This window comes from Phascolarctos cinereus, unplaced genomic scaffold, assembly GCF_003287225.1.
Source record: "Phascolarctos cinereus isolate Bilbo 61053 unplaced genomic scaffold, phaCin_HiC Scaffold_5;HRSCAF=322, whole genome shotgun sequence".
Classification (NCBI taxonomy): Eukaryota; Metazoa; Chordata; class Mammalia; order Diprotodontia; family Phascolarctidae; genus Phascolarctos; species Phascolarctos cinereus.
The window spans coordinates 348,215,028-348,285,498 of NW_027555958.1; the positions used below are offsets into that span (position 1 = coordinate 348,215,028).

The 70,471-nt window shown below is 38.6% G+C and overlaps 1 protein-coding gene and 3 pseudogenes across 1 annotated transcript; all 4 read left to right on the forward strand.

The window, feature by feature from the left end:
* The first annotated feature begins 5,317 nt into the window (after positions 1–5,317).
* Positions 5,318–49,088, forward strand: SPMIP3 (sperm microtubule inner protein 3). The gene is made up of 6 exons (XM_020982094.2): positions 5,318–5,446; positions 19,442–19,533; positions 19,623–19,691; positions 29,374–29,469; positions 31,430–31,605; positions 49,018–49,088. The coding sequence occupies exons 3-6, from the start codon at positions 19,636–19,638 to the stop codon at positions 49,086–49,088; spliced, it is 399 nt and encodes a 132-aa protein (XP_020837753.1). The 5' UTR covers positions 5,318–5,446; positions 19,442–19,533; positions 19,623–19,635.
* LOC110205421 (spermidine synthase pseudogene) lies at positions 21,568–22,540 on the forward strand (annotated as a pseudogene).
* On the forward strand, positions 39,104–42,562 carry LOC110205422 (protein PALS1 pseudogene; annotated as a pseudogene).
* Positions 49,089–56,544: 7,456 nt separating the features above from the next.
* On the forward strand, positions 56,545–57,402 carry LOC144457784 (putative monooxygenase p33MONOX pseudogene; annotated as a pseudogene).
* Positions 57,403–70,471: the final 13,069 nt, after the last annotated feature.

Genomic DNA, 70,471 nt, shown 5'->3' on the forward strand with positions numbered 1-70,471 from the left:
ATAGGTTATAGACATGATTAAACTAGAGGCTCACATAAGAAGCACTAACATGCCTTACTACATTTCCATTAAAATCCTGTATTTCAGAAGTTTGTCCCTATGTCTGTGCAAGAATTTTGTTTTAAACCAATTTTTTTAAAACACAACTCGGATGGCAGGTGTGGGGAGCTTAGTTTCACAGATGACATTGACTGAGAAATCAATGAATTGGACAATACAAAGTAAGAGAGAATAATGCCAGTCTAGCATTTTGCAACAATCACACTTTTCTGGAGGTGTCTCACAGTCCACCACAGACAATTTTTCTTAGGCTCTAGCAATGTTTTCTGTTGTTTAAAGACACACATTAAATTAAAGTTTTCCCCCATTTTCTCTGCAAATTACAGCATTCAGATGAAGTGGCAGCTGCTGTAATTAAGACACAGTTAATTGCCTATCCCCTTAATTGCAATGATAGGATTTTGACAGTTTGGTAAATAAGAATTGTTTGGTTTTCTCTGGCAAACTAAGCTTCAGTCTGGTCTTCCCTAGTAAATGCTGAGTAACCAGAATTCTGTGACAAAGGAGTCATCAGATGGAAGAACTCGTGAACAGACACATCTTATGATATTACAGTTGCTTTAAGTGCCTATCACTGCCAGGTATATTGTTGTATTTGTACATATATACCCACCCGTATGGTATATATGTATGCATATGTGTAAGCATGTGTGTATATAAACGTGTGTATATACATATGTGTGAACACACTTACATGTGTACATACACATTTGGCGTATGCATTGTATATAAAAACATGTGTGTCTATATGGGTGGTGTGCATACATACACATATAAACATGCATATATAATGTATGTATACAAACATATTTATGTATATTTTTAGCTCATTAATTCCTGCCTGTTTCCCACTAATGTCTTCATTAAAAATGTCCCTCAATGCATATATAGACATCTGTCTCATAAAAATTGTATGTAGATGGAAAAGGAGGCATATAGGTCTATAGTTATTAATGTTCTTTCTGTAGCCTTACTTTGGCGCTAATAAGGTTAGAGATGTTTTTCCATATCTTTGGTATCTTCTTTTCTTTCAGATAATTTAAGAACTGATCCTTGAATTCCCTCACCATTGAGTCGCCTACAGAACAGAGATTGTCTATGTGTACTTGTAATCTGGCTGCTTTTTTCCATCTATGTTCCCTTTGGTGCTGTTTCAGCCTCCCCTGCAATCACATCTGTTATGTTACAGTCCAAATGAGCTGGTTCTACAGTGCCTGACAGTAATAAAAGTTCATTGTAAAAATCTCTGCAGGTATTTCCCACTTTTCTTCTCATCCTCCTTTTATTATCTTTAATTTGCACAATAGGGTACCTCTTTAACATCACCCTGTTAAAAGAATGATGCAAAGAACACACAGGGATTGTTGTTTATTGATAGTGAAAAAAATTAATTTGATAGTGCAAGCAATGCCTTGAGGGGATCTCTTCCAACCAGGTGCCACTCATCTATATATCAAGATGAATTCAAGAATCCTTGAAATATATAACAGAAATAACCTGATTCAACAGCCCTCTGGATCACAAAACAAGGAGATAGATGCCCATCAAAGGTGTCCACACTGTGATGGAGGAGATCAAGCTCAGAATCCAAGTTGAAGAGAGCTTTCCTATGAAGGGTGAGGTCTTCTAGATTGCTTCCATTTGCAGATGGCATTATTCTGGTTGCATCAAGCCCTGGAACTCTGTGGTCTCCTAGAAGGTATCTATAATCCAATCAAGAGAATTTGGCTTTACCATCCATATGGTAAAAACCAAGTGGATAAAGAATTTCTATTGCTTAGATTATTACATGCAATTGGAAGGACAATCTATAGAGGTTATCCATCACCATGTATAACTGGGATGATACAAATGGACAAGTTGAACCTAGAATTAAGCATGAGGAAGAGTATGGGCTGGATTGCCTTTAGAAAATTGCAAAGGTCCTTTAATAACCTGAAATTTCTCCTGGAAACAAAGGCTCATCTTTTTAAAACATGCATTCTTGGTTGTTAGATGACTGTAAGACATAGTCTTTAAAGAAACCAAAAATTGATATCATAAAGAGGTTAAAAGAGATAGGTGTTGTGATCATGAACCCACCACAATTAATAACAAATGAGGAACTTTGAAGAAAATCAGGAGTAAAGGCCATTATCAGGGAAATACATTATTAAAAGAGAAAATGGCCTGCTCACATGATGAGGGTGATTGATAATGGGGAAGTCCGAGCACTCCACTGGTATCATCACAATGTCCAGAGGAAACAAGGAAGGCTCCCCCTGTGGGGAACTTAACGGATGACTTGGACAAGAGTCATACAGGATGGGCAAGAAGTTTTCATGCTAGGAATTCCTTACCCAGATGGCATCACAGGTCCAGACAATAATAACTGACACTTAAATACTGTTTTTTAAGTCTACGAAGACCTTTATATACATTAGCTCATTTAATCCTCACAACAGCCCTGTGAGGTAGATAATACAAATATGATGATTGTCTCCATTTTACAGATGAGGAAACAGACTAAAAGAGTTTAAGTGACTTGCCTGAAGTCACACAACCACTACGTATGAAGCTCTGTGCTAGGTCAATTGTTGTTTGTCCTTAGAACTCAGAGGACATGACATCTGGGAGGTGATACCATGACTTGCAAAGGAACTAGATTTAAGTGAGGGAAGGCTGTGCAAAATCAACAGCCTCACTTTCTCCTCCAGAGCCATCTGGGTTCAAAGGCCAGATATAGATCAGGGCAACTGGAGATGGCAATAGGTCATGAATGAATTGCCCACAACTTTACATTAAGCTGGTCTCTCTGGGGTACTTTTGGATAATACATCAGAGGACTGAGCAAAGCCATCCTCTCCTGGAACATTGAAGATGGACTAAAGTGATCTAAATATCTGTCTCTTTTTCACAGGTTTTAAGCATCTAAAAGTCATATAGGTTTAAACATGACCTCTTCTCCCTGGGCCTGAATCTCTTTGCTATAATTCCAACTGAAACATTTGTTTAGCTGCTGGTTTTAACACAGTCTAGCGTGGGACTTCCAGAAGCCTGTCTACTTACTGGTTATATATATGTACTGTTTCATTAAAAATATTTAATTAGGAAAAGTAAGATTCAGCAGTGCTGGCAGCTGCCAGCCAGAGTCTGACTTTTAGCAGCCTTGATCCTGACTTTCCACTTTGGTCATCCTGGACCACTTGGGTCATGAAATACTCTTTTATGTGTCTATTTTCTCATACTGCATTAGGGAATAATTACTTTATCATCTCAGCTTTAATTACATTCTTTATTTTAAATCACAGTAGTTCCCTGTGTGGATAATTCTGTTTTGCTCTCCTCTACTTATAAATAGATCTGACTACTTACCAGTGGAGGATATCCAATTTTATAGCTATACTATGATCAGAATGGGAGGCTCAGAGCACAGCAGGGTTCATTGGAGTGTAATCAAGAGAAAACTTCAAAACCAGAAAGACCTGAGTTTCATTCTGCCTCTGACCCATCCTAGGTGGACGACCCTGAGCAAATCTTTTAATCCCACTCTTCCGCTGACCTCCTTCTCTCTCAGTGCTCTTAGAGAGAAGGTATTGACCTGCATTGCTAGAGGAATTTTCCTCACTGTTCTCTATGCCAATGAAATCACAGGCCCAAGCCCTACTTTTATTGTCACAAAGTCATTCTAAGAGGTCAAAAAACTGCCTGTAAAATGATAGAGCTGGAAAGGATTTGGGGGATCATCTGCTCCAATTTTCTTGCTCCCACAAGTGGCCCAGGAACCATCATTTTAACCTATTGAATGTTTTGGGCAATGGTATTAAAAGAATGAGGGAAGATGTATAGGGCCAAATAATGATCCCCATTCCCTTTTTCAAATCCAAATTTCAACAGAAATCCTATCCCCTCCCCACCCCCACTCTCTTCTGTCAAATTTCTGAGAAAATCCACACCAATGTGGGACCTTCATTCCACAAATGGGACAATGCATTATAGTCCCAAGCAGATTTCACAGGTAGGAATAGCAGCTCTGCTTAAATATATATGCATAATATAGCCACATGTTTCCATTTCCCTACAATTCAAAATACTTAATCTAGTGGCATTGCCTAATATTTTCTGATAGAAGTTTTTAAAGTCTGTAAATCAGTGTTTATGTATGTGGGTGGGGTGGAGAATGAAAGGGAATGATTAATGAGTCATTCATTTATTCCAAAGACATTTACAAAGCATCTATTGTGTGCAGAGCACTGAGACCAGGAGAATTAAAACATTGAAATAAGCCACTGTTCCTGTCTTTAAGTCTATAAGACACAAATAGTTGACTGTAATGCACAACATTTTGTAAGTACATTAAAGAGTTGCAAAACAAAGTCCTCTCTGAGCTCTGTGGGAAAACTGACCAGGGGGATCAGGTAAGGCTTCATTGAGGAACTGAGATCAATGTTGCCCTTTAAGGGATGAGTAAGAAAGAACTCAACAGGTAAAGAGGTGGAGGGAGGATAGCTTAAGGAACAATTTGAGAGCAAAGACAAAGATAACTAAAGCCAAGGAGGTCAAGAAGATTGCCCCGGAGAGAGCAGGAGCCTAGAACTTCATCTAGAAAGGCTCTCAGAGGCCACCTCTCCTCATTTAACAGGTGAGGGAACTTAACCTCAGAGGTAAAGGAAAGAAGATGGAATCAGGGGTGGAAGTAGAGGAATCTGTCATCTTCTCATCCTTTATCATTAAAATCCTCCTTTGAAGCCAATTTCCATCACCCAAAATTGGTGCACAAAACATATACATGATTTCATCACTTAGTATTTTCAAGAGGAAAATATCATTAAGCAACCAAATTTTCTCACAGATCTCTTATTCCCACCCCATGAAAGATTCTATAGAAGAAAGTTTAGGAAATGCTGTTCTAGAACACTCTTGGCTATTTAAGTCCCATTTATGTTTCCTCTTTTGCAATAGGATTTTAGTAATGGATAGAAAAGTGATCCTAACTGTTTTTGTTTCATATGAATTTGGATTCTCCAGAGTTACCAGGAAGACACCATGAGCATGCTGTCCCAAAACTTGGCATAGTAGACTAACTTTTCAATCAATCAACAAGCATTTATTAAGTCTCAACTATGTACCAAGTACTGAGCTGTCTATTGGGGGGTATACCTATAAAAGCCCCTGCCCTCAAGGAGCTTACATTCCAAGCCCCACTGTCTATCTGAGGTACTTCATAACACCTCAATTATGATGTAAATGGTTAAGTCTAAGTCACCATAAGGAAAGTTTTCTATTTCATCATCAGATTTCTAAAACAAGGGATCTAAGATACTACTGTTCTCCTGATGCTGCTTTTTTTCCTTTCATCATGTAAGAAGGGCAAATTTTCCTCTCACCTTGATACCAGCCTAAGCAGGTAACTGTAATGGTTATTGACTACAGAAACCTGACCTCCCATAAAAGTAAATATTTCTGAAAACTCACCAAATCTGTACAAATTGAATCCTATTTTAAATGCTGTAAGGGAAGGAGTGTTAGGACTTGGTGGATGAAAGACCTGGGTTCAAATCCAATACATAGTGATTGTGTCCCTAGACGCACTCTACCTCTCAGTGTCCCAGGCAGCTCTTTAAAACTACAAACTGCAGGGCTGTTACTGAGATGCATTGGTGGACAGAGTTTCCTCCTTGGCCTATACATATAAAACCCACAGTGCCATGGGTCTGAACCAAAAACAAAACAAAAAAACCCCAAAAAGCTAGGCATAGAAAGTAGAGGAGACAGGTTGCTTTTTAAAGGAATCCTATAGTAAATAATTTTAGAAGGAAAATAATTATTTTATGAGCTTCACAGGGTGTATTCCATGATCTCTAAGGTCTCTTCTAGGTACGTCTGTGAACCTATGATCTATGAGTGTCTGGGGTTCATGGGTCTGGATCAGTCTGCCATTCTGATTCACAATGCTTCAAAGCCCACATACGACATGCACATAAAAACACCAAAAAACTAGATGATGAAAGGTGTGCTTGGATCCACTCCATTACACTTTATCTGAAGGATACAAGCTGGGCTTGTGCCTGATTTTCTTTCTCTAGAGAAGTACAGAAAATGGTAGACCTGGGAGTCAAATATGGTCAATACACTTCCCACTTAACATACAATATTGTGCCAAATCAGTTACTAGCCAGAGTTGTTTAATCACATTTTGGAAAGAAAACGCTCAAGCCTTATTCTAGTCACCAGGAAGTTAATCTAGCCAGGACTACTCATGATGGTTAGAGGTGGCACAAAAGATATTGGGCCTGGAATTCAAATCCAGCCTCAGACATTTACTATCTGTGTCACCTTAGGCAAGTCACTTAACCTCTCTCTGTCTCAGTTTCACCATAAAAGGGGGATAATACTAGCACCTACTTCCCAGGGTTGTTGTGACAATCAAATGAGGTAATATTTGTAAAGCACCTGGCACATTTTCAGTTATGTCTGACTCTTTGTGACCTCATTTGGGGTTTCCTTGGCAAAGATACTGCAGTGGCCTGCCATTTTCTTCTCCAACCCGTTTTTACAGATGAGGAAACTAAAGCAAGCAAAGTTAAGTGAATTGCCCAGGGTTACACAGCTAGTCAGTGTCTGAAATCAGATTTGAACTCAGAAAGGTGAGTCTTCCTGACCCCACCTCAGCACTCGATCCACTGCTCCACCTCAATGCCCATAACCCTGGCACCAGGTGCTATATAAATGCCAGCTATTATCATTATTAATTAGAATGTATTCCCAGTACTCTTCAAACTCTACCCCTGTGCCTTGGACAAAGAGGTAGCACCCTCAGAGGCAAAACAAGAAAGATAATGCAGAAATTTAGGGCAACTCTGGGAATATCCATTGACAACCAAATTGGACTGACAGAAAAATTGTTTCAGTTGATGACAGAAATTAAATACAGCTCCTTAAAATGGTCCTGAGTTTATCTAAAACAGATTAGATTAGGGCCCTGGGATTATAGTTCTAAGACCTTGTCCTGTCCTTGGATCTAGTAACAATGATCTCCTTGCTTTACCCCCTAGCTTCCCTGGATTCCTTCAAAACTCAGCTCAAATCCCACCTTCTTCAGGAAGTCTTTCCCATCCCTCTCTTGTTAGTGCCTTCTCCTCTGAGATTACCTCTCATTTATAGTTGTATACATTGCATATACATAGCTGTACATGTTACACTTGTACATGTATATGTGTAAACATGTTATACTTATATGTACATACTGGTTTGCTTGTTTCCTCTCCCATTAAAATGTGACCTCCTTGAAGGGAAGTACTGTGAGGTTTTGTTTGGTTTTGGTTTTTTACCTCTCTTTGTATCCCCAAACCTTAGTTACAGTGTCTGATGCATAGTAAGAACTTAATATATGCTTTGCTGTTGACTGGCTGACCACCTACCTCACAGGATTATTGTAAAGTGTCATTTAAAACTCTTCACAGTCTACCTTTCCGGTCTTATCAGAGTGGACATTTCCCCTCTTCATGGACTCTGTGGTCTAGCCAAATTGACCTTCTTGCTGTTTCTCACTCATGACCCTCCACCTCTCATCTCCATGCCTTTCTTATGGCTATCCTCCATGCTTGGAATGTATTTTCTCACCTGCACCTCTTTAGATCCTTTACTTTCCTTCAAAATTCAACTTGTGTCATCTTCCACATGAAGCCTTTCATGATTCCCACAGCTGCTAGTGCCTCCTTGCCCCCCTTTCCCCACCAAAAAAAATTATCTTGTGTTTATTTGGTTAGAAGGAAGGAAGAAAGAAAGGAAGGAAGGGAATGAATAAATAAATAAATAAATAAATGATGGAAATAAAAATAGAAACAAAATACGAAAATAAAACAAACAAATAAATAATCAACATATCAGATTATTAAGTTCTTTTCCTTTAGTTAGATTCCTGGAAAAAGCCATCTTCACCCCTTGCCTTTACTTCCTCTCCTCTCTTTAACTTCTTGGTGCTTTGCAATCTGGCTTCTGACCTCATCACTCAACTGCAACTGTTCTCTTCAATGTTACCAATGATCTCTTGAGTGCCAGAGGAAGTAGGAAGAGAACCCAGCCCTTCTCTGGACCTCCATCTTTCCTGAATTCTCTGCAGCATTTGACACTATTGACTACTCCTTGGATACTCTCTCCTCTCTGGGTTTTTATGACACAGCTTTCTTGATTCTCCTCCACCTGTCTGACCCCTTCTGAGTCTCCTTTGCGGATTCATCTTTTATATCATGCTCCCTAAATTTGCATGTACTCCTAGGTTCTGTCCTGGACCCTCTTCTCTCTCTCTACTCTCTCACTTGGTAGCCTCTATGATTCAATACATCCTATCCATATTCATGTAATATCAGGTAATGTCATATGCCTCTATTGTATTCATAATTAGGATAAACACTGTAGAAAGTGCTAAGAGTTCTAAATACTTGCTCCCAAATCCAACATGTTGAATAGCCATATAAAAGAAACCTGTTGTTCATTCCCAATCCTTAGGCCAAAAGTGTCCAACTTGGGTGAGCAAAACCCTCGAGTGCAGCCTGAACCAGATTAAAACGTAATTGGGAAATGCTTAACAAAGTAAATAAAAGTACAATCCAACATAGTTAATTATTTGTGATTTTCTGAGTTAACATGGGAGGCGGAGCAGAGTTCTATTTGAATTTGACACCACTACTGTAGCTAATTTCATGGCAGTGATTTTTTTTAAGTGGATCCATTAAGAAGTTTTCATTTCAGAGTACAGGGAATGTGACTTCCTAACCAATATAGGAGCCAGATAAAATTCTCAAATGTGGATCAAGCAGAAATTGAATCTTGGGCATCTGTCTCCTCTGAGACAGGAGACTTTGAGTTTGCTTTGGTTCTGGAAGAATTTCTCATATGAAAATCTGAAGGAGAATCTACCACTAAAGTTACAACCAATGAATAATAATCTATATTTTTTTAATGAGATGAAAGATGTTGTTGATGATGGTGAAGAAAACAGTTATGCAGTACTAGCTGACAAGAATATGGAAATGATGGTAAATATAACAGTGAAACCCAACAGCTAGTGTCATGTGTTCATATTTCAGTTGTCACATTTAGATTTGGGATGTGGTTACATTTTGTAAGATTGACTAAAACATTCACAGAAGCCTATAATCATTTCAATTCAACTCAACCACAAATATTTATTAAATACCTACTAGGTATCAGGCGTCATGCTAATGCTAATGCTTTCTCTCCTTTTATACATACTCATTTATATGCTCTTTCCGCCATTAGACTGTGAGATCCATGACAGCGAGGCTGAACTTTTGTCTCGAATCCCCAGTTCTTAGCACAGTACCTGGCACATAGTAGGTACATAATAAGTGCTTATTTGTTTATAAATTAAAATTATTTATAAACTTGTATATTTCATATTATAAATTTGTACATTGTATTTTATTAATTTGTATATTATATATAAATTTATAAATGTAAATTTGGTAAAACAAGAAAAAAAATAGTTCCTTCCCTCAAGGAGCTTACATTTTACTTTTGGGTATGCACCAGGTACAGATAGGTAAATATGAAGTAAATGCAAATTAATATAAAGCAATTTCAAAAGGTAGAGAGCACTGATGTCTATGTGAGTAAGAAGAAGTCACGCAGGACTGACATCTGAGCTGGACTTTAAAGGAAACTAGGGATTTGAAGTAGAGATGAAGAACTAATACATTCCGGAGATGGAGGTCAGCCCAAGCAAAGACACTGGCACAGGCAGATGGAATGTCATGGAGGGGAGGTCTACAACCAGAAGGCCAGTTTGGCCTAAGTAGAGAACTTGAATGGGGAGTAAGATGAAACAAAAGTGGAAACATTTGCAATTTCCTCTTACAGATCACATTTTTGTAGGGGACAGAACAGAGGGAGGGTGGCCTGGAAAGGTGAAAGGAGGCAGGTCTTCAACTTATTAGATCAGCAGTATGACTATTAAAAATTTCATTTAACTTTTCTGAGCTATGGTTTCTCTGTATATTAAATGGGAGATAATAGCACTTCTGGGCTAGGTGGCACAGTAGATAGAGGGCCAGGCCTGGAGTAAAGGAGACTTGAGTTCAAATGTGAGTTCAAATGCACTTACTAGCTATGTGACCCTGGGCAAGTCACTTAACCCTGTTTGCCTCAGTTTCCTCATCTGTAAAAGGAGTTAGAGAAGAAAATGGTAAACCACTCCAATACCTCTGCCAAGAAAACCCCAAATGGGGTCATGAAGAGTAGGCCATGACTGAAACAACTCAACAGCAACAAATAGCACTTCTGCTGACTGTCTCACAAGATTGTTGTGACATCTTTAAGGTAAAGTGCCAAAAGCACTGAATGTGGTATCAGAGGACTTGGGTTCAAATCCTACCCCTATCTATGTGACCTTGGCCACATCATTTAACATCTCTGCATCTTAATTTTCTCCTCTGCAAAATGAGGAGTTTGAACTTTAAAATCTGTGATCAGGGTACTTATTTGACTGTGCTTGTGGGCCCATAAAGAGGCAGTCAGTGGCTCAGTGGATAGAGCGCTGGGCCTGGAGTCAGGATGACCTGAGTTCAAATCCAGCCTCAGACACTTCTTAGCTGTGTGACCCTGGGCAAGTCACTTAACCTCAGATTGCCTGACAAAAGGATCCACTGGAAAAAGGAAATAACAAACCACTCCAGTCTCTTTGCCAAGAAAACCCCATGGACACTACGATCCATGGGGTCACTAATAGTCAAACATGACTCAATAACAATGGGTCCATAAAGTACTATGTAAATGTTACCCATCATTTCTATTGTTATGCGGCATAAGGAAGTTGTAAGGAAACTGTTTTTAAACTTTAAAACACTATAATAATAATAGCTAATATTTCTAGAATGTTTTATGGTATATTAAGTGATATATTGTGTATGTATGTATATATGTGCATATACATGTGTATATGAGTCTGTGTATATATACATATGGCTTCCTTTAAGTCCCAACTAAAATCCCACCTCCTACAGGAAGCTTTCCCATCCCCTCTTAATTCTAGTGCCTTCCCTCTGTTAATTATTTCCTATTTATCCCATACATAGCTTGTTTTGCATATCTTTGCTGTCTGTCTATTAGATTCTAAGTTCCTTAATGATAGAGACTGTCTTGCCTCCATTTTTAGCACAATGCCTGGTACACAGTAGGCACTTAACATATGTTTATTGAATTGAATTGAAAAACGAGAGAGAGAGAGAGAGAGAGAGAGAGAGAGATACATATCTATTTATCTGTATGTATCTCTATCTACTCTTTCAGGATAAAATTATAGATATAGATTTATCCTAAATAACTGTTTGAGATAGGTGCCACAGGTATTAATAGCAATTAGCACAGTTCCTATAACTTGGTAGATGCTTAGTTTATTGAATTGAATTGAAAAAGTATATGTGTGTGTGTGTATATATGTGTGTGTATACTACATAATTATGTGATATGTATATATACATATATAATTATACATAATATAATACATATATAATATACATATATAATTATGTGATATATGTATATACATATAAAAATTTTATCCTAAGTAACTGTTTGAAGGAGGTACTACAAGTATTAACAGCAATTAATTGACACAGTTCCCAAAACATAATAGACACCAAATAAATGTTTATTGACTATTGACTGTGTACCCAATTTTACAAATGAGGGAAGAGAGGCTCAGAAAGATTAAGTGATTTGTTCATTGTCACACAGTAAACACCAAAGGTGAAAAATGAACATAAATTTTCCTGATCCCAAATCCAACACCCTACACCCTGCTGCCTTTTCTTAATGTGAGTTATTGTTTTGACATAGAGGGCTAATGTTCAGAAGAGCTACTGACTAACAATGAACAGAAGAAAGGGGTATGGCAAATAAATAAATAAACAAAAAGCATTACATCTGATTAAAGTTAGAGGACCTGCCTTTAAATCCTGGTCTTGCTACTACCTACCTGTGTGACCTTGGGTAAGTCCCTTCATCCATAAAGTAGGAGGTTGGACTAGAAGACCTTTGAGTCCCCTTTGTTGTTTTTCAGTTGTGTCTGACTCTTCGTAACCCCATGTGGGGTTTTCTTAGAAAAGGCATTGGAGTGGTTTGCCATTTTTTTCTCCAGATCATTTCACAGATGAGCAAACTGAGGCAGAGTTAAGTGACTTGCCCAGGATCATACAGCCAGTAAGTTTCTGAAACTAGATTTGAACTCAGGAAGATGAGTCTTTCCTAACTCCAGGCCTGGCACTTCGTACACTATGGTACCCTACCTGCCCTTGTATCCCCTCCCGGGTCTAAAAGCTATGATGCTAAGTGAGTTAGCTGAGGTGGTTACCAGGCAGCCTCTCTCAGCCCATTTCCCTGAAAAGTAGGCACTGTCAATATCTATTAATTCTTTGAAGGTCAAGTTATCTGCTGTTCCCCAAGGATTCCCCTTTGACTGCAGTGAAAATTTGCCATTGATGTTGCTGCTTGAGTGTAGCAAACCAGGACTGCTTCTGATGACTGACAAAACTTGGTAACCAACAAATGATTTCTTTATTCCAAAGAGTGGTGACTCAGACTTTCTAGACACTGAGAAAATATTCCATTCTCAAAGGCAGAGTCAATTCCAGTTTTATTGGGAAGACATTTTCCAGATCCACTGAGCTTATTTGTCAACGTCCACCACCCCCCATTTCTTCCTTGGAAATGAAAAAGTAAACTTTGATAGGCACGGCAGAGTGGAAAGAACACTGGATCTGAAGTCAAAGGACGAGGGTTGAATACTTGGCACCTCCACTTAATTTCTCTGTGATTCTGGGCAAATGGCTTCTCTTGGGAATTAGGTCATGTAAAATGAGGGAGATTTAGACTAGACCAGGAGTGAGGAACATGTAACCTCAAGGCCACATGTGGCCCTCTAGGTCCTCAAGTGTGGCTCTTTGACTGAATCCAAACTTCACAGAACAAATTGGATTCAGCCAAAGGGCCACACTTGAGGACCTGGAGGGTCACACACGGCCTCAAGACCACAGGTTCCCCACCCCTGGACTAGACAATTCTTGAGGTCCCCTTCTGTCTCTATGATCCTTAACAGCTATGTTGCTTTTCAGGCTTACACTATCAAATTAAGCATGGTAAATTAAGTAGTTAAGCAGTAGCTTAATCCATTTTGTACTGGTTTCTCCCTATTAAGAGACAGATGCTGGAGCAATGGGTCTGAAGTCAGGAAGAAACCTGAGTTCAAATCCAGTTCAGACATTTACTAGCTGTGTGACCCTGGACAAGTCACTTAAGGTCTCTGCCTGTCTCATTTTCCTCAACAGTAAAATGGGGATAATAGTAGTACCTACCTCCCAGAGCGATTTTGAGGATCAAACGAGGTAATAATTGTAAAAAGCTCTTAGCACAGTGCCTAGCACACAGTAGTAGCTACAGAAATGCTTATTCCCTTTTCTCCCTTCCCTGTGTACATCTAACAATAACAATTGACGTTTATATCACTCTAAAGTTTACAAAGCACAAACATGCGTTATCTCATGAGATGTCCTCTCGACAACCTTGTGAAGTAAATACTGAAGATATTTTTATTTCCATTTTTAAGGTTCATAGAGGTTAAGTTACTTGCCCAAGGTCACACGGTTAGTAAACATCAGAGGTAGGCTTTGAATCCAGGCATCTCCTGACTCCAAGTCCAGGACTATTTCTAACACACCAAGTGGCTTCTTATAGCAGTGAGATACATAAAAAAACTCACCGTAATGAACTCCAGTGTGCCATCAAGTTGTTTGGTCATGATGGAGTTATATCAATGTTAACATACTACATGAAAAGATAGTTCATATTTTTTGGGGGGGGGAGGGCTAGGCAATGGGGTTAAGTGATTTGCGCAGGGTCACACAGCTAGTAAGTGTTATGTGTCTGAGGCTGAATTTGAACTCGGGTCTTCCTGAATCCAGGGCCGGTGCTGTATCCTCTGCACCACCTAGCTTCTCCCGATAGTCTGCCTTTTCAAGATATGGTGATAACACAGAACTAACGCCCAGCCTTCCTTATAATGAATTAGTTGGTGGAAAGCAATCTTTTGAATCCAGGAAGGGAAGGAAGAAGTTGTCAAGCAAAGAGAACCATGGATTTATTTGAATTCTGATGCCTAGGACAAACTCAATGGTTGAGTGGGAAAGGTGGGCTAGGAAAGAAGGCAGACCACATGGGGTATTAGTTGACCCCAGTTGAGAGCTCTGCAGTAGTAAGGACAAGCCCTGGAGGACGAGGGGAGAAACAAAGTCAGTGAGAGGCAGTAGAGAGGGTGGATCAAGGCAAGATCACTGAGGCATTTAAAACAGTCAGCCCTGATTAAATGCAGTTGAACTAGGCAATCTTAGAGCAAAGAGCAGGAGGAACTCATTGGGGGCTTTCGTAGTGAAACTAGTATAGTAAAGGAATTCTCACGGTGGAAGATGGAACCTGGGAGAGAGGCAGGAACCTATAGTTTTAGGCTCTAAGAGGAGACAAAGAAGGGAAAGGCAGTAACTTGGTGGGGGAGAAGGGATTGAGGAGGAGGAAGGGCTTAATAGATGAGCAGGATATTACCCAGGTCAGATGTTTTCACCAACTATAGGTGAAATAGCTCTATGAGGCAACTAGCTGGTACAGTGGATAGAAAGCTGGCCTTCAATCAGGAAGACCTGAGTTTGAATCCTGTCTCAGATACTTATCACTGTATGCGACCTTGGAGAAATCCCTCAGTCTCTCTTTTCTCCACTGTAAAATGTGGATTAATAACTATCTCACCTATTTCACAGGGTTATTGAGGGTATCAGACAGCATAATTGTAATGTGCTATGCAAAACTTAAACACCATGTAAACGTTAATGTCAAGAAAGAAGTCTTACCCTGTACCTTCCAGTTCAACTAATACAGTCACACAAAGCCTTGAGTACAATCACAAGGCATCAGATGTAAGGGGTAGTCACAGACAAGCTTTCAGTGTTTTGTTACAAATATTTACCTTGAGCCATGCAATGTGAGATGTCCCATGAAAGATGTTTCTTGTACATTTGTGCACAGGGTAATCAACAAGCATTTATTAAGCACCTACTATATGCCTGGCACTGGGCTAGATGCTGGGGAACAAAAACGAAACAAAGAACTTATACTCCATTGGAGGAAAATATATGTACATATATATGTATATATGTAACACAAACTATACACCCAGTAAACAAAAAAAATTACAGAGAACCAAGGGAAGACTAGCAAGCGGAGAGGTCAGGATAAGGAAAGGCCTCTGCAGGAGGCATGGCTTAACCTGAATGTGAAAGAAGCTAGGGATTTTAGGACAAAGAGTGGAAAAGAGAATGTAATTGAGATGTAAATGTCAGCCTGGCAAAGGCGTAGAGATAACAGGTGGAATATTATGTATGTCCAACAGCAACTGGGCCAGCTTAATCAAACCAACTTCACTAACTTTTTTTTTGTTTTTGGCCTCCCCAAAGAGAAGCCGAGAGGCCCCTTTCCATTACCTAAAACTTCCTTTTGTGTTCTGGCTTTGTTATAGCATGAATGTCAAGGCCAATACCATTCAGCTCCTCCAACAGTATGACCACTTACTGGTCATTGGACAAAGAGCTCACATTTAGAATATCCACAGCCAAGTTCAAGGTTCCCCACCCCTGTTACACACTATCAAAAATGGTGAGATTCTTAGCACCCTTTGCCCTCTTATCTGGCCCTCTGCCCCTTGGCTCCAGAGCTAGAGGGGGCTGAACAGGATGGAGGACCATGCTGTCTTTTTCTTTGTCCTATGGGCTTCCAAAGAACTTATCATCAGCTTACTAATACTGAACCTCTTTCAGTTCCTATGGGGAAAATTAGCTTTTTCTTTTGAATTTAGTACAACTGTGCCTCACTTAACACAACAGATGTGCTACAGAGAAGACGTGTACAGATTACATATTTTTCATAAACTGCGTCACATTGTACAGACAGACCCTTGACTAGCAGAGTTCATTACTTCTATGAAAACATGATTTTAGAGAAGCAATTCTTAATCATTTTGTGCCATGGACCCCTCTAGCAATCTGGTGAAGCCAGTAGACCCATTTTCAGAGTGATGTTTTTAAATATATAAAATAAAATGCATAGGGTTCAAAAGGAAATCAATTCTATTAATATGTCATGTGTGAGTTATATATACATATATCTTATATAACTATTAAAGTAGTTTTATATATCTTTACAGTTTTATGTATAACCTATATAAATGTAATACATACATATACCACATATGGTAAATATGTATATACAAATGAGTTCACAGACCTGAGGGTAAGAACTGTACCTTAAAGAAAAAAAATGTATAAGGGACAGTTTTTCCATAAGAACCCTGCCTAAAGGGTTGGTTTTGGAGTTTGGATTATGTCAGAATTTGGTTATGATATGTTGATAGCACCTAATATACTAGCTTGAACACTTAATGTGTCTGTTGAATCTCATACTGTATATAAAGATAAGGTCAAAAGGATATACATGATTTACACATAAAGGATGATATCATAAGCAAATTAAGAGAGCATGAAATAGCTTATCTGGTTAGATATGTGGATAAGGAAAAAATTTAGGACCAAAGAAAATACAGAGAGCATTACAAAATGTAAAATAGATAATTCTGATTGATTATATAAAATTAAAAAGGTTTTGCAAGAACAAAACCAATGCAACCAAAATTATAAGGAAAGCAGAAAACTGGGGGGAAACTTTTGCCACAAGTATCTCTGATAAAGACCTCATTTCTCAAATAGGTTGAGAACCGAGTCAAATTTATAAAAATACAAGTCATTCCTCAATTGATAAATGGTCAAAGGATATGAATAGGCAGTTTTTAGACAAAGAAATCAAAGCTATCTATAGTTATATGAAAAAAAATGCTCTAAATCACTATTGATCAGAGAAATGCAAATTAAAACAACTGCAAGGTACTACCTCACACCTAGCAGAGTGACCAACATGACAAAAAAGGAAAATGTTAGATGTTGGAGGGGATACAGGAAAACTGGAACACTAATGCACTGTTGGTGGAGCTGTGAACTGATCCAACCATCCTGGAGAGCAATTTGGAACTATGCCCAAAGGGCTATAAAACTGTGCATATTCTTTGATCCAGCAATATCACTGCTAGGTCTATATCCTGAAGACATCCAAAAAAAGGGAAAGGACCAATTTGTACAAAACTATTTATAGCAGCTCTTTCTCTGGTGGCCAAGAAGTGGAAATCAAAGGGATGCCCATCAATTGGGAAATGGCTAAACAAGCTGTGGTATATGACTGTAATGGAATATTATTGCGCTGTAACAAGCAGAATGATTTCAGAAAAATCTGTAAAGACTTACAGGAACTGATGCATAGTGAAGTGAACAGAACCAGGAGAACAGCACACATTAACAGCAATATTGTTGGATGAAGAATTGTGAATGACTTAGCTATTCTCAGCAATACAATGATCCAAGACAATCCCAAAGAATGAAGCAGACTACCCACCCCTAGAAAAAGAACTAACACTGATTGAATACATACTGAAGCATGCTATTTTTCACTCTTTAATTTTTTTTCTTTTATTCAAGTCTTCTTGTACAAAATGACTAATATGGAAATGTTTTACATAATTGCACATATATAACCTATATCTGATTGCTTACCATTTCAGAGAGGGTGGTGGGGAGGGAAGGATAGAATTTGGAGCTCAAAACTTTAAATAAAAATGTTTTTAAAATTTTAGAAAAACATACGTCAGTTGAATCATTGGTCAGGGCATCAGAGTGTATCATCAGAAAGGATGCTGGGCTTGGGGTCAGAAGAGAACTAGCTTCAAATCTAGCCTCCCTAGCTTGACAACCATGAGCAACTCACTTAATGTCTCTGAGCCTCAGTTTCCTCATCCATAAAATGAGAATAGTCCATACTACTCACCTCAAAGAGTTGTGAGGGAATATGGTCATACAAATGTGAATTATAACCATTTATATAACTGCAATGTGGCTTTGTTTTACACAAGTGTCGATCACTTAGCATGGACACCCATAAGGGAAATGCCAGGAACGTACTTCTGGAAGACGACAATCTTGTCCTCCTAGCATGTAGATAAGAAAAGCCTCTTTCCTTGAATTGTAGCTGGAATAGGCTGCATCTTGAAAATTCCCACATCCAGCCTGGGGCAATTTCTCTCTCTTTCGTCTACTTCCAAGAGGAGTGCTTCTTCCACGTGCTTAGTACAGTGTTTGGTATATAGCAGGCATTTAATAAATGTTTATTGACTGCCTGACTAATGCTAAAGATCTCTCACAGCCTATACACCTTGGATTCTCAGAGCTTCCCAGCTGACCTGTCTGCACATACAGCCTGGAATCCTGACTAAGCGGTCCCTAAGCTTAGAGTCTGAGTCCAGGGAGATTCCACGCCTTGTGCCTGGAATTGAATAGGACAAATGGAACAACAAAACCACAAGCCTGTTTGTCAGAGCCACAGGACCCAAAAGGAGGGAAGGAAAGATATTCCTTCCTCTCATCCAGCTCAGTTTGTGGTCCTTATGCTGTGGATGAACAGGACCTTTACCTCCCTTGGACGCACCTAGAAAGAAAGAGTGTCTCAGTCTGGTAGTTTTGAAGACCCAAGACTGTTCCAGCTACATTGTCAGTGGGAAAAGGCTGTTCCAACCTATTTGGTAAGGAAATGCAAAACATTTTCTCCTAAAGCAGGTCCCTTACCCTGGGTATGCCTATAAACAAACCAGAGGACCTAGCTATTTAATTGCAGTTGAATGTAAATTCCTTGAAGGTAGAAACTACAGTTATTCCTTCCATATCATGGAGGTTAAGGGTGCAGTGCACTCCCCATCTGGAAAATCTGCATAAAATGTTTTGGCCCTCCTTTTGTACCAGAGAAGTCTGAATTATTATGTTATCGAAATGTAAAATATGTTGATATTATATAATACGATGCATATATTATGCATTTCTGAGTTTCTAAACTTTTTCTGTATGTCTGCTAGACTTTGCATGTCATCTGTGGTTCCATAAAACCAAAACATTCCCATTAATTTTTTTATGCCAACCTGTGATAGTCAGGATGTGGAAGGGATAACTGTAGTTGGCTTTTGTCTTTGTATTCCCAACATCTAGGATAGTGCACTGTCCATCATAGGTGTTTAATAACTGTTTCTTAAATGAAAGGATGAATGCTTCATCAAGTGAAAAAAATCTCTTCCAATCTGCACAAAAATCTAGACTTTTAAAAATAGAATAAGCCTTCATAAAGCACAATGTATATTTGTTGGCTTAGGATTTGTTTTGCTATTACTTACCCCACTATTTGTGTCCTTCCCTAGGTAGTCTCAAAGAGGAATGTTCTTATGTCCTGGAAGAGGCTAGTCATTCCACGTGTCATTTTTCTTCTGTGAAGTAAACCGGGAGAGTTAAGGTTGTGTCTTAATGTCTTTCAATCAATAATTTAAAAAAAATATTTCAAGCACAAATATTCACCTTTTACATCAAATTTTTCCCACCCAGGCCTCTATCCACTATGTCTTTCATAAGACTACGAGAATTCAAGGATCGCAAGCCTATCCAGCATCCCAGGTAAAGTACTTACTGGTATAGGTGCATCTTCCTAATGCCCTATTTGAAATGAGCAGATGCACACCAGAGGAATCATACAGATGATTCCCAACTGCTTAGTTGGAATTAGTTGTTGCTGGAAATGCCAATAGTGGGGCTTCCTGGATGGCTGGCAGAGTTTCATGGAAGCTCTATGAATGGTCAAGCTATTAGTTCTGCTCATTGAGTTCCCCAAATCCTTCCACTTTGAATGGCTATTGTTCTGGCCTCAGGAGAGCCACAACTGGAAATTTGGAGCTCCCTACCCCCATTACCTCTTGCCATTTGTTAATCACAAAATAAATAGGGGTCTAATTCTTCTACTATTTTTTTTTCTTGAGAAATTTTGAAAGAAAGACTAAAGAAGACTCTTGCATTTTTCCCAGGCAGGCCAGAGTCACAGCATTAATTAACCCTCAATAAATCAAGTACGTTCATTAAGTGGGTGAGCTTAAAAGGGATAAGTATTATAGAACCCCTGTAATACTCTCTAGATATTTCATAGTTATAAAGTAAGCCTTTGCTTTGTAGTTAGATTAGAAAGGCCATAGTCACTATACTAATGCCTTCAGTTTGGACTCCTATGGATGCTTCAGCCGAGATTCTAAGTCTCACAGTGACTACATAGGCTTCAGTATTTCTCTATTGCTGCTAAAATCAAATACAAATTTCTTAGCATGGCATTCAAAGCTCTTCATATTCTGGCTCCAGCCTAACTTTTCAGGTTTATGACATATTATTCCCTTTCTACACTCTGTGTTCAGCTAAACTGTTCTACTTGCCTCTTTTGGAAGAGATGTATCACTACAGAAAAATATATTTGTTGTATTTCTTTTTCAAAAATCAAATCACATTTTATAGGAACATCCTACCTAGCAGAGGTGATTGCTTCTATAAGAACATAACTTAAGAGCATTCCAGCTGCTGACTCTATGCCTTTGTCCCATGGGGGACAGCATAGGGCATCTCCTCATGAGGCCTTTGGGTCAGGTAACTTCAGCTCATTAAGTCTTCTCTCATTACATCCATAATCTTGGAAACTCCAGTCACTATTGGCCTTTTTCATTTTGTTCTTTCCAAAATAGTCATCATTGTCTTTGGAAGAGAAAATATCATTGTCCTATCAGCCTGAGCTGTGGTCCTATTCCTTCTCTTAGGTTTCTTTCCCCCAAATAGGTACAAAGCCTGCTATTTCCTTTAGCTTTTTTCCCCAGACTCCACTCATTCTGAGCTCTAGCACTGCTGATACTGTTCTTACAGGGTTTTCCATATTCATCCCCTATTACCTTCTCTCTTCTTTATATAACTTTTAAGTTCTTTGTTGGGGTGGCTTCAGAACAGTAAAAGCACTGCACAATTTCTCAAGGGCAACACAGCCCACTTCACTTCTTCATTTCAGGTTAGGCCCAACTTATCTATCTGTAGCACCTATTCCAGGTATATCAATCTGTCAATAAGCATTTATTAAGCACTTACTATGTACCAGGCCCTGTGTTAAGAGAGATATGGAGGAGGGGAGATGAGGGAGCACATTCCAGAGAGGCTCAATCCTCTCAATATTTTAAGAGCTGAAATCATTTGATTAGGCTGTATGGGTGGTGGGGAAGGGTTGGGGTTGAGATGGGTTACATTTATAAACATTCAATTAATGACACCATAGTGTCCCATGAAAGGCATATCATATTTCTATGGAGCATTTTTACTCCACAGATTCTTGATTCATAATCAGAGCTGTGCCTAGGTAATACTGTGCATAGGTGACATTGTTCCTTGTTCAATCATTTAGTTGCATTAACAGGGCATTTAGGTGGCTAAGGCAGGTGGGAGGGCAGATGGGCTGGAGCTGCTGGCCCCATTGATGCAGTGGCCTGTGCATCCCCTGGCCCAGCCACGGAGCCCAGGCCACACCACCATCTGCAAAGGTTGGTTCCAGGAGACATGCAGCTTTTGGCCCAGCCAGGCCATGCCTCTGCAAGTGGAAGAGATGTTCCAGCGCTCCAGCTATGAGGATATCCCAGTCTTCCATAGTAAGACCTACAGCAACGTCCTGATGCTGGACGGAGTCATCCAGTGCACAGAGAGGGATGAATTCTCATACCAGATGATTACCAACCTGCCCCTCTGCAGCTGGCACAGCCCAAGAAAGGTGCTAATCATTGGTGGTGGGTACTGGGGTGCCCTTCGGGAAATGGTGAAGCATCAGTCCATGGAGTCTGTGGTCCAGTGTGAGACTGACAAGGATGTGACCCAAATCTCTAAGAAATATTTATGAGGGCATGGCCATGAGCTACTCTAGAAGCTGACCTTCCATATTAGAGATGGATTTGAATTCATGCAGCAGAACCAGGATGCCTTTGATGTCATCATCACTGACTCGTCAGTCTCCACGAGTCCTGCCAAGGTTTGTTCAGTCGTATTACCAGCTGACAAAGACAGCACTGAAAGATGACGGGATCCTCTGCTATCAAAGTGAGTGCCTCATCAAGGAGGTGTGTCGCTTCTGCAAGCCTCTGTTCCCTGTTGTGGAATATGCCTACTGCACCATACCCACTTACCCCAGCAGCCAGATTGGCTTCATGCTCTGCAGTAAAACCCTGACCCCTAACTTCCAGGAACCAGTGCAGCAGCTGATGCAGGAGCAAGTACAGAAAATGAACCTCAGATATTACAATTTGGATGCCCACCATGCAGCCTTCGTGCTGCCCAAGTTTGCCTGCATAGACCTGAGCAATGTGTGAGGAGACCACTATGCCTACTTTGGCCTCTCCTAGACACAAGTCACAAGCACCCATTCCTTCTTCCTTTTTTGAGGGCATCAACTGGCACTCAGCACCCCCTACCAACTGAGGAACTGCCCCTCACCAGCCATCCTGCCCATTGACCAAGTATTACTGAACCCAGGAAATGACCAAGGGGCTCCCTGTGCCATGCTCTGCTGGGTGGGAGGGGGGGAGAATAAAAGATGTCTGTCTGTCCATCTCTGTCTCTGTCAAGTCTGGTCACTTAGCCATCTATTAATATTGATCATCTGCATACAGAATGAGCCTTCTCACCTCTAAGTATCTATAACTATAGAAAAAAAAAACAGTGCATTTAGCCAACTGGAGACATGGCTTTCAATAAAGTTCTCGTTTGTCATACCCTCTTAGAAACAAGCATAAAAAACCAAGAATAAAAACAACTTTCCTTTTTTTTGTTTTTAAAATATTTTTATTTACTCTCTTTAAAAAAAAAAGTCACTTGCTAATGATCCCCTCCACCTACTATCTATATCATCCTTCTTCCAGTAAATAGCTACAGTCAAGCCAAATAAATCATCATACTACCTCTTATCTAAAAATGTATGCCTCATTGATACTGATAGTCCACCCTCTGCTGATTATGAGATTGGAAGTCTAAAGTCAAAACTGATCAGTGCAATGATCAGAATTCTGAAGTTTTTCAATGTTGAAAAAATAACTTTCTTGAGAGGGCCATTTCAATGTCATGTGGATTTTAAAGATAATTACAGTGCATAATCAGAACCTTTTTGAGCCTTCTTCAGACACTCAGGCTGCTAGACTGTTTGCTCAAGGTCTCTAGTCTTATGGAGGTTATGATTCACATAAGCAGGGTTTTGGTTCCAACGGAAGCTGTCAGTTTCCTCTTTTCTGTATTTGTAAATGTCATCTATTCCCTACCATTATTCCACTTCACCTCCTGTCCTATGACTAAATTCTCACTGCTGCTTATACACTTAGGATCCTATTATACGATTCCAACCAGTAGGCAGGCTCAGACTTCCTGAGGTTGCTTGGAAAACCAGAACTCCTCTATGCTTCTATTTATACAGGCAAGCCCTTTATATACACTGTCTTGCACTCTCTACTCTAGTTTGGACATTACCTTATCAACATGATGCCCACTCCCACTTCCATGTCTTTCCTCATGCAGGTTTTCTTGCCTGAAATACTCTCTCTTATCCCTTTTGGCTTTTCATGTCTTACTCATCCTGGAGCAACAAAAAGAGGGCTAGATTTAGAGTCAGAAGAACTGAGTCTAAATTCCTAGCAATGCTATTCATTACTTTTGGTCAAGTTGCTTAACTTCTCCAGGCCTTGGTTTCTTCATCTGTAAAATAACATTGGATGAGATAATCTGTTGGATGACTTCCATCACTAAATCTATGATCTCATGATTAATCTCTCAAAGCTAGCTCAAACACCACCACTTCCATGAAACTTCCCCACTTTGTTGGTCTCATTCATTTATTCAGTCAACAAATATTTATTGAACTGTTACACAAAGTGCTGTATTGGATGAGTTGGAATTTGCCACTTCTAACCTATTATATTTATATTTCTTTTGTTTTGACATCACCTTCATTCCAGAATATATTCATCCTACTTTTCCTACTAAGCAAACTATCCTTTGTAACAATTTTTTTTTAAAAAGTCATTAAATTTTTGAGCAAAATCAGCCATATGACAACTTATGCAATACACAGCACCAATACTCCCCTACCCCTCTGCCTCTGCAAAAAAGAGAGAAAAATTAATTTTCTGAACTCTTCTCCAGGGTCAAGCTTCTTGGTCATTATAATAACAGTATTCTCTTTCTTTCTTTTCTTCTTTCTGTCTTTCCTTCCTTTTTGCTATTGTTTTTTCCATTTGCATTTTAGTAATCAATGTGTATATTGCTTTCCTGGTTCTGCTTGCTTCACTTTGTATCAGTTTGTATGTATTGAGATGCTTCTCTGAATTCTTCATACTCAAATGGTTTGAGATCTCATTAATTCAGGAATTCCATTCAATGATCAAAATCATACCAATTTATACCTTTCCATTCTATGTGATTTTTGTGCATGTTCTCCTCAAAGTTCACCGCGTAGGGTCCACCTAACAGATTAGAGGCCTTCTTAGATTTCTCCCAACATTGCTAGGGCACAAGCAGAGCACTCTGTTTATCATTCTTACCTGTCATCCTTCACTCTTGCCATGTGACCAGTCCATCTTCTCTTCCTGTCATCCAATTCCTGGATAATAGCTTTTATTCCTGTTCTTCAGAGTTCCTCATCTCTTACGTACTGCAATATGCTTACACCCACCATGGGCCTCTTCATTGTTCTTTGTGAGACATTCATCTATAGCTTTTCACAGATAGTAGTGTTCCACTTCTTGCTGCCATGTGGCCATGATGGTAAAACAGTAGTATTGAAAATATGGGTCATTGCTTTCATAGGAAGCCTCAGGGAGTGGGGAGAGGTCAGTAAAAGAACTGTGTAATTTTTTAAAGTCAACTAGTCTACTCCTTTTTTTTTAACTCTGTGCCCAGTTCATTGTTCATCTACACTGTCTGTCCCAAATCTATATACCATTCAATAAGTGCTCTAAGGTGTCCATCCAAATGTGCATTGAAATTCAAGCAACAGATACTCTTCTCCACTGAGTCTTTCTTCTGTGAATGGTCAAGCCAAAGTCCTTTTAGTGATCAAAGTTCTCTCCCAAGTGGCTTTGCAATATCCTAGGGCTTTCTGAAATCAACAGCGGCACACGCTCATAAGAGCATCTGAAGGACCTCAGCATCCATAGGGAATCCTTCTTTGAATAGGACTCTGTTCTAGAGCTCCTCTATCTCAGGGCCAAATGACTTTGGTGAGCATTCATTTCCTTTCTTTGTGTTTTACTCAATGCTTATTGTCAGTTTTTGAAGAGGTTGTTTCTGTTGTTAAATATTCCAACGAATCCTGAATGATCTTGATTATGGATGGGAGACACTTTGCTGTAAAAGAGTCCATGAGGTGGGATTTTGTTCTGCTGAATCAAATGCTTTTTCATAATCAACAAACAATAAGCATAGTGGGATTAATAATTTCTACATCTTTCAGTTGTTGGAGGTTGATATGATCCATTGTTGAATGTCTCTTGAAAAATCCTGTTTTCCCCTACTAATTATGTTATTAAGGATATTCTTATGATATAACTCTCATGAAGAAAATGGGAGAGTAGGTAGGTTTGGTAGTGTGACAAAATTGTCCCAAGAGTCTGCTGACAAGTGCTGCTGCTAATCAACAATGAGCACTGCAGAGATAGGAAAGAACTGGTTTTACTATGCTCAGAGCATAGGTTGCACTGAAAACTTAGCAATCACTCAGCCTAGAGTATCAGTTTCAGCAACCTTATATAGAATGTGAGGACATTAAGCAGAATGGATACAATGGAATTTTACAAACAGTAGAAGGGAAGGGAAAGTTTTACACATCAGGAAACAAACAACAGAAAGGGGAAGATGGGAATACCTGTATCAGGAAGGTCATGGAACTAGCTGGTAAAACCTGGAGCTATTATTTGTGTCTCAAGCTTGATGTTTTGCAAACTTCAGTAGGAGAAATGACCTGCCTCCTTCAAGTGAACAAGGTCAGGAAGCTCAAGATAGATTCTGTGGCTGACTTTTTCTTAGCACAGTTGCAAAAAAGCCTGAGCCAGAAATTCATTTATTACAGTAGTTATTGACATTCTTTCCGTCACCTTTTTTTGGGGGGGTCAAAGATTTTTCCCCACTTTTGGCAACTTCCCTTCCTTCAAAGTCTTGTATTTTGGTCCCTTAATCCATTTACAATTGTACTGCCTCTGGCATGGATCTTCTCTACATATACTGGATCTAACTATTCTACCTCTTCTACAAGCACATTAGGGACTGTGAGGATAGAGTCCAAGTACAAAGATTCTACTAGCCTTGAGGGAGAAAACAGTTTGTCAATATAATTTTTATGAATCTTTTCCATTTTTCATCCTTGAAGATATTTGCCAACCTGATGGGTGTAACACAGAACCTCAGAGTTGCTTTCATTTGCATTTCTCTTATTAATGACTTGTGGTATTCTTTTCATATTGTTTTGCTAAATTGCCTTGTTTTATATACTCAAAATTGTTCATTTTCTTCTGTAATCATCTCTGTCTTGCTTGGTCAAGAACTCTCTCCTTCCCACAGTTCTGAAAAAATCTCCCTGCCACTCGAATTTGTTTGTGATGTTGCTTTTTTATATTTGTTATGTATCTATTTGGAGTTATTGTGGTATGTGGTGTGAGATGTTGGTTTAAACTTGATTTTTGCTAGATTATTTCCAGTTTTTGTCACATAATGAGTCCTTACCCAATATTTGGTGTCTTTGAATTTATCAAACACTAAGTTACTGTTTGGGTGCTTATGAATCTTGCACATCTCTCTGTTCCACTATTCAGCTTTTCTATTTTTAACCAGTGCCAAATAGCTTTTATGATTATTGCTTTGTAATATTGTTTGAGATTTCATACTGCTAGGCCCACCACTTGCCCGCTTTTTTTTCATGATTTTCCATGAGATTCTTGACCTTTTATTCCTCCAGATGAATTTTGTTACAATTTGTTTCTGAAATTACCAATTGATTTATGAAATTAATAATTGTGGCCAAGGGAATAGGACTACAAGAGGGTCCTCTGTGTCAAGTAGGGGGCAAGTATGCTCAGTTCTTTGCATACTCTCCAGGAAAAACCATAATGTCAGCAATTAGAGAGTAATGTTTCAATCACCCTTTAACAAAGTACAGAGAATACAGAGGCAAACAGCACAGGGGTGCAGAAGTAGATGGAACAGGGGGTGGAGTGGTAGAGGAAGTCAGGCAGCATGGGGAACAGAATGGGAATGAGAAAGGGCACAGACAATCAAATAACCATGGATCAGAGTTGGGAGCACTCAGGATGCATAGAACTGTAGCAAATGGAAGCGTGCTCAAAAGAGCAGGAGTTTGGGGTCTCATTTTTATAGGATTTTGGTGGTGAAGGGACTATCCATGCCACCTTAAGGTTAGTTCATTAACATATACACATCATCTCAAAGTTACCTGCAACACCTTAGGGTTAATTCATTAGCATAATATTTGCTGGTGTTCTGCTGATCTTACTAGGGTTTATCTGAAGCTTACATGGGCATCTGGCAGGATTGAAGATCCATTACAGTAAAGCCTAGCTGGCTTCCCCTCATTTCGCACATAGTCTCAAGATGTGACCTTAGTTAATGTATGAGAGTTTCCAGTGGCTCCTATGCTCCCTAATCTATGAGAAGTTTGCAGGTAACTGTTGTGCTCCCTTAATTTATGGGACAATCTGTTAGAGACTTCTAGGTTCCTTTTTGCAATCTTACTTTCTACTATTATTACTTTATGCTAGCTATTTATAACTCACTACATCAGTTAGAAGGGGTGTGGAGGAGGGAAGTAAGTGGTCAGGGGGATCAGAAGAAGGTATAATTTTTACACAGTCCTGTGCCATAGTGTAACCCATTGGTAGTTTGGTTGGTATGACACTGAATCTGTAAATTAATGTAGGTAGTAATGGCATTTTTATTAGCAGCAATTAATATCTTTCTAATTATTCAAGTTTTCTTTCATTTCTATAAAGAATATGCTTTTCAGATTCCCAAGAGTTCTTGTCAAATAGGGAGAATCTTCTTTGTGTTCTCAGGTTTATCAGACCCTTGATTATGAGAAATTGGTCCTTGCCCTCAAAAAGCTTGCCATTCAATAGGAATCTGCAGTCTAGTAAGGAGTTTGCGATCTAGTTTTTTTTTGTTGTTATTTATGCCTCTCTAATGAAATTGTAAATTCCATGAAGGCACAGGATATGTTCTAAAAGTACATGGTGGTTAACTGATCAATTTACACTTAAAACTAGTCAGCTTTCACACCACTTCAGCTCACTTTTTTTTTCAGCCAAAGACAAGGTTTATTAGAACATCCATCATATTGGGCAGGCTCTTAAGGAGTTTGAACACTAGTAAGCTATTGGCTAAATTGTAAGAATCTGAGCAGTGGCTAGATTATAAGAATCTGAGCACCTTAACGGAGACAAGATGGACCTTATATACAGAAAGACTGTGGGAGGGATCTAGGAGTGGCCAAGTAGTTTGCAGGGACAGTGGGGCAATAGAATGCCAGGGACGTGGACCATGTGGCCTGGGGAGAATGGAGCCTAGATAGAATTAGGGTGGGAAGTGGCCAGGGTCCATAGGGAGGTAAGACAATTTCACATTTATTAAATAGTTACAATGACTTCTTTGAAAATTTTATTTTTAAATAAAACACGAATCTAAGAAATATTTTGGGGGAAAAAAAAGCTTTTAAAGTGTATCTTTAGCATGAATCCTTTCTAATCTTTCATTTTTCCAGCTAGCTCTTCATGTTGATCCTTTCCCCTGACAGTGTAGCATTTGGATAGAATACTAGCGTTAGATCCAGGCATATCTGAGTTCAAACCTTGCCTATAACATTTATTTCCTGTGTAACTCTGGCAAGTCACTTATTCACTCTCAGCCTCAGTTTTGCCATCTGTAAAATGGGAACAAAAATAAGGGTAGCACTTACCTTAGTATTGTGATTAGGATCAAGCGAGATGATGTATGATGTGATATACAGGGTGTCCCAAAAGTCTTCATCCGGGTTTAAGTTTTGATTCCTCACAACAGCTCTGAGATAATAGCTTAAAACTATTAAATCTTACAACCTCACTAGGACTTTTGGTACACCCTATATAACTACCAAACTTCCCAAACAAAGCTCTTTGCACTAAAAATGGAACTAATTTCTTAAACTAATTATATGACATTCCTCAAAATATTGTTTCTCTGCTAATTCTATGCTTTCTCCCCCTAGATTGTGTATTCTTCATCAAGGAAAGTACATCAATGGATATTATACTGGGCAATTGGCAAAACTCCATTATGCTAAGGAACTTCAGAGACCTCCTGGGTGAGACAAGTTCTTAGTTTGTAATTTCAAAGAAGTTCATGAAAGAAATGCAAGAATTAATTTAGTGCAAGTTTAGAACTACCTAATTTTATTTTGGGCAAATCATTTTCCTTTTTTGGGTCTGAGCGTCTTCATCTGTCAGTGGGTGTTTGTTATCGCATTACTCTAAGTCTAAGACCCTCTTAGCCCTAATGATCTATGATATCAAGAGTAAAGGCTGTCATCCGAGGTCTGCTCTGAAGCATTTGACATTATTGACCTTCCTTTCCTCATAGATATTCTTGTCCCTGCATTTTCCCGATATTACTCTCTCATGGTTCTCTTCCTGTCAAACTGTTAGTCTCCTTTGCATGGACATTATCCATATCCCACTCCCTAGTCATGGGTGTGCCCTAGGGCACTGTCTAGGACTCTCTTCTTTCTTTATATTTTCTTGCTGATCTGATACCCAAATCTACATATCTAGCCTTTAGTTGCCTGCATTGGCACTTCAAACTCAGCATGTTCAGAGTGGAACTAATGACTTTTTTTTTTAACTCAACCTTCTTTCAAATGTTTGTTTGTTTGTTTTTTAATGTCTGTTCAGGACACTACCATCCTTCCAATTATCCAGTATTGAAACCTCAGATTGATCCTCAGTTTTTTATACTTTCTTCAACTATCAACCCCCACATCTAATCACTTGCCAATTTTTGTAGACTTACCTCTACAATCTCTTGTCCAGTCACATGGCCAGTACATTCATTCAGATTTTCACCATCTCTCACTTGGATTATTGTAATGGTCTCCTAATTGGCCTTCCTGTCTCCAAGTTATCCCATCAACATTCTTTCATCCACATAGTTGCCACATGATATAGTTGAAAAAGAACTGAACTGAGAGTTGTGAGACCAAAATTCAAATCCTAGTTCTACCACTCACTACCTATGTGACCTTGCACAAGTAATTTCCCTATCATGCCCTCAGCTTGCTCATCTGTAAAAATGAAGGGTTTGTGCTAGATGACCTCTAAGGTTCTTTTCAACTCTAAATATAATCTGACATTTCTCAAGCCCTGATCTAATCACATTGCTCCCTGGCTCAAGAAACTTCAAAGGCTACCTATTGCCTCTAGTATTAAATGCAAACTCCTTTGTTTGGCATTTAAAATTCTTCACATTTTGGATCCAATCTATCTTTCCAGACTGATTTCATATTTAATCCGTCTCATACTCTCTGTGTTCCAGCCAAACTAACAGATAAGCTGCTCCCCATACATGATATTTCATCTCCCACCTCCATGTCTTTGCACAAGAGGTCCCCCACACTGAGAATGCTTTCCCTCCACACCTTAATCTCTTAGAGTGGCCATCTACAGTCATCTTGCCACCGGACTCAGATGGCTCCAGAGGAGAGAGTGAGGATGGTGACTTTGCACAGCTCTCCCTCACTTAAATCCAATTCACTTGCAAGTCATGGCATCACCTTCCTGATGTCATGGTCCTCTTTGACAATGAAGGACAAACAACAACAACCATCTCTTAAAATCACTCGCTCCTTTTGAGGCTCACGTCAAACTCAACTCACTCAAAGATGTTCACTAAGCTCCATAGCTTTTACTGATCTCACTCCTGTCCCCTCACTACCACTACTACTACTGTTACCACCACTCATTCTTTTGTATGTATAAGTATATATAAATATATGTATGTTATGTGTGTATGTATTTATGCCAGAATTGGGCATGCCTAGCATAGATCCATGTACATAGGAGTACATAAAGCTTATTGAATGAAATGGAACAGAATTTAACTGAGTCACTAAAAACACTGAATCTTCGAAGACTTGATACCTTATTAAAAGTGATGAACCCAACAACTGCTTCTGGGAAGAATGAAAGCTTGTCAGAGGCAGTCTTAGACAAATAGAATGGCTTACCTATATGATATGTGTTCAACAAGCTCCTCCTACTTTCTTTAAGGCATCCCGAAGACTGGAGACCTTATTACCAGCCAAAAAGTTCTTATCAAGTTCAGTTTGACCAAATAACCCTTACCAACTACATTTGTCATCGAAGGAAGGATCAACAACCATTCAAGGGGTGGTACAATGAAACCACTTACCAAAGAGCCTTCTCTTTGCCATTTTACAAATTCGGTAAGTTGAGCCAAGTGCTCAGAATTCTTCTGAATTATATCCTAATCTACCTTTGGGCAAACTGGTCCTTTCTTACCTTAAAGACTAGGTCATAGATTAGCACCTTGCCCTATGGGAAGTATTCAAAGTAGAAGAGGCGGTCTGAAATGGCCAGTGCCTAGATAGGAACTCCTAACCTCTCTCCCCCAATGCCTCAGCGAAGAATTTACCCACCTTCTTATGAATGGAAAGGTCTTCGTGTCTGATTGCTCTGCAGAGAGCCTCATTACCATTTCTAAACTAATTATAGTGTCTGTTAAGGAAAAGGGACTTCAGAAGAGTGTGCTGTTTAATATACACATATATACATATGACATATGTCGAATATATACATAGGACAGTATAAATTCTGAGTTAGAATAATTTTCCAAAAAAAAGCATTTACCAGTATTCTTCCAATTGATAACCTATGACAACTATAATTGTTCTTGCAGGCTCCTAGGTCAGACTAATGCATTTAATCCAAGTTGAGAACAAGGGAAGGGCCCACTTTATACAGTGGTTCGAATCACACCTCTGACACTCACTAGCTATGTAACCATGAGAAAGTCATTCAAGTTTTCTGACTTTCAGTCTCCTCATCTGTGGAATGTAGACAGAAATATCAGCGGTATTTACCTGAAAGGGTTATTGGAAAGATAAGATGAAGTAACGTACCTTAAAACACTGCAAATCTGAATGTACAAAGAATCTTCAATTTCATCCATGTAGGGAATTCTTGATGTGGGAATGGCATTCAAAAAATCAGATTACAACCAGAGATTAAGTGACTTGTCCAGGGTTATAATAATGATAGTAGCTAGCTTTCGAGTGCTGTAATGTTTGCAAGGCATTTTACATAGCTATCTTATTTGATCTTCACAATAACTCTATGAGGTAAGTACAATAATTGTTCCCTTTTTACAGATGAGGAAATTGAGGCTAAGGAAGATTGTAACCCTCCCTGAGTCATAAAACTAGTAAAAATCTGGGGCAAGTCTTCTCAAGTCCATGTCCAGTATGCTTTGCACCAGGCCACATACCCGCCTCAGCTAATAAATTCCAGGGATGGACTTTGACCCCAAATTTTCCTGGTTCCAACCTTGGCATTCTATGCACTACTACATGCTAGTTCTTCACAGACTTTGAAGCATAATATAAACGTCGATTATCATTATTATGATTGGTGGCTTTGTAAAGTGATTTATGCCTTTGCCAGTCAGTCAGCATTAAAGACTTTCTATAGGCCAGATACTGTGCTAAGCACCAGGAATACACAGACAGGCAGATGCAAAGATCCTGCCCTCAAGAAGCATACCTTGTAATGGGGGAAAGAACAGGCAAGTAACAATATCTATATCAGTTATCTGCAGTGCAAATGAAAGTAATCTTGGAAGGAAGACACTAGTAGTTCTGGTTATTTCTGCAGAAGGTGGCATTTGAACTAAGTCTGGAAGGACACCAGGGAAGCTAGGAAGCATAGGCAAGAAAGGAGAACACTCCAGGAGCTGGGCAAGGAGAAAGAGAGAAGCATCAGCATTTATATAGTGTCTGCTATGTGTCAGGCATTGGGCTAAGTGCTTTACAAATAGCATCTCACTTGATACTCCCACAGGTCCTGGGAGATAGGTACTGTTATCATCACTATTTTACAGTTGAGGAAGCTGAGGCAGACTGAGGTTAAGTGAGTTGCCAATCACACAACTGGTGTCTGAGGCTGAATTTGAACTCAGGTCCTCCTGCCTCCACTCCCAGTGCTCTACTACTATGCCACTGGGACAGAGTGATAAGGAAAGAAGACCAGACAGAGACAGCCTTAGAAGACTCATTAGCAGAGACTATTTTTAATTAGTCATTCAAGAGGCAGCTTTGAGGAGGAGGACTGAATATTATCATGCTGGATAGAAACGTGAAGAAAGAGGGATCCTGCCTCTGACATTTACTAGCCATGTGACCTTAGTCAAGTCACTTAACCCGTTCTATGCCTCAGTTTCCTCATCTGTAAAATGGGGCTAATAATATCACTGATATCTATGTCACAGGGTTGTGAGATTCTCAACAGAACAATGTAGTGCTTCACAAATTTTAACATGCTGTATACATATCATTTATTACTAAGACAGTTATTGGACATATACCACTCACAGGAACAGCCCAAGTGTTGGTGACAGGAAGATGTGTAAGACAGAGTAGAAGAGTACAGATCTAAATGGTGAAAGAAAACATACACAATAAGTCAATAACTAAAACTGCAAGCAACATTATATGTTGTTGTTCAGTAGTTTCATTTATGTCTGACTCTTCATGACCTCATCTGGGGTTTTCTTTGCAAAGATACTGGCATGGTTTGCTATTTTCTTTTCCAGCTTATTTTACAGATGAGGAAACTGAGGCAGAGTTAAGTGACTTGCCCGGGGTCACATAGCTAGTAAGTGTCTGAGGCCAGATTTGAACTGAGAAAGAGGAGTCTTCCTGACTCTGGACCCAACCTTTAATCACTGCACCACCTAGCTGCTCTCAACAAGCAATATGATAGAGAACAGATGTTTACTTGTGCCCATACTCAACACTGCCCCTTAAGGACCCATGTTTAGCCTGAGGTGCCTGCATTTTCTGCATCAGTCAAGCAAGAGACTGACTGGAGGTCCTAAAGATCATGTAAGAAAAGGCTTTGAGGGGCAGCTAGGTGGCACAGTGGATAAAGCACCGGCCCTGGAGTCAGGAGGACCTAAGTTCAAAACTGGCCTCAGACACTTGAGACTCACTAGCTGTGTGACCTTGTGCAAGTCACCTAACCCCATTGCCTAGCAAAGGAAAAGAAAAGGCTTTCATCAGAAGGAAAAGAAAAGAGATGATGACAGGGCACAGACAGTAGAAAAGAAACAGCCAGGTGCAGGGGAGTCAAATTGAAAGGGTATGGCAAAGGGAAAAGAATAAGCATTTATGTAAGCATGGTCGGCACTCTAAACATATTATCTCTTTTGATCCTCACAACAGCCCCATGAAGTAGGTGCTATTATAATGCTCATTATACAGTTGATGAAACTGAGGTAGGCTGACGTTAAGTGACTTGCCCAGGGTCACATAGCTACTAAGTGGCTGAGGCCAGATTTGAACTCAGTTCTTCCTGACTCCAGGTCCAGTACTCTGTTCACTGTGGCACCTGCTAGCCTGTACAAAAAGCATAATTTTGTTATAGCATTGTTCTTATATAAATTGTTCTGCTCACTTCACTCTGCATCAAGAACTTTTGAAAATATTTTGATAACTATATCTCAAAACAATCCATGTCCTTTATAATCTTATGTATTTTATTTTCTGCATTTAACAACATGATTCTGATGGAGAGTTCAGTCCAATGGGTCCATGACACAAAAAAACGTTAAGAACTCCCCATGCTAGAATAAAGGCTGCGGGGCTTCTAAATCACTACTGTTTAGAGAAATGCAAATTAAAATAGCTCTAAGATATTACCTCACACCTTTCAGATTGGCTAACATGACAGAAAAAGAAAATGAGAAATGCTACAGAGAATATGTGAAAATTAGAACAGCAATGTACTGCTGGTGGCTCAGCTGAGTGATTCAGTGGAATAGATTAGGTACACAACGAACAGTAGCAAATGACCATACTAATCTAGTGTTTGATAAATTCAAACAAAAAGATAAACTTTTGGGACAAAAGTTAGACAGAAGTTGCTGAGAAAACTGGAAAGCAGTTTGACAGAAACTAGGCATAGGCCAACATCTCACACCATTTATCAAGAAAAGGCCATAATGGATAAATGATTTTAGACATAAAGGGTGATATCATAAGGAAACTAGGGGAGCATGGGAAAATGTGCCCTGGGCTTCTTGATTCTAGAGCTGTAATAATGAAGGTTATTAGCTCCTTTTGTGGTGGCAGAGGCTTGGAAATTCAGGGGATGCCCACCAATTGGGGAATGGCTAAACAAGTTGTCGTATATGATTGTGATGGAAGATATTGTGCTCTAAGAATGGTGAGAAGAATGGTTTCAGAAACACTTGGAAAGATTTATATAAATTGATACAAAGTGAAGTGAGCAAATCAGGAGAACATTGTACCTAGTAACAGCAATATTTCATGATGATTAACTGTGAAAGACAGCTACTCTGATCAATACTGACCAATGCAATGATCCAAAACAATTCTGAAGGACTCATATTGAAAAATGCTTTCCACCTTCAGACAGAGAACTGATGGACTCTGAGAGCAGATCGAAGTATATAGTTTTTCACTTTATTTTTCTTGCTTTTTTTTTATTGGCAATATGGCTGATAACAGATTTTTTTTTTTGTCATGACTACATATGTATGGGTGTCATATTGCTTGCCTTCTCAACGGATGGAGGAATGACTGCAGGGAGGGAAAGAAAGAATTTAGAACTCAAAAATTTTAAAATGAATACTAAAAATAAAAAAGTTTAAAAAATGAAGGCTATCATTTATCCAGAACTGTGCGTTCACCACTGTGAAAGAACTATATAGAGGGCTTGATTTTCTTCCTTGTGTCTTTATTTTTTCTTTTTTTTAAAACAAGTTTTTTTTTGTTGGCATCTTTTATTTTTATATTCCCATCATTTACAAATGTATACCTCTTCTCACTTCTACCCAGTAAGACATTTCATCACAGAAAAATAAAAAAGAGAAGATGCCTTTTTTAAGCAGTAAACTAACCAACATATCAACTGAGTGTAACATCTTTATTTTATTTTTAAATTATTTTAGCTTCATTATTTTCCAATTACATGTAAAAAATGTAACAATCATTTCAAATAATTTTAAGTTCCAAATTCTCTCCATCCCTCCCACACCCTCCTTGTTCCTTGAGAAGGCAAGCACTTTGATTTTGATTATGCATGTAAGGTTATGACAAATGTATTTCTATATCCATGTTGCAAAAGAAAACATAAAATAAAACAGCAAAAATAAAGACAGACGAAAAAATTATGCCTCAATTTGCATTCAGAGTTCATCAATTCTCTTTTTGGAGGTGGACAGCATTTTTCATCATGGGTCATTTGGAATTGTCTTGGATCATTGTCTCGAATAGGGTAGCTAAGTCTTTCACAGTTGATCATCCTTACAATATTGCTGTTACTTTGTACAATGTTCTCCTGCTTATGCTCACTTCACTCTGCATCAGTTCATGTAAGTCTTTACAGGTTTTTCTGAAATCATCCTGTTTATCATTTCTTATAGCACAATAACATTTTATTACAATCATATGCCACAACTTGTTCAGCCATTCCCCCAACTGATAGGCATCCCCTCAATTTCCAGTTCTTTGTCACCATAAAAAGAGCTGCTATAAATATTTTTGTAAAAAGAGGTTCTTTTCCCTTTTCTTTGATCTCCTTGGGATACACACTTAGTAGTGGTATTGCTGGATCAAAGGTTATATACAGTTTTATAGCCCTTTGAACATAGTTTCAAATTGCTTCCCAGAATGATAGTCCTAATTTTTACATAACCCCTCCCAGCATTTCTTATTTTCTTTTTCTGTCATGTTAGCCAATCTGAAAGGTGTGAGGTAATATCTCAGAGCTGTTTTAATTTGCATTTCTCTACTCAGTTGTGATTTAGAACATTTTTTTCATGTGATAGCTTTGATTTCTTCTTCTGAAAATTGGCTATTCATATCTTTTGACCACTTATCACCTGGAGAATGGCTCTTATTTTTTATAAATTTGGTGCAGTTCCCTATATATTTGAAAAATTAGGAGGCCTTTATCAGAAAAATTTGCTGCAATTTCCTCCCTAGTTTCCTCTTTTCCTTCTAAGTTTTGCTACATTAGTTTTGTTTGTGCAAAAAAGCTTTTTAATTTCATGTAATTAAAATCATCTATTTTGCTTCCTATAATCTCCTCAATCTGTTGTTTGGTCATAAATTCTCCCTTTATCCATAAATCTACCAGGTACATTTTTCCATGGTCCCTTAGTTTACTTATGATATCACCCTTTATGTCTAAAATCATTTATCCATGATGGCCTTTTCTTGATAAATGGAGTGAGATGTTGGCCTGCTTTCCAGTTTTCCCAGCAACTTCTGTCAAACTTTTGTCCCAAAAGTTTATCTTTCTCTTTGAGTTTATCAAACACTAGATTAGTATGGTCATTTACTACTGTTCGTTGTATACCTTGTCTATTCCACTGAACAACTGTTCTATTTCTTAGGCAGCACCAGATTGTTTTAATGATTACCACTTTGTAATATAGTTTGAAATCTGGAACTGCCAGGCCACCTCCCATAATTTTTCTTTCATTGATTCTCTTGATATTCTCAACCTTTTGTTCTTCCAGATGAATTTTGTTATTATTTTTTCTAGCTTTAAAAAATGATTGTTTGGTAGTTTGATTGGAATGGCACTGAATAAGTATATTCCCTTAAGTAGAATTGTCATTTTATTAATATTGGCTTGATCTACCTATGAGCAATTAATATTTCTCCAATTGTTTAGATCTGTCTTTATTTGCGTGGAAAGTGTTTCATAATTGTGCTCATCATATAATTTCTGTGTTTGTCTTGGTATGTAGACAAACTCCCAAGTATTTTAAATTGACTGCAATTGTTTTAAATGGAATTTCTCTTTCTATCTCTTCCTGCATGGTTTTGTGGATACTGTATAGAAATGCTGATGATGTATGTGAGTTTATTTCATATCCTACAACTTTGCTAAAGTTGTTAAATGTTTCAGCTATTTTTAGGTGATTCTCTAGGGTTCTCTAAGTATACCATTATATCATCTGCAAAGTGATAGTTTTGTTTTCTCGTTGCCTATTTTTATTCCTTCAATTTATTTTTCTTATCTTATTGCTATAGCTAACATTTCTAGTACATTATTAAATAATAATGTTGATAATAGACATCCTTGCTTCACTCCTGATCTTATTGGGAAGTCCTCAAGTTTATATCCATTACAGTAATGCTTGCTCTTGGTTTTAGATAGATACTTTAAGAAAGAAAAAACCTTTAAGAAAGGTTTGGATGAGGGACAGGCGGGCAGGCAGTGTTGGGGTGAGGAGCTGGGAAGGCCGGCCCCTCTCCCCATACCCAGGCCCCCGCCTCCACCCAGGCCCTGCCCCTGTCCCATTTGGACCTAACCGAGGGAGGGTATGCAGGAGACACCCAGAGCCCAGAGCTCCCTGCCTTTGTCCCTCTGGGTAAAAATTTGGAAGCTGCCCTTCCTCTAGGCTCTATCTAGGTAGGGGACAGCCTCCCTGTGTCCCCAGCTGCACCCAACTCGGGTCTCCGTGGCTCTCCCCAGCTCCCAGCTGGGGACTCCTTTCTGTCCTGCTGTAGGACAGATTTCCTTCATGGAGAGAGTCTCATAGTATCATCCATGAAGTTTCTGTTTCAAGAAGTTTCTTCTGGAATAAAAATAAATTTTATATGACAGAATCAAGATAATTGGTTTGATATATAAAAAACAGTACATATTTTTAATAAATAAATAGCCATGACAACTTCCCATATGAATGGACATGTTACAGATGAATCAGACATTGAAGTAAAAAATGTTGATCTGACATCTCCAGAAGAGCTTCAGAGACATGGAGAGATGGCGGTTGATTATCCTGGAGATTAGGAACAAGAATGATGCCGGTATGTCAAAGTACGCAACTAGAACAAATTCGCCAACAGCAAGAGGACATGAGGTGTAGGACAGAAGGGAAAAAAACAAGAACTGGACCTTAATTCTTTGATGAGACTTAAGAAACTAGCACAAATTCCTCCCAAAATTGGAACAGATAATCCTATATTTGATACTGAGGAAGAAGTTGTCTTGGAGAGTCCTCATTATGCTGTGAAGATACTAGAAGTGGAAGACCTGTTCTCTTCACTCAAGCATATTCAACATAGTTCGGTAGATTCCCAGAGCCAGGATGACATTGCTCTGCTTTTACAACTTGTACAAAATACTGATTTCCAGAATGCATTTAAGATACACAATGCTGTCACAGTGCATATGAGTAAAGCCAGCCCTCCATTTCCTCTTATCTCTAATGCACAAGACCTTGCACAAGAGGTACAAGCAATTTTGAAACCAAGCCACCAGAAGGAAGGACAGGAGTTAAATGCTTTGCTAAATGCTCCTCATATTCAGGCACTCTTATTGGCCCATGATAAGGTTGCTGAGCAGGAAATGCAGCCAGAGTCCATCACAGATGAGAGAGTTTATGAGAGCATTGGCCAGTACGGAGGAGAGATTGTAAAAATAGTTCATATTAAAAAGGTCGAGATATTCATTGGGTGCTACAGTTCATAATGAAATGGATTCTGTCATCATTAGTTGGATAGTAAAAGGAGGAGCTGCAGAAAAAAGTGGACTATTACATGAAGGAGATGAAGTTCTGGAGATTAATGGCATTGAAATTAGGGGAAAGGATGTCAATGAAGTTTTGGACTTGTCTGATATGCATGGCACACTCACATTTGTGCTGATTCCTAGCCAGCAGAACAAGCCCCCTCCTGCCAAAGAAATAGTAATCCATGTTAAAGCTCATTTTAAGTATGATTCTTCTGATGACCCTTATGTTCCTTGCCAAGAATTAGGCCTGTCTTTTCAAAAAGAAGATACACTTCATATCATCAGTCAAGAAGATCCTAACTGCTGGTGGCAGGTCTACCGGGAAGGAGATGAAAATAATCAACCTCTGGCAGGACTCATTCCAGGGAAAAGCTTTCAGCTACAAAGAGAAGCCATGAAGCAAACCCTAGAAGAAGACAAGGAACCAGAAAAATCAGGAAAACTGTGGTGTGCTAAGAACAAGAAGAAAAGAAAAAAAGTTTTGTATAATGCTAATAAAAATTATGATTATGACAATGAGGAGATACTAACTTAGGAGGAAATGTCACTCTATCACCAGCCAGCAAATAGGAAAAGGCCTATCATCTTAATTGGCCCACAGAACTGTGGCCAGAATGAACTTTGTCAGAGGCTTATGAATAATGAAGCAGATAGGTTTGCAGCTGCAGTTCCCCATACAACTCGGAGTAGACGAGACAATGAAGTAGCTGGCAGAGATTACCACTTCATTTTCACGACTAGCGTTTGAGGCAGATGTAGCTAATGGAAAGTTTATCGAACATGGTGAATCTGAGAAAAATTTGTATGGTACCAGCATAGATTATGTAAGACAAGTAATCAACTCAGGCAAGATATGCCTTTTAAATCTTCGTACACAGGTAAAATTAGAATTTTTAACCTTTCAGCTATCCAAATGTGCTGATGTTAATTTTTTTCTTCCTCAAGTTCATGAAGTATTGTCTACTAGGAAAAAAAACATATAATTAGGAATCCAAATAGTCATCATCTTATACATGAAGCCTTTCCTGACACACCCTCCCGCAAGTGCTAGTGCCTTCCTTCCATAACTACCTATATTTGTTTGTTTTTACTGTGTGTGTGTGTGTGTTTGTATCCTCCTCAGTGCCTATCACAGTGCTTGGTAGTACCTAGCAGTCTTTTAATAAATTCTTGTTGATTAATCAAAAAAGGGTAAGCAAGGTGACAGAAACTCAGTGAAGGGCCATAGACTCCATAGTGTTTCCCAATTCACATCCCCTGCCAAAATTTATAATAAATAAAATAAAACTTTGGGGGAAAAAAAAGATTCCATTGATTCCTATGGTTTCTAGTGTTTTTAGTAAGAATGGGTTGTATATGGTCAAAGGCCTTTTCTGCATCTATTGATATATGAAAAATCATATTATTTTTGTTGTTATTGTTATTGGTCCAGTCAATTATGTTGACAGTTTTCATCCTATTGAACCAATCTTTCATTCCTGGTATATATCCCACCTGGTCATAGTATATTATCTTTGTGATAGATTTCTGTAGTCTCTTTGCTAGCATTTTATTTAAAATGATCACATTTATTTTCATTAAGGAAATTGATCTACAGCTTTCTTTGTTTTTGCTTTCCCTGGTTTAGGTATCAAAACCATATTTGTGTTATAAAAGGGATTTGATAGGATTCCTTCTTTACCCATTTTTTCAAATAGTTTATGAGGTATTAGAACTAATTGTTCCTTAAATATTTGGTAGAATTCACTTGTAAATCCATGTGGTCCTAGGAATTTTTTTCTTAGGGAGCTGATTGATGGCTTGTTCATTTTCTTTTTCTAAGATAAGGTTATTTGAGTATTCTAGTTCCTCTTCTGTTAATCTGGGCAGTTTATACTTTTGTAACTATTCATCCATTTCACTCAGATTGTCAATTTGACTTGCATATAATTGAGCAAAATAACTCCTAATAATTGCTTTAATTTCATCTTCATTTGCCCTTCACATTTTTGATACTAGTAATTTGATTTTCTTCTTTCTTTTTTTAAATCAAATTAACCAAATTTTTATATATATAATTTATATACATACATGATATACATAAATTACTCAAGTTTATCTATTTTATTGCATTTTCATAAAACTAGTTCTTAGTTTTATTTATTAGTTCAACAGTTTTTTTTAACTTTCAATTTTATTAATCTCTCCTTTGATTTTCAGGATTTCCCTTTTTGTGTTTAATTTTGGGATTTCTAATTTGTTATTTTTCTAGTTTTTTAGTTGCATGCCCAAAGTTATTGATCTGCCCTTACTTTTACTGATGTACACATTTAGAGATGATAAATTTCCCCCTAAGTATTGCTTTGGCTGCATTTCACAAATTTTGGAATGTCTCATTGTTGTCATTCTCTTTAATGAAATTATTGATTGCTTCTATGATTTGTTCTGTATTAATGCTTTAGAATTAGATTATTTGGTTTCCAATTAGCTTTTAACCTATGCTCCCACAGACCTTTATTAAATGTAATTTCACTGTACTATAGTGTGGAAAAGGCACATTTAATATTTCTGCTTTTCCGCATTTGTTTGTGACGTTTTTAGGACATAATACATGACCAATTTTTGTGAAGGTGCCATGTACAGCTGAGAAAAAGGTATACTGCTTTCTATTCCCATTCAGTTTTCTCCAAAGGTCTAGCATATTTAACTTTTCTAAGATTCTATTTATTTCCTTGACTTCCTTATTATTTTATGGTTAGATTTAACTAACTTTGAGAGGGAAAGGTTGAAGTCTCCCACTAGCGTAGTTTGCTGTTTCCTCCTGTGGTTCATTTAACTTTTACTTTAAGAATTTGGATGCTATGTAATTTGATGCATATATGTTTAGTATTGATAATACTTTATTGTCTGTGGTTCCTTTTAGCAAAATGTAATTTCCCTGCTTATCCCTTTTAATTAGGTTTATTTTTTATTTTGTTTTGTCTGAGGTCAGGATCACTGCCCCTGCCTTTTTTATTTTAGCTGAAGCATAATAGATTCTGCTCCAGCACCTTATTTTGACTCTGTATGTTTCTCTCTGTTTCAAGTGTGTTTCTTGTAAACAACATATTGTTGGACTCTGGTTTCTAATCCATTCTGCTATCCACTTCAATTTTATGGGTGAGTTCATCCCATCCAAATTCAGTTGTGATTGCTAGCTGTGCATTTCTCTCCATCCTATTTTCTTATTTATCTTTCTGTCTTTTTATCCTGTTCCTCCTCTCAAATTTGTTTTGCTTCTGACTATTGCCTTTTTTTAATCTGCCCTGCCTTTTATCACACCTTCTCCTTTTCCCTTATTCCCTTTCCCTCCTACTTCTCTATTGGGTAAGATAGATTGCTATTACCAATTGACTATGCATATACACACAGTTCCCTTTTTGAACCAATTTAGATATCAGTAGGGTTCAAGCACTGTCCACCCCACACCATTTCTCCCTCCACTATAAAGGCTCTTCCTTGAATACCTCTTTTATGTGAGATAATTTTCCTAATTCTTCCTCTCCCTTTCCTCTTCTCCCAAGGCATCCTTCTTTCTTGCCTATTCATTTTTTTACATCATCTCAATATAATCGACTCACTCCTGAACACTCTTTCTATATAGAATCCTTCTAACTGCCCTAATAATCATAACATTCTTAAAAGATATTATGTATCATCTTCCCACATAGAAAGGTACTCAATTTAACCTTACTGAATACCTTATGATTTTTCTTTCCTGTTTACCTTTTTATGCTTCTCTGGAGTCGTATATTTGAAAGTCACATTTTCTATTCAGTTCTGGTTTTTTCATCTAGAATGTTTGAAAGTCCTCTACTTCATTAAATATGTTTTCCCCTTAATTATACTCAGTTTTGCTAGTTAGGTTATTCTTGGTTGTAAGCCAGGTCTTTTGCCTTCCAGAATATCATATTCCAAACCCTCCACTTCTTTAACATGGTAGCTGCTAAATCTTGTGTGATACTGACTGTGGTTCCACAGTATTTGATGGGTTTCTTTCTGGCTGCTTGAAGTATTTTCTCTTTGACCTGGGACCTCTAAAATTTTGCTATAATATTCCTTGGAGTTGTCATTTTGGAGTTTCAGGTGATGATCAGTGGATTCCTTCAATTTCTATTTTATTGTATTTTTTTAAATTTTTAGGCAATTGGGGTTAAGTAATTTGCCCAGGGTCATGCAGCTAATAAGTGTCAAGTATTTGGTCTGAGGCAGCATTTGAACTCAGGTCCTCTTGACTTCAGGCCAGGTGCTCTTTCCACTGCACCACCTACCTGCCCCCAATTTCTAGGATATTGGGGCAGTTTTATAACTTCTTGAAATATGATGACTAGCCTCTTTCTTTCATTATGGCTTTCTGGTAATCCAATAATTCTTAAATTATCTCTCCTCAATCTACAATTATTTTTCCAATGAGATATTTCATATTTTCTTCTATTTTTTTTACTTTGTTTTGCTTTTTGACGTCTTCTAAAGTCATTAGCTTTCACTTGCCCAATTCAAATTTTTAGGAATTACTTTCTTCAGTGAACTTTTGTATCTCTTTTTCCATTTGGTCAATTCTTTTTTAAAGCATTATTTTCTTTTTGGTGCCTCTTTTACCAAGCTATTATCTTCATAATTTTCTTCCTTTGCTTTCATTTCTTTACCTATTTTTCCCTCTACTAGTCTTATTTTATTATTTTATTTATTTATATTATTTAATCATTTTAGCTTGAGGCAGCTAGGTGGCATGGTGGATAGAGCACCAGCCCTGGAGTCAGGAGGACCTCAGTTCAAATCCAGCCTCAGACACATAACACTCACTAGCTGTGTGATACTGGGCAAGTCACTTCACCCCAATTGCCTTTTATATATATATATATATATATATATATATATATATATATATATATATATATATATATATATGTATGTATGTATGCATGTATATATAAAATTTAGCTTCTCCAGGAATTCTTGTTGTGCTTATGTTCAATTCACATTTTTCTTTGAGGCTTTGCTTTGTAGATGTTTTGACTTTATTGTCTTCTTCTGATTTTGTGTCCTGATCTTCCTTGTCACCATAGTGGCTTTTTATGGTCAGGTTCTTTTTTGTTGTTGTTGTTGTTTGCTTATTTTCCCACCCTATTTCTGGATTTGAAACTTTATGTTAATGTTGGGCCCTGTTTCCACTGTAGAATAGGGGGTGGGGGAAAGGCTCTGTCTCAAGCTTCAGGCTTTTTTACACTGTTTTCAGAGTTAGTTCTGGGGTTTTAGAAATTTTTGGTGCTTCCAAGGTGGTGTGGTCTGAGCAGAGGTGTGATCACTGCTCTCTTGGTCTGCATGCTGGTCCTTACCCAGGAAGGTCCCCTGATCTTTGGGATTACAATCAATACTGTTCTTCAGGGCCCCTCCTCCATTGGGACTGAAAACAATACTGTTCCTCTGGGTCCCTGATCCCTTGGGGCTGGATGTGATACTGCCTCTCAGTATCCACTCAGCTTCTACTGCCCCTTTTTAAAAGTGCTCTTCTCTTCCCCGAACTATGACCCAGAAGTGGGTATAGGCAATGGAGTTGCCAAACAGTGTCTGGTCCTGAATCTAATACTCACACAGGGCACCCTGTAATCTTTCTGATTAGTTGCCAGGTTCCTCTGCCATCTCACTGGACAGCTCCTGAAGCTGCTATTGCATCTATCATCACTGCTTAGTCCCACCACTAATGCTTCATTCATATGGGCCCCAGGCCACAGCGGATCCTTCTTTCAGACCTCCTATGTTGTCTTGGGCTGGAAAAATGTTTTATTCTGACTTTTCGTTGGCTCTGCCACTCCAGAATTTGATTAAGACATTATTTTAGAGTTGTTTGGAGGGGAATGTTGGGAGAGCTCAGCCGCACCATCTTGCACATCCCATCCCTGACCAATCAACAACATCTTTATTTTAGAAAGCAATTCACATTTCCTTTTCTCTGGCACTCCATTTTTTTCTTCATCTCAAAGAGGACTAAGGTGAAGCATAGTAACTTACTTAATAAGCAAAAAACCATGTCCCCCTACCCCTTACATGCTTAGTTCTCTACTAGGCCTGTGAGAGATATAGAAGAGATATGAAATGCTATCTATCCTCAAGGAGCTTCTATGCACAGAAAAATAACAAGTGTTAAACCGTATGGTCTTGATCATAAGTACAATACAAATTCAGGGAGAGATCAGTACAGCCACCAATGATTTTAGGTAGGTGTCAAGTAGGAGGGGGACTTGAGCTTTGGACTGTAGCAAGGAAGCCACAACTTACAAATGGAGCAAATTTCTTGAGTGATGTGATGGAAGTACTTTAGAGAGCTCAATCTGGCAAGAATATGCAGAATGGGTTAATTTTAAGGACTCATTGTACTTTGCTTTCCATTACCCACAGCCATTTACTATGGTTCTCTGCACAGAGTAGGCACACGATATTTGTTGAATAAATTTGCTTAACATTATTTAAGTGTGGTTTTGCCTGAAAATAATAGAATGTAAACTTTTTGAGGCTGGGAATCTTTCTTTTTTTAAAGTTATTTACTATTTATTTTTAACATTCATTTAAAAAAATTTTTTGTTTCAATTTCTCTCACCCCTTCCAGTCCCTCCCCCACTCATTGAGAAGGTATGTAATATATCAATTATACATGTGAAGTCATGTAAAAACACATTTCCATATCTGCTATGTTGCAAAAAATAAAAGCAAGAAAAATAAAGTAAAACAAGTATGCTTCAACCTAAATTCAGTCCATCAAAACTGCTGGACTGCAGGTGGATAGCATTTTTCATGATGAATCCTTTGGAATTATCTTGGATCACTGTATTAATTAGAGTAGCTAAGTCTTTCCCAGCTGATCATCACTATAATATCGCCGTCACTGTGTACAATGTTCTCCTGGTTCTTCTCATTTCATTTTCCATCAATTAGTATGTCTTCACTGGTACTGTTTCAATGTTGTCTGTATACCTCCTGCCTTGCACAATAGCCGGCTCATAGGAGGTACTTAATTAAGGTTTATTGATTTGCTGACTTCTCAAAGTCTATAGTCCTTTAAAATCATTGCCTGGACTGAGGTATAGGTATGATAAAGTTTTGCACACATTTGCCTTCCCAGAGCTCAGGTCATACTCTAGAAAAATAAGGTTGGCCTCAGTCCGGATAGCTTAAAACATGTCAAAACCAACCCAATAATCTTCAGTTTTAGTGTTCACTACTGCAGCCCTTGTTGCCATCATGTTTATATTGAAGTTAATCACAATTGTGACAGATGCCCATCAATCTAAATAAATAAATGCAACTTTGGTTTCTGGATACCACAGCTACATTCTAGGTCCAGATTAGTGAAAATAATGAAGCTTATGAAGTAATCCCATTATGTCAACTGTGCTGCATACTTCCATTGGGCTGGAACCAATTACCTTATTTTACACCATTATAACTTCAAGTAGTATAAATACAGGACTACTTCTTCACACTAAAATAATAATAATTGCTAACATTGACATGTCATCTACTATGAGCTAGGCACTGTGTTACGTACTTTTTTTTTCATTAGTCCATAATAAGAATTTTTTTCAACTGAACTCTTCATGCTAGTACCTTAGGGTATAGCAAAACAGAGATTGAATGAAAACAGAATGATGAAATATAAGCTTAAAGAAAAAACAGAATGATTTGGAGGTTTTCTTTTTTTAGATAACATTTATTTTTCCCCAATTACATGTTCAAGCAATTTTTAACATTTGGGTTTTTTTTTTAAGTTTTGAGTTAAATTTTATCTTTTCCCCCTCCCCTCTGCTCTCCCTTCCCTGAGGCAGTAAGCAATTTAAATATAGGTTATACATGTGTAATCATGTAAAACTGTCCATATTCATTTTGTACAAGATTCAAACAAAAAAAAATGAAAAACAGTCTCCTTCAGTATGTATTTAGACAACATCAGTTTTTTCTCTAGAGGTGGATAACAGGTTTTGTCATGTGTCCTTTGGTATCGTCATAGATCATTGTATTGCTGAGAATAGCTAAGTCATTCACAGATCTTCATTGTACAGTATTGCTATTGCTGTATACTTTTTCCTGGTTCTGCTCCCTTCATTTGCATTAGTTCATGTAAGTCTTTCCAGGTTTTTCTGAAATCATCCTGTTTGTCATTTCTTATAGCGCAATAATATTCCATCATAATCACGTACCACAGCTTGTTCAGTCATTTCCCAATTGATGGCATCCCCTTGATTCCTGATTCTTGTGCTAAGCACTTTTTACAAATATTAGCTCACTTGATCCTCACAACAAACCTGAGAGGTAGAGGCTGTTATCCTTATTTTATTAATGAGGAAACTGAGGCAAACAGTGGTTAAGTGACTTGCCAGGGTCACATAAAGAATAAGTGTTTGAGGCTGGATTTGCATTGATTCCTGACACAAGCCAAGCATTCTATACACTGCAATACCTAGCTGGCCAAGGAACTTACTTGTCAACAATTTGCTTTGGGGGTTCAAATGAATTATTTACCTGGTTAGTATACATGCCAAATAGAGTCAGAGAGGCATCAGGGTGTAGTGGGAAAACTAGTTTCAGAGTCAAGAAGACCAGAGGGATTGTCAAATTCCCTCTGACAAACTGGCTGTAAGACCCTGGCAAGTTAGTTAATCTTTTAGGGCCTGAGTCCCTAAGATTACAAAGCATTTTTAGAAAGAGTTTATTTCTTCACAGAAATTCCCCATATACCAATGAAATGAGAGGCTTTGTCTGTCCCTTCTACATCATCTTGCTAGTCTCCTAAACTTATCTAACAATGCAAATGTTAAAATCTAGGTATTCCTTTTAGTGCAAATTTGGTTGTCAAAAGAACTAATTCAAAGTATTTATTAATAGGCATTCACACTAGCCAAAAAGGTCCTTTGTTTTTGTGCAGATGTTCTTGAAATAACATAGTGCTATTATTTAAAATATATTCATTTTTAAGTAATATTTAATACTTGCATATTAATTATACCCACAATTCATAAAATTAAGTTTAATTCCTTTTTTTTTAATTACAGAGTCAGACCAGATTTTAGCCACACCAGTACTTGATCCGAGACCACTTAACTCCCTACCAAAGCTCTTCTGATGAGAAGAAAGCTTTTGAAAGAAGTGGATCTGAACTCCAATAATAATTCCCCTGGCAGGCAGAGTAATATTTGGTATTCTCAGTTTCTGATTAAAGACAATAGTAGCAAAATCATGTCTAAAGGCATAAACAGGAGTACTGAATCCTAAAACATTTAAATTAAATATTAAAATAAATCCTAAAACATTTAAATTGTACAAATTATTGTCTCTCACCAGCTAACTAGACTTCATCCTGAAGCCATTAGGCTGAGTCAGGGATTCTATCCCAAGGGTACCAGCTAGTTCTCCTCTATCTTACAGTCAGACCACACATACTGATGGCAGGCATTCTGCTACTGGTTATGAAGGTAGGCAAATGAAGAGTATGGATGGATGGATGGGAAGCAATTCAAGGTATACTTGTGTGGTTGTGGGCTAGTGGATCAGTGTGCACCATTTTGGAAAGCAAGACATTTTGAGCATTAGGTTGAATTAAGGTAAAGTACAGGTGCACATTATATATGGATGGTATTGGAGATGATAGAAGACTCTTTGGGCTAACCCTCCCACTCATTTACTAAAACATCTATCTGCTAGGGAAGGAAACTCAATGTACAGCTGAGAAGTATGCCATGTTTTTCAAGCAGGTTTTATAATGATAACCTCTATTATAACTAAATGAGCCTTCTAAATTACACCTTCTTGTTAGCAACAAGATGGTAAACTAGAGATTTTCTCTGATCTTCATGACCTCTCAAACCTCTCCAAAACAGAAATTACATACCAAAGATAAAGCAATTTCAGCTGTATCCATGGTCCAGGACACCCAGAATCCAAAGGTTAACAAAACAAACAAACCCAAACCCTCAAACTGATGCTCACTGACCAGCACTCCTACCCCACCTCCCATGCTACTGGCAGCAAGGCTACACTAACAGACCCAAGGATATGACATCAAAACCTACTTCAACACCCCAGTCCCCCTTCCCTCTTTTCACTGTCATGGACACCCTGGCTCCAGGCTTCAGAAGTTTTTGCTGTTGTTGTTGTTTTGCTAAGCAATGGAGTTAAGTGACTTGCCCAGAGTCACATAGCTGGTAAGTGTCAAGTATCTGAGGTCGCATTTGAACTCAGGTCCTCCTGACTCCAAGGCTGGATCTCTATTCACTGCACCACCTCGCTGTCCTCTGCAGGAGTTTTTTTTTGGCTTCAACAGCTAGCATGGTTACAGCCTTTCAGAAACAAAAACCTGGTCAGGGGGCTGCAACCCAGATGCAGCAATGGTACAAAACTCTGAAAGGTGATGCTAGTGAAAATGGGCTCTGAACTACTGGTGAGGAGCCAAAGAACTGAGGAACAGAGGGAGTGGCGCAAGACACCAGGACGGGGCATTGTCATACAGGAAACCATGCAGCTCTCCACCACGCCTAAGAGAAAGAGCTCAGCATCCAGCTGCAGTTGATTCTGACCACCCGAAAATTAGCTGAGGCAGATATCCAGGCTAGTGAGCCATGTTCCAGCCTCTAAGGAAACTACAATCAAAGCGGAAGTCAGAAAGTTAGTGATAAGGAAAATGAGTTGGGGGGGGGGAGGTGAGGGAATTGAATACCAAGATTCCAGGAAAAAGAAAACTCAAAGATCTTGAATACAAACAGATAAACAGGAAAAACAGTAACAACAGAAGGAAATGTGACCTCAAACCCAGTAAATAAATTCAGGCATCTATAAATGAATACTACAAGATTAGGGAAAATGATTCAACACTTGATGAGACAAAGGACTTGGTAGAATTTAAGGAGAACATGGACCCACATTACACTGTTTTTGAGTGTTTTAAAAGAGAAATGAGATTTATTTCTACACAGCAAAAATCACGAGCAGAATAGAAAAACTTCAATCTGCAATGGTAAGACTCAGCAAAGGACCAAATGAGAGAACAATAGATCGGAAATGCAAATAGACAGAAATGAAGGACAGCCTTGAAGAAAAGAAGCAAAAAACAATAACACTGAAAGAAAATAAGCTTACTATGCAGATAGGATTTTTGAAGATAGGATGTGTAAAAACAACCTAAGGATCATGGGTCTTCCAGAAAAACTAAGACACACACCAGAATGAAGGAAATAATAAAAGATAACTGACTAGAACTTCTAAACATAGAAAATGAAATACTAATTAAAAGAATTCACAGATCACCTCCAGAAAAAAATTACCCAAAGCTACAAACTCCAAGACAAATAGTGGTTAAATTTAACAATTCAATTCAGAAACAAGTTCTGCAAGCCATTAGGGAAAAGACCTTCAAATACAAAGGAAAGGACAATCCACTAATTCTGCACTCACTAGTAAAAGGAGGAGGAAATGGAATAATGTGTTCTGAAGAGCACTGGAACTCAGGATGTATCCCAGGGTGTACTAGGCAGCAAATCTGGGCTAACCATATTGACAAAAGATGGATATTCAATAATAAAGTATCTGAAATATTTTTAGAAAGAAAAATAGAACTAAAAAGATAATTTGCTTCCCAAACACCCCAAAAACAGAAATGCAGGAGGAATCAATAAATGAAGCAGGCAAGGATAGCAAGAGCAACAAAGTGACAACAGAGACCAGGGTGAGATGTCTTTCTAAATGTACACAAGGGGAAGATGGTGGAGTAGGTCAGAAAACTTTCAGCTCTCCAAATTTCCTCTACAAAAAAAGAGCAGCAGAAAATGGGGTAAAGCAGTTGATCTCCTAAGTCAGAGGTTCCCAAACTTATTTGGCCTACCACCTCTTTTTAAAAAAAAATCACTCAGTGTCCCCTGGACATCTACTTCCTTTAACCCCTTAACTTTTTTTAAAATTTTATATAATATTTTTTAAATGACACATCCTAAATTTAATAATTTATTGTAAATTGGTGGGGGTTTTCCTGCATTGAAATTTTGATGATGCAACGTTGCATCATGTATCATCCATATAGGATCATATTGTAAACAAGTCATTACACATACATATTCCTGCTGATGCATGCTGGACTTCTCAATAATGCACAACATGCTTGCCTGCCAACACTTGCTTGTTAAGACCTATCAGTGGACTTGACCACTGATTGGTTATAACTTGCATTGGTGTGTGTTTATTTGGAAAATAATGTAACCACTACAACTTTAACTCTGTTACACAACAAATGAAATATATATATAAAGGTTTTTTCAAAATTTTCTTATCTTCCCTTCTTTCCTTATGATTCCCCCACCACCTTATTTTTATTCAATGCTCCTCCAATTGTACCCAAGGCTTTACTACTGCTCCCCTCAATCATTCTAGCACCCCAAAGGGAGGTACTGCCCACTTTAGGAACCTATGTCTAAGACAATTTGAAAAGACCCCAGGAAGAACCAGACCTCTGGAAGTTCAGCCTGGGTGAAGTGCAAACACCTCCAGGCTGACTACAGAATCAACAAACAACAAGTCTGGGGGCAGCTGGGTTAAGCGCTGGGTCTAAGCTTCAGCCTTAGAAACTTTTCATTTTGCAGACAGTGCTGAGAAGGAGAAGACTGAAGGACCTTCCCCTGTGGAGGGATGCCAAGCACAGCTGTGCTGATCCCAGCATCCCAGGCTGTGGCTGTAGGGAGAAGGAGCTAGCACACACCTACTCAGTGCAGTAGCAAGGGGCAGGGATCCTGTTGGCCCTGGGCACTTGAAGGAGAGCAGAAGCCCTAGTTTCACTTCCAAGGCAGAGAGGACAGTTGTAATTTGCAGCCACCGGAAGGACTACAGGGAGCAAGATCATTTGTGTACAGTGTGGCTGGAGGCCCTGGCTGGGGCTTATGAGTAGAGAGAAGAGCCCAAGGTTGGGCTCCCAAGACAGACCTCAGAAAATAACAGTAAGAAGGACATGAGACTTGGGCACATTCCCCATACCTTGGGACTACAACTTGATTACACTAATAGCTACTAAAAACAAAATAAAATAAATAAATAAATAAATAAAAATGAGTAAGCAAAGGAGAAAGAACCCAACCACAGTTACTATGGGAACAGAGAAGATCTGGGTTCATATTCAGAGGAAGACACAGGAGCTAAAAAAAATTCACTCCTTTTTCAATGAGAAACGTCAAATGGTCCCAAGCACAAAGAGTTTTTGGAAGAACTTAATAAAGGACTTTAAAAAATCAAATAAGAGAGACTGAGGAAAAATTAGGGGGAAAAGATAAGAGAAGTCCAAGAAATCAAGAAAATTATGAAAAGAAAGTCAACCAACTAGAAACAGAGAATCAAAAATTTAAGGAAGAAAATAATTCCTTGAAAACTAGAATTGGGCAAGGGGAAGCTAATAATGTTCTAAGACACCAAGAACTCATAAAACAAAATCAAAAGAATGAAAAAATAGAAGAGAAAGTCAAACATCTCATCAGAAGAACAACTGATCTGGAAAACAGATCAAGGAGAAAAAATATAAGAATAGTCAGACTACTTGAAAATTACGATTTAAAAAAAAAGAATCTTGATACAATATTATAAGAAATTATCAAGGAAAATTACCCTGAAGTTCTAGAAGAATGCGAAGTAGAAATAGAAAAAATCTACTGATTACCACCTGAAAGAGATCCCAGGAAGAAAATTTACAGGAATACAAGTTTCACAGCTCCCAAGTGAAAGAGAAAATATCGGAAGCAACAAGAAAAAAAAACAATTTAAATGTCATGGAGCTACAATACAGATTATACAAGATCTAGTGGCTACTACATTGAAGGACCATAGGTCTTAGAATACTATACTCTGCAGAGCAAAAGAGCTTGGGTTATGACCAAGGGTAACTTACACAAAGTTAAGTATAATCCTGAGTGGGGAAACAAAAGACATTTAACAAACCAAAAGAGTTTCAGGTTTTTGTGACAAAAACCCCAGAACTTAAGGGAAAATTCGACATAATATCCAGGAAAAATATGAGGTAAACATTAAAGACGAATTATAAGGGACTCAATAAGGTCAAATTGTTTACTATGTATGTGTGAAAATATTAGCAGTACTCTTTATGATTCTCATCATTATTTAGGTAGTTTGAAAGAAAGGCTTGGGTTAAGCTGAGTATGACGGGGTGATTCTAAAGAGAATAAAACTGTAGGGAGAGATAAAAAGGAGTAATTATCATATAAATGAGACATAAAAGGAAAAACTGATACTGAAAAAAGCTAGTAGGAGGAAGATGAGTAGTTCTAGAACCTGATTCTCATTGGGAATGGGTTAAAGAGGGAAATGTGTGTGTGTGTGGTGTGTGTGTGTGTGTGTGTGTGTGTGTGTGTCTAAATTCAGAAAGATATAAAAGGGCAAGGGGATAGGGTTAGAGGAGAGGATAAGGGGGGTGGGGGTATGTTAAGGAATAGGATGGCAAGGTAGTAGGTAGAAGTAAAGCACAGGAGTGAGGAGAGATAGGGTAAGTAAAGTGAGAAGGATAGTGAGGAAAATACATAGGTAATTGTAACTTAGAATGTAAATGGGATGAATTTACCCATAAAATGGAAATGGATAACAGATTAAAAATTTGAATTCAACAATATGTTGCTTTCAGGAAACATTATAAAATGAAGATAAACAACAAGATAAAAAGGGCAGGAGTAGAATTTATTATGTAAAAAAAGCAGACATAGTAATCATGATCTCAGACAAAGTTAAAGTTAAAATAGATTTAACCAAAAGTGAAAAACAAAGAAACTATACTATATCAACAATATTATTCAGTGTTATTGTATACCATTTAAAATACCCAGCCAATACAAAATACCTAAGTGTACACCTGCCAAAACAGACTCAGGGAACCATATGAACATAAACACAAAACACTTTTTATACCAATAAAGTCAGATCTAAATAACTGAAGTAACATCTATTATTCATGGATAGGTAAAGCTAATATAATTTTTAAAATGACAATTTTAACTAAAACAATCTATTATCCAATGTCATCCCAATTAAATTTCTAAAAAATTATTTTATTAAGCAGAAAAAATAATAAATTTGGAAGAGCAAAAGGTCAGGAACTTCAAAGAAAGCAGTAAAAAAGATGTAAAGAAAGTACCAGATCTTAAACTATATTATAAGGAAGAACATTGTTGAAGTACAAAAAGGATAATTTTGATTACTTTAAATTAAAATTTTGTTGTATAAATAAAACCTATGTATCCAAAAATAGAAGGAATGCAGAAAATTGGGAAAAACTTTCAGAAAATCTCTCAGATAGGATGTGATTGGTTGGAATACTGTTGTGGTATAGGAAATGATGAGCTGGTTGATTTAGAAAAACATGGAAAGACTTGGCCCTATGAAGGAAGATGCTATCCACCTTCAGAGAAACAAATGACAGGTGGAAATAAGCATAAAATGGTCATATATTTATATTATATATATATATATATATATATATATTATAAATATATATATTTACACACACACACATGTATATGTGTGTGCATGTGTACATGTTTATAAATATGTATATGTACATATATCCACACTTAATTGTAACATTCTTTAGGATGGTAGAGGGAGGGAGGGGGAAAAAAAAAGTAAAACGTGCACAGCAGAGAACAAAAGAAAACCAACAAGGAAGCAAAGAAAAGCTGGGCAGCTTTGAAAACAATGTATAGTATTTATTAAATAGTTTTTCCTGAAATGGAAATTTATTGTTTTATAGTGATTCCTCTCTTATGGTCTGCTGCATACATGGCAATGGTTTTTTTCCTTCTTTGCTCATTTTGCATTTAAGTTTAAAATAAAAAATACATAAATAAATGTACACAGGGGTAAAGGTAGACATCTGGAAGAAGTAACAGTGAAGAGGCTGATGGGGCCATTATGGACAGAACTGGTAATACTCTGTCTAGAGGTGAATGCTTCTTTTGTGGAACTACATTACAACATGGGAGAGTACATCAAAAGTGGGGAGAGAACAGGGAGATAGAGAAAAATGAGTAGTATGTCAGAGTCAAATCAAGGGTTAGGAATGAGGGTAAGCTGACCTTTGTAGTCTCAGAAAAAGAAAAGACGGAGAAGGGCTGGCTAGGGAAGATGTCAGTGTGAAATTTGTGTGTGGGGAGGGTAGGGGTGTGATTCTGGGGACCTTGGGGAAAGATTAGGGCTGGAGTCTGAATGGGGGGGGCTATGAATGCCTGCAGGGCTTCCTATAGGGGGGTGGGGATGGGACTAGAGGGTTTTGAGGGGCATCATGGTGTGTGGATTATGGGGGAGTCACTAGAGTATTTGTGGTTTTAGAGTGGCCCATGGCCGTGGGGTCCTGGGTTCCGTATGCTTAAGTCTGTAGAGCCTCTGCATGAGAGCTGCTTGGGACTCTTTGCTAGTTCATCACTAACTGCAGAATGTTTCCTTTTGACATCTTTGTCCTATCTGCATAACTTTCATCTTGGGAATCAGAGTTCTGGATATCTATCTAGAGAAACACCTGGATGCCTAATATTGAGCACCGTACAAGTGGGCTTCTAGACAAGATGTCTTTGACAATTGGAATGTATTGTCGGGCATTCAGTTATGATGATGTCCTGGATGACCCCACACTGATGACTCCACCTTCATCTGACATGTACAGTAAGGTTCTGTGGAAAAAGCCGGTCATTCCAGATCAGTACCAACAGCTTTCCAAGGTTGAGGAAGGAGAAAATAGTTTCTCCGTAATCCCCTCAGCTTCCAGTGACCAAATGAACAAGGCCCCAGTGGTGAAGGCCAAGGCTACGCATGTCATCATGAATTCTCTGATTACAAAACAGACACAAGAGAGCATCCAGCGCTTCGAACAGCAGACAAGGTTGACAGACACAGGATATGCTCCCCATAAAAGCCTCACCACAGAAGAAACCAAGTACCACCGTGTTGCACAGGCAGTCTATAAACTGAAGTTACAAAATGGAGAAATGGCAAAAGAAGATAGACTGACTGCTTCAACCCAGTCTTCTCCAAGTAGTACACCCCCTTCTTCTCCCAAGCAAAAGCTGAGAGGCTGGTTTACTCATGGATCTTATACTTCCTTACCTGGTCTAGATATCAGCAGCATGGACTCTGGAAATGGAGATAGAGAAAAACCCTCATCTGAAAAATGGAGCCTTTCTGGACCAAGACCAAGAACCCTCCAGAAATCCAACTCGGGTTTCAGTGGCACTCAGAAGCCATCACCAACGGAGATCATTCGGGTTCAGGCTACTAGAACTGCAGAAGACTCAGCAGTGTTCAAGTCACCTAAGATGCACCTTCCCATGACGGAAGGAAAGAAACTATCTCCACAAACCCATAACACAAAACCAAGGGACATGAATGTGTTGACTCCTACAGGGTTCTAAAGCTCCCTTTTCATATGAGCAAAGTTGCTTTCCCTAGTGAACCACTGTTACATAGAGAGAGCATCTTAGACTTTTCTTTCTTCCCATCCACCTTGCACTTGACATAGGAACAATGTCATCCATTTACAATTCTGCTGAGGATAATATTCCTGGGGAAGTAGTGATTGTTTCCTTAAATATTTGTAGCAAAGCCTGAATCTTTCTAATGCAGAAAGACCTATTCTGTAATGTCCCAAAGTTGGTCTGAATAACTTCTCAAAGTACACTCGATCACAGCCAGTTACTGATCTATAGAACTAGATTGCAGGGGGCAAGGGAAATAATTAAAATTTAGGTGACTTTGTTCTGCATATTTTATCCAAGATAAATATTTGTTTGGTGCTTCTTTTCTTTGACAAAGAACATTCCTATATTCTATCTTAGTTGCTGGAGTTAACAGCTTCTTCCTAGAGAACACTGCTCCTCTAGAATCAAGGCACTGGTTCAGGGGCCCCATTTCCTGGTTCCTTCCTGGCCAAGAATAGAGAGAGGCAGTAGCCTAACAAGAAAAGTCTTTTGGAAGTGGAGACTGCTACTGTCCTGTGATATGTATGGAAAAGATATTTAAAAGGTATTATTAGTCCTTTGGTTAAGGGCTTAAAGCAGAAGATTTGGTTGCTCTGTGTACCAGTGGATTTTTCTTTTCAGAAAGACTGAACGCTAAGGATTGTGGTTTGTCACTGAATTGCTGCCTCTAACAATAGGTAGCACATTAAGCTCATAGAGACTACCAACTAACTGATTCTTTTAAATTCTTAAGGGAGATTCTGTGCAATGTTTTGTGCTGTAGAGGAACCACTGAAATAATTATTTTTTAAAAACCTGAAAACTCAAGGAAACTCAGCATAGTCTTCAGTGATCTGAGGTAGATCATCCTGTGACTTTTAACCTCCCCAAGTATTGGCCTGAATCCTTTCTTACTAGAAAAGGATAAGGTGCTGGGAGAAATGAAAGCTTTTCTCTTTGGGAACTTAAAATAAAACTGAACCATCCCTTTATTCTCCCCTCCCACCAACAGATCCTTTAAAAAAAAAAAGAAAAGAAAAAGAAAAGACTTCAAGGAAGGTAAGAAAGGGCTGGGGAGACTAACAAATGGGGGGGGAAAGAAGGAGCCTTACTTTAGAGGTAGGAGGTTCCACTGATGAATGCTCCTATGGGTAAAGGGAGTTATGAGGATCCTACTCTGGATGAGATCTGAGCGATTTGGTGCTTAACAATTTTTTCGGGGAGGGAACAAGGTGGAACCGCTTCAGGCAACTGGCACCTGGAAAAGTGAAGATATTCAGGCAAGTGCTAGGGGGGAAAGGTCAACAAGAAAGGATATAGATCAGTGGTGTGGGAGGGCCCCTATCATGGGGTAGTGTCCTGTCTGATACCTGCAATAATTGGCATTGCTCTGGGAGTGAGGCACAATGGAAAAGAGGAATCACGGGGTAAGCCCAACAACGCAGTGGCAGAAAGCATCTAGAGTGCAAAGCCTAGAGTAGATACCTTGGAAGTCGTGATTGCATGAAGAATACACAGAAGAGAGAGAGAGAACACATAATTATAGGGGTCCTGAATCAGAGATTGAAGATCTAGAGTAAACAGAAAGAGAAGACGGATAATGAAAAGATTGAAACGCTTTTGTAAAGGAGACCAAAAAATGAAATTAAAAAAATAAGGAACAGGGCCAGGTAAAGGGAAGGCAAGGAAGGTAGAATCTACTTGACTGAAAAAGAAAAAGTGGGAGAAGAAACCAAATAAAAGCAGGAGAGAAAAAGGAACTAATAAAACCCTAAAGGGAAAAGGGTAACAAATAATAAGAGGAAACCAGGGGTGAGAGTCAGTAGGAATAAGACCACCTTAGCTGAAGAAACAGAATACTGTGTTTAAAAGCTTCTGCACAAACAACATTAATATATCTATGATAAAAAGGAAAGTGGTCGAATGGGAAAGAATTTTTGTATCAAATTTTTCTGAAAAAGGTTTGTTATCAAGATATAGGAATAATTTATATGTGTATATGCATACATATATACATATATACACAGACACACATGCACAGACATACACAGATGACTAACAGCCATTCCACAATAGATGGCCCAAAAGATAGGTACAACCAGTTCTCAAAGAAGAAATGCAAAATATTCAAAATACACGTGAAAAAATGCTCCAAATCACTAATAATACAAGAATTGCAAATCAAAACAACCCTTAGATTTCATCTCACACCCTTTAAATTAGTCCCCCCAAAAAAAGACAAAAAATGGCAATAGTGTTGGAATTGCAGAAAGATAGACATACTAATACATTGTCAGTGGAACTGTGAAATGGTACAACTATTTTGGAAACCATTTTGGAATTATGCAATAAAATAACAAAATGTCCATACCCTTTGAACCAGAGAATCCATTACTAGGCTTATATTCCAAAGAATTCATTAATAAGAAAATAGTCCCTACAGACTCCAAAATATTTATCACTTTTTATGATAGCTAAGAATTAAAAACAAAGTAGATGCCCATCAACTGGAAAATGACTAAACAAACTGTGATACATGAATTATAATGGAATATTACTGTGCTCTAAGACATGATATGTATGATGAATACAGAAAAGCATGGAAAGATCTATATGAAATATAAGCAGAATTAAGTAAGCAGAATCAAAAAAAGAGTACCCAGAAACTATAACAATGTAAATGGAAAGAGCAACACCAAAATATCAAAAGTAAATGTAACAAAACTATAAAGGTCAAATGTACTCAAATGCAGAGATATGAAAAGATATAGATAACTACCCCTATGGAGGTGGGAGATCCACAGGTGTTTACACATTGCATATTTTCTCACTTTTTCAATGTATTGATCAGTTGTGCTGACTTTTTTTTCCCTCTGCAGAAAAATACTATTTGTCATATGAGATTGCTTTCAGGGATGGGAAAGGGAGAGATACATGTGATACTATGGCTATGTAAGAAACAGAAAATACTAATAAAAAATTTTAAAAAAAGAACTAAATAAGGCTGCTAATAAGCTAATAAGCTGGTTTTAGCAAAATTACTCTTAACTTTGAAAAGGACATTCATTGCATCATAAAATTTAGAGTTGGAAGGGACTTCAGCAATCACTGAATCCAATCCATGACCAAAAGTAATTCCCTATACAACATAATTGAAAAATGGGTCTTCCCTGCCTCTGAAGACCTCCAATGAGTCAGAACCCATCGAGCCAGTATGTATTTATTAAGCACCCACTACGTGCCAGGTACAGGTGGATGCAAGCACAGATTTTTGGATAGTTGTTATTAGCAAGTTTTTGCTTATTTTGTTTTTCCTGATATCAAGCTTAAATTGGCCTCTTGGCAACTTTTATCTATTGTGCTTTGTTCTGCCTTCTGCGACCAAACAGAACATGTCTAGTTCCATTTTCATATGACAGCTTGAAGATAGTGATCACAAAATCCTCAAGTCTTCTGTATGCTTAACATCCCTAATTCCTTATATGGCATGGATTCAAAGACCTTACCATTCTAGTTGCCCTTGTCTGGACACTATCCAGCACATCAGTGCCTTTCTATAAGGATACAGAGGGACTATCTATCTCTTTATTTCAGAATCTATGCCTTAATGCAGGCCCAGATTGAATTAGTTTTGTTTTGTTTGGGGGTTGGGGGAAGGGGGGATATCCTGTGATAATATTGCTGACTCATATTGAGCTTGTAATCCACTAAAACTCCCAGAACTTCTTCAAACTGCCATCTAACCAAGCCTCTCCTCTTGTATACTTAAGAAATTAATTGTTTGAAACCAGGCATAAGATTTATATTTATCCCTATTAACTTTTATTAGATTCAACCCAAAACTCTAGCCTTTCCAGTATCTGTTTGGATCCTCCTCATTGCCATCACCCAGTCATCTGAAAATTTAGTGGCTGCATATTAAAGGAAAAGGGATTCTGAGAAGTTCTAGAAGTAAGAAAGGCATGAATTCCAAGTATGGGAACTAGGTGAAAAGCCAGGAAATGAGAAATGAACTGAGGTCATTAGACTGTGAGCTCCTGGAGGGCAGGGACTGTCTTGCAACATGCCGCATTTTGTTCTTATCCAAGTCACAGATAAAAGTTTTCCCAGGAACTGAAATCAGTCTCAACAGTTTATAATTTACACTCTTCCCTTTTCTGAAAACCAGGACATTTACCCTTCTCCAGACCTACAGTACTACTTTTCATGCTCTTCCAAAGAGCCCAGATAATAGCTTAGCAGTCACACCTGACAATTCCCTCAGTTCCCCATCATGCCTTCTAATTTGTATTAGTGAAATGAGCATTCTTCCAGCCAGAGGTTTTCTTCACCTGGGTATTCCCTCTACTACATATACACACATACACATACAGTCTTTATCCCTATAAACTATATGCCTAGACAAAATAGTAAGAGCCTATAAATTGATTTTAATATGATGTCATAATCCTTATTTTTAGCACCACAAATTACAAGGTAAAGGAATACTTTCATGTGAAGCATAGGGGTGAGAAGGGATTTTCATAGACATGTTTGAGGAAAAGACTTGACACTGAACTCCGTTTTCTGATTTGCTTGTTTCATTCTGTAAAGGTAATCAACAGGGGATGAATCTGGGGTATAGTCAAAAGAGTGTGGAACTGCAAGTCAGGATGGGAAGACAGGACTGGGTTCCAGTCCTCAAGGTTACCAATGAGCAGTTATGTGACCTTGGGGCACATGGCTTAATCTCTCTGGATCTTGGTAGTATGAAAGGCTCAAAGGGGATCACCGAGTCCTACCCCAGACAAATCCAAGAGCAAATAGATACTCTTACAATCTTTTACTTGGGTATTAACTCTGTTAGCAATTTTTGTCCTGTCATCTCCAGTGCAAAGAAAACAAGCAAATTAAGAACTGGGTCACTTGCCTTCTCTTGGTTTCCAATATCATCCCATCCACCCCAAGTGGTACTATCTTTAATTATCCTTTCTCCCTAAATACAAAAAAAAAAAATCCCTTTTTGTTATCCTTAGCTTTTCTTGTCAATTTCAGTTCATTCTGAGTTTTGGTCAGTCATTAAGCATCAATTAAGTGCTTACTATGAGCCAGGAAATGTGCTAAGTGCCAGAGACACAAAGAAAGGCAAAAGACTATCCCTGCCCTCAACAAGCAGACATTCTAATAGAGGGAAAATGAAAATAACTAGGTACCTACAAGATATATGCAGAGATGAAGATAAGGGGAGAGGGGAAGGCATTAACAGCTGGGGAGATTAGGAAAGGCCTCTGTGCAGAAGGTGGGACTTGAGAGCTCAAGGAAGCCAGGGAAGCTAAGAGGTAAAAATGAGAGGCTGGAGATTCCAGGAACTGGAGGACAGGAGATACCAATGCAAAGGCACAGAGTGGAGAGACAAAGTGTCATATTCAAGGAACTAGTGTAGTTAGAGAAGATGTGGAAGGAGTAAAGTGTAAGGCTGGAAAGGTAAGATGGCTCTAGGTTATCGAGTTTTAAATTTCGTATCTGATCTTGGAGTAAAAGGGAGTCACTGGAGCTCATTGAGCTGAAGGTAGGGGAGCGACTTGGTCAAGCTTATGCTTTAAGAAAATCACCTTGGCAGTTGAGTGGAAAATGGAATGAAGTGGAGAGAAAAGAGGCAGGGATACCAGTTAGCCTCTTGCAGTAGCCCAGGTGAGAGGTGATGACGGCCTGAACTATGGTTTATGAATGGAGAAAAAGGGGTATACATGAAAGTTATCAAGGTAAGGACACCAAAATTCAGCAATAGATTGGATATGTACTGAGTGATGAGTCAAGGACGACATCGAGGTTATAAGCCTGGGTAACAGAAGTAACAGAATTTGGAAAGGTGGGAAGATATTGGGGGGAGCCATGTTTAGAGGACCACACCAACATTCTCAGCCATCTTTTATTAACTGCTCTTATTTCCCTCCTCTATGCATAGCTTTAAAGAATCTGTGGTTGGTAAGTTCCCTGGGTCTTCACAATTTCATGGACTAAAGGATGGGAGGGGTAATGCCAATACCAGGTATCTGTTTTCTTAGAAGATTCATTATAAATAATTTAGAGTAGGAAAGCTTCTGTATACAGTATATGACTATAATAGAAACTTCGATACTTTCTATTCATCCTTAAGACATTCACTGAGTTGGGCAATATTCTAACCTGTAAAATGAAAACGGCCTGAGATGAAGTCTTAAATGAATAGATATAAGATCAACATTTTGTGATTTACTTTATATTTTACTGATTCTGTTTACAACCTTCAACATTTTTAATTGCTTAATCTCTTAGAAACTCTTGCAACTCTGTTTCAAAAGGAGAACTGTGAAAGAAAGAAAACTAAAATTACTTTAAAAGATTTGTGATTTCATCAACATAGTTAATTCTCACCAGTGAGACACATTGAAGGTCCATCCATGCCTACATATCCCTGTGTGACTTTCATCCATATCTTCTAAATTCTCCATAACAAGTAATCCCAACCTGTTAGGGGCCTCTTCTCATTGTCTCTCTAGATTAGAACCACAACTGAGGCACAATTGACCTGTATAGATGTATAGTAGATGAATATATTACATGTGCTATTTTTGTTGTTGTTCAATCATTTTCAGTCATGTCCAACTCTTCGTGACCCCATGTGGGATTTTTTTGGCAAAAATAATGGAGTAGTTTGTCCTTTCCTTCTCCAGCTCATTTTACAGAGGAGGAAATGAGGCAGACAGGGTTAGGTGACTTGCCCAAGGTCACACAGGTAGCATCTGAGGATGGATTTGAACTTAGGAAGATGGGTCTTCCTGACTTTGGGCCCAGCACTCTATCCACTGTGCCACCTAGCCACCCCAACAACAAAAGTCCTCCATTGCCTTCTTAACTAATAAACATTTCCATCTGTTTTACTATGTTATACATACATATATGTTTTACTACCCCTTCCATTTATAATCAGAAATGTTAAAGAACCAAGTATTTTTAGACAGTTCTGCACAGCTGACGTTTTTGCTGAAGATACCATGGCATGCGAGCGCATAAGGAATCAAAGCTTAGATTACTATAGTTAATACAATTGTGACATTTTAACATTCTAATTCCTTGAAAATTGGTAATCTAGGTATAACAAAAGTGTTAAAATCTTTCTGACACTTACTGGCTAGGTGACCATGGGTAAATTGTTCTCTTAGCCCCAGTTCTCTCATCTCTAAAACGGAATTTATTTTTTCAGCCGAAGACAATGTTGATTAAAGATCAACCATATAGGCCAGACTCTTGAGGAATATGAATGTTAGTGAGCAATTGGCTAGATTTTATGAATCTGAGCACCTTATTAGAGACAAGATGGACCTTATATACAGAAAGACTATTGGAGGGATCTAGGAGAGGTCAAGTAGTTTGGGATGACTAGAGGAGGGGTCTAAGGAGGATCTGTATAGGATTGGCCAGTAAGCTGGGGTGAATGGAAAGCCAAGTACCAGGCCAAGAGAGAATGAAGTCTAGACAGGATTAAGGGTAGGAAGTGGCCAGGGGCAATTGGTAGGTAATAGAACAGAATTGGGAGATTGGGTGCAGCCACAGTGAAAAGCCAGGTGATTTGGCCAGGTGGGAAAGTCTAGGGTTTCTCCTTTTTGTGGTCCAGATCCCAGAGACATGGTCTTTTCCTTTTAGGGGTTCATATCCCACCCCCATCATTCCCCCCTCAAGGAAATGGGATCTAAATTCTTTTGGGGTAAGGGACAAAGGTCTTGGCTTCTGAAATTGCTTCTTGCTGGCAAGGGGCATAGAGCTATCCCTTCCTCGTCCCAAAAAAGCTGACTGGAACTGAGCACAAGCTGCATCCAGGGACAATGGGGGGACACTGGCTGGTACTCACTGTTTGCTACCAACTGTGGGTGAATGGTCTGTAGTCTGGAAGACACAAACGTGACAGAAAAGATGGCAGAGGCCAGATGTAGAGAGAAGTAAAAGTACAAGAGCTTTATTAAAATCACTTACATTTGAGTCCGCTTTCTGGGAGCCAAGATGGCGGAGTGAAAAGGTAGTCGCTCTCACTCTCCCCTATCAACCTCTGAAAACCCAGAAAATATCACCCCAGAAAAAAAAAATAAACCCTTGATCACCTGAACTAGAAGAAAGACAAGGAGCTGCAGTGCAGCAGCCCAGCAAACAGGTCTCCTAGTACCTCAGCAAAAACAAGGGGCCCCAGGCGGATAAGTACCCTGCGGCATTCATCTGAAAGGAGGTGAAGAAAACAACCTAAAGGCTTCCTAAAGCCCCGACCTTGCTGATTCCAACCCAACACCAGGTGAGCTGTAGGAGCCCTGAAGCCCCCAATTGTGAAGAGATCCTGAAGCCCAGGTGGTAGAGCAGGCAAACACCAACACCTGGACCTCCGAGTGCCTCAGTGAGGGCAGGGGAACGGTGGAAACCAGCTCAGAAAACCACCAGGTCTCGGCATCCACGCAAAGGAATCTCCCAGTGCATTAGCAGAAAAGGGAGACAACACTGCAGGGGCCCCAGGCAGATAAACATCCTGCAGCAGCCATCTAAAAGGAGCTGAAGAAAGCTAAAGGAAAGGAAAAGCAGGCAACCTAGAATTGCCTGAAAGTTCCAGCCTTGCTGATTCCAGCCCAACACGAGGTAAGCTGCCAGAAACCTACAGCCTCCAATTCCCAGCATAAGAGGCCCCAGAACGCAAAGCCAGTGACCAAGACCTAGGCTCCCAACACAAGAAGCTTGGGTCAGTACCCTCTGTCCCCAGCAGGAGAGCTCAATCTCTTTAAAGGCCAGGGAATAAAGAAACACCATGAGTAAAAAGAAATGTACCATAGATTCATATTATGAGAAGAGTGAAGATCAAGACAGAAATTCTGAAGAGGACAACATTGTCAACAAACCCACATCTGCAACAACAAAAGGGAATATGAACTGGTCTGAAGCCCAAAAAGCCTTCTTAGAAGAGCTCAAGAAGGATTTTAATAGTCAAATGAGAGAGGTAAAAGAGTCCTTCAAAAATACAATTGGCCAGTTGGAAAAAAAATACACTGAAGAAAACAAGTCCCTAAAAAACACAATTGGCCAATTGAAGAAGGAAGACAAAACTAACAGAAGAGTATGCTGAAGAAACAAGTCCCTAAAAAACACAATTGGCCAGTTGAAGAAGGAAGTACAAAAACTAACAGAAGAAAACAATCTGTTAAAAACTAGAATTGGACAAATGGAAACTAATGTCTCTATGAGAGAGCAAGAATCAGTCAAACAGAAACAAAAAAAAAAAAATAGATGAAAATGTAAAATACCTCATCAGTAAAACAACCGACCTGGAAAATCGACTCAGGAGAGACAATTTAAAAATTATTGGACTACCTGAAAATCATGATGAAAAAAAGCCTGGACAGTATCTTTCAGGAAATCATAAAGGAAAACTGCCCAGAAGTCCTAGAACCAGAAGGGAAAATAACCATAGAAAGAATCCACTGATCACCACCTGAAAGAGATCCCAAATTGACAACGCCAAGAAATATAATAGCAAAATTCCAAAATTACCAGATGAAAGAGAAGGTGCTGCAAGCAGCCAGAAAGAAAGAATTTAAATATCATGGAACCACAGTTAGGATTACACAGGACCTTGCAGCTTCTACATTAAAATCACTTACATTTGATTTACAGAATTATCTGATCTTGTTACTTTTTCTAAAGTTTAAGTAACACTTTTGCTTGCATAAGTTTTCCACCCCTGGGTTCAATAGCTATACAAATGAATTTGCCAGAGGCTTTCACTTCAATTATCACTGAAATTCTCCTCCCCAAACCAAACTGAAGATGTTTCTGATTTAATTTCAGTTGTTTGGGGGTATTGAATGACTACACATTCAGGTTAAAACAAGATCTCACACACTTGCGTTGATCTTTTACTGACTACTTGTTCTGATTATAGAAATTTGCCATAAAGATAAAGCAGGGACAAGATTTAGGGCCCAAATATGACAGGATAAAACATCCTTAGCTTTATTTGGATTCAGACAATTCAGTTTTCCAATCATGTAGTATCAAATCCACCTCATAGCCAGACTCAGGGAATAGCCAGGCAGGTAACATTCCTTTTCAAAGGAACCTAATGGGGAAACTGAGCCAGGAGGATCCCATCTTAGACTGAGGCTAAAACTGTCCTCTCAAGCTTTTCCCGATGTGACTTCCCACCAGTATCACATTCTCTGAGTAGCTTGTGGCATTTCTCTCAGATGGTGGATTATTGATTATCAATGGATTATTATGATCCATCACATTCGACAACTCAAAATAAAATCCCATGAGCAAAAATTTTACCTCAAACAGCAAGTTTCACTAATCACAGCTTAGGAAAAACCGTTTGCAGGATTTACATCTCAAATTTATATTTGTCCTGATGTAAAAAGTCAATCTTTAGAGATTATATTTCTATACAGACAAAACCCAAACAAGCTTTTGGGCAAGTTTATACATTAAAACAATAACCAACAATAGCCAAATTGTTTTAGCTATAAGCAAATTATGAAAAGTTGCTTGACATAACTGATAGAAAAAGTTCACCAATTTGAAACTTTGAAACAAACCCATTACCCATCAAGTGACTTCAATTTTGTTAAATGCATTTCCAAATTATTTTACAGAGAATCAAGATCTCATCATTAACAGTTAAAACTACAACTTTAAAAGCGAATGCTTACCCAAGTTTGGAGGCTAGCTTCTTGACCTTGAGCAGGATGTGCTGAACCTGGGTGATTCTTCTAGGCAAAGGTTGCCCCAGGGCCCAAGGCCATTGCCAGTGGGGCCCATACTATAGAAGGCAAATTCAGAGGTGGGAGGAAGAGGGTAAAATTCTCTTCTCCTATGAGAGGGATTAACAGATACCCTCTTGACTCAAGGGAAGCGAGGAGGAGAAGGGAGTGAACAGGGTAAGGGAAGGGAGTAGGAGAAGAGAGAGAGCAGGGTTGTAAGGGGTTGTTTCGAAACTCCTTAACAATCAATCACAAAACCTCCAGAATCTGCTAAAATGTTTTTAGCTGTTCTAACTTTTCCCTATAGCCTCCATGAAGGACGATCCAGGGGTGTAGAGGAATGGAGTAAGTAAGACTGAGGGAACCACAAAGCACCTGCAGTTTTTCCAGTTCCCTAGCCTGAGAGAACTGACAGAATTGGGCATACGCTTCCAGATATGGCATCCATCCTTGTCCTCTCTGCTGCAGGTGTACCCAGGTCTGTGGCCTCAAACTGAACCAGTGGACCAAGAGTGTGGGAGCATTAGGCCGAGTATGAGACAGCCTTGTAATTGTCTACCTGAAAAGCACATCCAAACCCTCCTAGGTGCCCAACTGCAGGGCAAGGGGAAGCTTACATACCTTCCAGTCTTGGCTGGAGAAGAGCTTGGGATTAGGCAGCTTGCCCATCAAGGCCACCACTATGTTAAGGTTTAGGGGTGCTGGGACCTCAAAATCATGACATACAGGTCCTGCCCAAATGAATTCGACCCAAGCCTTCTCTCAGCCAAAGACAAGATTTATTAAACATCAGCCATACAAGCCAGACTCTTAAGGAATCCAAATGTTAGTGAGCGTTTGGCTAGATTTTAAGAATCTGAGCCAGAAATATTTCTACATGTAGAAGGTAGGTACTGCATTGACATCATGTTGTTGTTCAGTCATATCCAACTCTTTATGACACCATTTGGGGTTTTCTTGGCAAAGATAATGGAGCGGTTTGCCATTTCTTTCTCCTGTTCATTTTACAGATGAGAAAACTGAGGCAAAAGAGGTTAAGCGACTTGCCCAGGGTCACATAGGTAATAAATGTCTGAGGCTGGATTTTAACTCAGGAAGATGAGTCTTCCTGACTTCAGGACTGGTACTTTATCCACTGTGCTACCTAGCTGATAGAATTGTGGTAAAACTCAAATGATCTAAAGTACTTAGCAAACCTTAAAAGCACTACATAAATACCCGTTATTGTCATTATCCCATTGCCTAACTGCTCTGGATGAAGAGGAGTAGGTTGTGTACATGCACACATGTAAACATGTGTTTGTGCCATGATTTGAATATTTTATAACATGCTCTTTTTCTTTGCAAGTCAGCTCTTAAAAGAATTTTACAAGTTTGTATTAAAGTAACTGATCGTTTCTAAGTTATTCTACGGGTTGTGCATTTGTGGTAATTAATTATCTTGACCTATGATTTGTTGAAATGAAAAATCTCATCTAGGATTTCTGTCTGGTTACAAACTCAAAAGTAGACTCTTATCTCTACCCTATTCAACTTAGAAAAAAGGCCACGTTTAAAGAGAAAAATGCCTGTCAACCTGTCAAAAGCATTATAGCCTAATCTCCCACTTCTCAATAACTCAAAATATATTCTTTGCACCTGTATCCTAACCTTGCTCACCATCATTCAAAACACAGTTCCAGATGCTGACAATGCTAGCTAGATAAGTCTACCTTCAAATACAGGTTTTGTATTGTTTTACACAGAGGAGGCATGATACAGTGGAAAGAACACTGCATGGAGAGTTGAGACCTGGAGTCAGTTTTGGCTCTGTCAATAATTTATTGGGTGCTTAGGCAAGTTACTTAGAATGTTCTAATAGATTTCCACATCTAGATGAGAAGGGTTGCTAATGTCTCCTTCTAGCTCTGGATAGCTGGCCTATCAGTGCCCAAACTGAGGGATTCAGGGAGGAAAGAAGCAGAAATGAAAGCATTGTTTTAAAAATCCACATAAGACACTTAAAAACCCATGGACTGGTGTGTTTTCATACTAACGCTATACTTGTTTCCCTTTTATTATGCCATTCATTTTCAATTATACCAATCGACTTTCAAGTAATGAGAATCAAGAGGTCCTTAAAAAATGAGGCCTACTCAGTTATCTACTTGGAAGAGAATGCTTAGAGACATATCCAATTTTGCCAGCCTTCTTGACTTCCCTAGCCCTTATTTTCCATCACAGGACAGGTACTGACAGTATCAGTGTACAATAACAGGGTAGTTAGTAGGTAA

Excerpts from the sequence above, each read along its gene's own strand:
- SPMIP3 (XM_020982094.2), top strand. The coding sequence starts at position 19,636 with ATGTCTTTCATAAGACTACGAGAATTCAAGGATCGCAAGCCTATCCAG. Across the intron at positions 29,470-31,429 it reads GAACTTCAGAGACCTCCTGG|GCATCCCGAAGACTGGAGAC; the intron begins GTGAGACAAGTT and ends ACTTTCTTTAAG. Across the intron at positions 31,606-49,017 it reads TTTGCCATTTTACAAATTCG|AGTCAGACCAGATTTTAGCC; the intron begins GTAAGTTGAGCC and ends TTTTAATTACAG.